At 39.2% G+C, this 72,089-nt stretch overlaps 4 protein-coding genes across 5 annotated transcripts in view; 1 reads left to right on the forward strand and 3 right to left on the reverse strand.

The window, feature by feature from the left end:
- Positions 1–2,812: 2,812 nt before the first annotated feature.
- LOC306754409 (calcium-responsive transactivator-like) lies at positions 2,813–9,358 on the reverse strand (the record flags this gene model as incomplete). The annotated part of the gene is made up of 11 exons (XM_079238426.1): positions 2,813–2,839; positions 3,084–3,211; positions 3,305–3,424; positions 3,522–3,614; positions 4,079–4,180; positions 5,684–5,848; positions 7,561–7,788; positions 8,164–8,296; positions 8,432–8,516; positions 8,601–8,677; positions 9,290–9,358. The coding sequence occupies 11 exons, from the start codon at positions 9,356–9,358 to the stop codon at positions 2,813–2,815; spliced, it is 1,227 nt and encodes a 408-aa protein (XP_079094552.1).
- A 1,860-nt stretch (positions 9,359–11,218) lies between these two features.
- On the reverse strand, positions 11,219–13,449 carry lsm14b (LSM family member 14B). The gene is made up of 6 exons (XM_079239460.1): positions 13,245–13,449; positions 13,008–13,171; positions 12,807–12,927; positions 12,527–12,715; positions 11,631–11,751; positions 11,219–11,538 (listed from the first exon to the last, which is right to left on the reverse strand). The coding sequence occupies exons 1-6, from the start codon at positions 13,360–13,362 to the stop codon at positions 11,373–11,375; spliced, it is 879 nt and encodes a 292-aa protein (XP_079095586.1). The 5' UTR covers positions 13,363–13,449; the 3' UTR covers positions 11,219–11,372.
- Positions 13,450–14,192: 743 nt separating this feature from the next.
- On the forward strand, positions 14,193–27,795 carry LOC306755335 (transcription initiation factor TFIID subunit 4-like; the record flags this gene model as incomplete). The annotated part of the gene is given in 17 exon segments (XM_079239692.1): positions 14,193–14,357; positions 14,359–14,464; positions 14,633–15,415; positions 16,619–16,773; positions 18,405–18,503; positions 20,013–20,159; positions 20,288–20,407; positions 20,508–20,597; positions 24,183–24,410; positions 24,520–24,655; positions 24,884–24,998; positions 25,316–25,485; positions 25,566–25,696; positions 25,797–25,922; positions 26,803–26,859; positions 26,949–27,068; positions 27,160–27,795. Coding segments are annotated over 17 exon segments (2,916 nt in total). The 3' UTR covers positions 27,328–27,795.
- A 24,246-nt stretch (positions 27,796–52,041) lies between these two features.
- The window catches only part of LOC306755127 (cadherin-4-like), a gene marked incomplete at both ends in the record, with an annotated part of 261,980 nt that continues 241,932 nt past the window's right edge, over positions 52,042–72,089 (reverse strand). For both annotated transcript variants that reach the window (XM_079239397.1, XM_079239398.1), the window contains 6 exons: positions 52,042–52,248; positions 53,945–54,109; positions 54,198–54,337; positions 56,573–56,809; positions 57,953–58,192; positions 63,527–63,669. In XM_079239397.1, coding sequence (XP_079095523.1) covers positions 52,042–52,248; positions 53,945–54,109; positions 54,198–54,337; positions 56,573–56,809; positions 57,953–58,192; positions 63,527–63,669 — 1,132 coding nt within the window. The remainder of the gene's footprint in view (positions 52,249–53,944; positions 54,110–54,197; positions 54,338–56,572; positions 56,810–57,952; positions 58,193–63,526; positions 63,670–72,089) is intronic.

Here is a 72,089-nt window from a genome sequence, read left to right on the forward strand (position 1 = left end):
TGTGATTCTTATGGAAAAACTTGATAATTTTGTTCTTTGATGTCTTGCTAAATGACAACAAATTAAGTTTGATGTTGAATTTTGAATCCCAAGCTGAAATAATTTGCCTCTGGAATATATATATATATATATATATATATATATATATATATATATATATATATATATATATATATATATATATATATTTTTTTTTTTTTTTTTTTTTTTTTTTTTTTCTAAATCTTACATTGCTTTAATTTTAACATCTCATTGTACGTCAACCTTAAATTGTCAAACATGCAGACAACTCATACGTTGGTAGAACAACAATAGTGGATAAACAGGGTCAAAGGCAGAGATGATGTCAGGTTGAGTTCTGATGAGGATTGGAGGAAATGCAGAGAATGAATCCAGAAAGGCCAAGGACATGGGCACCTTCCTGATTAAAAAAAGAAATACATTTATAGACCATGTTCTCAGTCATGGCCTTAATATGTGCCAGTGTGCCATGCTCCATCTAAACATGAGGTGGACTTTAGTCTGCCAAATAATTGGTACAAAGTCAAACAAAAGTGAAAATATAAATCTTGTCAGTCTCTTGCATCCATCCATCCATCTTTTGTCTATAATTACTTATTCTTATATTGGGTTGTGTGGCCATGGGGGCTGGAGCCATCTCAGTGGCTATATGAGGTAGAAGGCAGGGTACATCCCAGACACATCTGCACTCCATCACACAGCTGTCAAACCAGTCTGCTCACTGTGAATGACAACTTATGCAGCTTCTGGCAATTTCTCGACAAAAATATAAGTATTCCAAACATGGTAAAGTTTAACAGCAGTTTATTTTTATATCACAAAGAGTAACAAAAGACAGCAGAAAAGATCAGGCAATACAGTCTTACGACAAATAAGAATACAACATTCATATTTAGATTATGCACATCAAACTCTCTCTTTTGCTAACAACTGTGCAAACATACCCCAACACACACACACTCACACACACACACACACGCGTACACACACATACACACACATACACACGCACAAACAAGGTGTGCCATCCACAAATAATAGCACACACAGAACTGGAAAAAACTCATACCATACATGTTCAGTTCACACTAACATGATACACAGCTAACTATCCGATATAGTATAGAGGAGTTTGTGATTGTCAGTGTTGAGTGTTACTTAGTTATTCAGCTGTTTGACAGCCATCTATTTCTTTTTGATTACCCCCTGCAAAATGACTGCAACTACTGTGTTCTGCCTTCTGAGGTAAGTTGAGTTTTAACAGAATACTGGACCATTACAATCATACTAATAACTGTTTTACATATTCTGCTGAAAAACAAAGACCTAGAGGTCTGTTATCTGTCTATAGTGACAACAAAATAAACAACAAAAACATAGCATGTCGATTTTGATATATATACATATTTATATATATATATATATATATATATAAAGTCTTAAACTACAGACTTAGTGTAAATCTTATTAATTATTGTGTAATGTCAAGCACAATGCACAATAAAACATTTTCATGGCAAAGAAACAAAAAATTGTGAGAATAACGTTTTTGATGTTAGACTTTAAACAGGTCATCTGTAAGTCACATAAATAATAGAAAATGCTCTTAAATATTCAGTGGAAACCTGCAGAATGATATTGAACATGCTGACATAAATCAACCACTGTCTTTGCTAATACTGCATGTTTAAACACTGGAGACAATTGTAAAATATGGGTTCACCATAAAAAACCAGCTTCAGTGTGACTGACTGGGTGTATTGCACTTATTGAAGTAGAGGTGTAGGACGAGTTACTGTTCTGTTCCTGGGTTGCTTTGGCTTTTTGAGGATCGCTTTTTTAAAAACAGCCTGAATCGCACTAAGATACAAAATATCCGACAATACGTACACTGTCACCGCAAAATAAAGTGCAGACAAGCAGTAATGCAAGTTTGTGTTTCAAAAAAGATAGAAATAAATGGTATCAGACATTTTTTTTAACTCTGCACACACATGTCTCTGCAAGAGCAACACCACTGCAACATGGTGTCAAAAATACCACAATGATGAAGCATTATCATGGACAACGACCACATCTGTTAATCTTGATCCGTCTGCTACCTATGAGGCCTATTACCTCAGTGAGACATGGATAAAGTGAATACATTTAATGTTAGACCTCACAGCAACACATCACAGTTTGACTTACACAAACAATCCCCCGGATCAGATCCGGTTTTAAGGACCAACTCTTTTATCTTCACTGAATTAATCTCCCCTATCTTCAGATAAAGTACCTCAGCTAGGAATTAAAGCATGAGCTTGGCATAAGCTCATAACAAATAGACAAAAAAATATTGAGGAAGATTTCCTTCAAGGCGAATTTTCTTTTCAGAGCCAAACTGTCTTAAACGCAGAAGCTCCGTACACCAGACAAAACTAAATAAGAGTGTCAAAAAAGGGCTGTAAAATTAAATAAGTGATAAAGGTCAGGGATATAATCGAGAATAGACAAAAGGAAGGGCACCTGCAGGCTGCTGAGGCATATCTAATTCCTCCACTGCTCTTTTGTAGGAGCTTAAATGGAACATTAACTCATTCTGTTTGACTTTTCACAGCTGACCATATCCTTCAACTTCCCTGTCGTGTGATGGGAAGAATAACATTTGTTATTGACTGTAGCATCTGATCATAGCTGGGATGATGATGAGGAAATGATGATTGACGCCAGATCTTCTAATCAATCCTGAAGCATTACTATTGAACTGCTCCATGTCTCATTTACTTCCAGCAGTGAACAGTGAGGGGCCTTATTGTGGATAATTGCCATATTGACCCTGAAAAGTAAAAACAAAAAAAAAAAGATTACTACAAAGTATCAATATTGTACCAGTTTTTTTCCCATTAAAAAAAAAAAAGTACTTTATTAACTAATGAAAACGAACAAAAAACTTTTTTCCTTCTGAATTCATATTCAAATAGTTCAATATCAGTCCTTCATTTCTATCTAAAATTATTTGATTAAAATGTCAGATTATTTGTATCTGTTTAATGCGGGTTTAACTGGATTTAGTGATGTACCTGGTCATAAGTGTAGGGCCTCGGCGTTTGTGCTCCAGGGCCTCCCTGGGAAGAGCGATAGGATCCATACTGCTGGCTCTGACCCTGTTGATACTGAGAATACTGCGATGAGCCTCCCTGGCCAGGGCCTGTAAAAGTAAGTGAAGTTAATTTGCCCATTTTACACATTTGTATGTCGATGTTCATGCACATGGTAACGACGGTGTATAAGTTATTATCACCGTATCCCTGTGGCTGCCCGCTGTAGCCTTGCTGAGAGGAGTACTGCTGCTGGCTGAAGGGCTGCTGCTGGCCAGAGCTCTGCTGATACGGCGACTGCTGCTGACTATACTGAGAATTACCTGAAAGCATAAAAAAAAAATACCAGATACACTAGTCACATATTAACTGCAAGTTTAAACCTTACATATATTTATATATACTTCCTTCCGATATTACCTCCTTCATAGTAATGTTGTGAAGAGTCATCAAACGACCTGTCGTAGCTTTGTTCCCCGTACAATGACTGTTGATATGAGTATTCCCCGTGACCTGTAGAGAATATGATTTATAAAAGCTCCTCTGCTGTGATGAATTCACCAACACATAGAAAATAAATGACTTTTTCAAACCTGAAACTCAAAATGTATGTAAAACAACCAATTAAAAAACAGAAACATCCATTTTCATGGTCTTTCATTTCAAACTCAATCACAAAAGCCAACAGAAGCGTCGCTCGTCAACTCGCTGCAACGACACACTGAAATCTGAAATTTCGGCACACTGCTGGGGTCAGTATGGACACAGACACACTGGCAGAAAACAGAGTTTTAATTAATTTTAAAATTGAGGCTTTTTTTGGCAGAAATGATGACTGCTGTACAGAAAAGCAAAATCTTCATCAGTCAGTCTGGCTTGTCTAGTGCAAACTGTGCTGAAAGGACATAGCCTGAACCATTGTCATGGGTTTGTGTTTTAGAGCTGTGTGTATGACGTTTATGGATGTGCATGATTACCATCAGGGTAATACTGCTGGTTTATGGGCTCGCTGGAGCTCTGACTGTGTCCATACTGCTCTCCGTAGAACTCGTCTTGTCCCGTGTACTGCTGTGCAGATCCTGCAAGACAGGCGACACCAGGATTGGTTAAAATGTTGAACCATTTGGCCACTAGTTGGACACTAGAGGGGGCATCATTTTACTCTGTTTATATCTAAAATCAGTTGACAATTTTTGAAGAAGTTCAATTCTATGTGGACGTAAGTAATAGTTTATATTTTGTTTTGTAAAATTTCTACCTAAATGCTGGTTTTAGGAAGATTTAAACATGTTTACTTCTTTGTCTTTATATGTACATTGCCAGAAATTTGCACCTGGTGTGAATTATTCACTTTGGTCCCATTCAATAATAAGATAAATTATTTTTCTTTTTTAATTATCAAGGGAGCAAGGAGTCTTGGTCATGTAGCCATCCAAATAGGCCCTGATGCCGTGGCTGAAGGATGAGCTTTATTATTATTCCCATATCCTTAAAATAAATGGGAACTTTTGTTGCATGAATTGCAATAGGGACACATTCTGTAGAGGCAAGTGCTAAAGGAAGGAACTGGATTTGGGCTTTTAACAGCAAAATAGTAAAAAAGTAATTATATCATGGAGGATTTTCCTGGCAATCCCAACTTTGAGAAATTATGTTTGAAGTGGATTGTGCTGAATAATTAAATTCAGAAATCCATAAATTGATAATATTTTGGAAATTGGTACTACAGGAAGTAAGATATCAGGGAGAATTCCATCTCTGTTGTCTTGGTGGTGTGCAGAAACTCCAGATTCCTCTTTCTCGCCACTATGACTCGTAGCAAACCAAATTATTAAAAAAAAACAAAAAAAACGACCTCATACATCTCTAGAAATCTCTAATCTTCTTTTTAAATCACAAGATCTCCAAATAGAAAACAGGAAATCCCACGGAAAGCATTTAGAACAGATTATCTTCAATAAGTGTGAAACAACTTTACAGGAACTCGTGTTTCACTTCCAGATATGACAACAGAAGAAGCAGAATAAAAGAACACTACAATAGCTAATCAATTGATACTGGAATAGTTGGGAAAGACCAGGCCTAACTGCAGCAATTCAACAACACAGCTCTATTTGGATGCACTTCATCCAGTTATAGAGGGGTAATGATGCCCCAAGGTGATTAAGAACCAGATGTGCATCTATTTTATATCCAAATTAGAGCATGCCTGGTCCACACCCATCCCATCACATGGCAGGACTAAAACATTATTAGTCACATGCTGACTTAGTGATTTACAGAGACAGATATTGAATTTGACAAAACCCCAGTCTGCAGGGAAGTGGTTGGAATCAACGCATTTGCAGAAGTCTTCCACCCTGTGTTCTCTGAATTAAAACCACAGAAAACGTAACATTTACGACTCTCTTCAAACTGATCTGACTGCCAACAGAGCCACAGCTGCAAACCTGCTGACCATTTCTCTCACCACACACACTGACACACACCCATCAATGCACATCAGCACTCAAACACCACCCATATGAGCTCACTGAGCTGAGTGGCAAGCCACATTAGCACGAGGACATCTTCCCACATACCTTGCTGAGAAGAGCGGTAGGATCCCATGGATCTCTGGGACATCATGCTGTTTCCTTGACTGCCCTGACCCATCATGCCCAGCGCCTGCTGTCCCTGATAATGTTGCCCCCCAGCCTGGGCTGAGGAGTAATGTTGAGTGGTAGACTGTTGGTGCATCATGGAGACTAGGGAGGAGGTGGGATTATTGAGGGAACGATCTCACACAATAAACTTGGCTAAATGTAAGCATTGAATACACAGCCTTCACAAAGCTAAATGTAAAGGGAATTCCATGGCAATCAGGGAAAACTGATCCAAAGCAGTCATGATTCTGATAAAGAAAAAGCTTACAAATATAAAGGCAAAAGAAAACAAAACAAAAAGCCGTGGGGAGTAATTGCATGAGCAGGTATACAATAAAAACACAAAGGCATTCAGAGAGAGAAGGGATGCATCTCAGTGTCAGGTGTTAGAGATTAGGGAGACTTAGAAGCAAGAACAGAGGAGGCAGAAGACCTCGCCCTTGAACTGAATGTGGAGGAAATATAAATTCTGACTTGAGTACATTTGTAAGGAACGGTTTTAAATATAAATATTGGGACATATTATTATGAAACATACAAAAAGATAACCCGTCTTCTACGAGCCAAAAAGAGTTCTTTTCTACAACCCCAGTTTGAAAAAGAACAAAAAACACAAAGAAATGATAAAATTGTAAAAGTAAACAAAATCAGAATGCAGTGATTTGCAAATGTTATAAACCGATATTTTACATCTCATAAGATTTATGGTGAACTGATTGCTTTCAGTTGGTGAAAGTTGTGAGCACTTTGGAGTCTGCATGTTAACCCCATGTGTGTGTGACTCATGGTGCTTCAAGCTCATCCCACACTTCAAAATCATGCATTCTACGTAATTGGTGATTCTGCCATCGGTGTGAGTGTGAGCATGCACAGTTGTTTCACTCCATGATGGCCTTGTGACGGACTAGTGACCTGTTTAAGGTTTACCTTGTCTCCTGCCTGATGGCAGAATCGGGGTAGAAAAGCCCAGCAGTCATCCTTAATAAGATAAAAGTAGGATACAGAAAATGGAGGGATGAATTTGTGTCACCACAAACCAGTTTTCCAGTTTGCCTCGGTTCATTGTAAATGAGTTTTAGCCTTGAGAAGAAGGATGTGTTCCTGGATTGTGTTCCCAAATGGCCTCTCAGAGGTGCAACCTGTGTAAATGGCATGTCCAACTGATTTCACAGACATTTGGGGAAATGTTCCTGAGCTCATGCAGCTTGTTCACCTGTGTTTAAAGCTCGGAGTTCTAGGATCATTTTAATGATTTTCTCATTTTGCCCTCCGGCACCGAGATACCTGAAGATTCTCAGAATCACTTGTTAAGATGATAGATGATGGTCTCCACATTTGTGCATGGAGAAACATTACTCATATAATTTCATAATTTTTTTATGCAGGTTTGTGCCGACTGCAGAACATCTCTACTTCTGAGAGACTCTGCCTCTCCGAGATGCTCTTTTTAATTATCTTCCTGACCTGTCAGTTAGCCTGATTAGTTGCATCATGTTGTTCTATTTCTTTTCAGGAGAATTTACATTTCCCGGATTTTAAGAACTTGCTTCTCTGAACCACATTTCTACTTTTAAATTCAAGCTACATTCATTTCTTTTAAGACCTAATGAAATGTCTCACTATTAACATTTGACAACGAGACCTTATCTATGTTATGTTACGTTGTGAATGAAATGAGATTGACAAATCATTGCATTTGTTTTTGTGTACATTTCACAGTGCCCTGAGATTTTTTTATTTTTTTTATTTTAGACTTGTAGTTGTATTTATACAGCCTAACATCTCATGACCGTGCTTCTCCACGCCTGGCTCACCTTGGCTGGGCTGCATGTTGAGGTTGTTGCGGGAGGAGGAGGAAGAAGATGAGGACATGGCAGAGGAGGAGGAAGAACCATAACCAGGCCCAGGGCCCTGGATCATGCTACCCTGAGATGAGGGCGCACTGTGGTTGTAGCCAGAAACCGAGCTACCATAGCTGCTGGTGGAGGGAATGGCCGACTGCAACTGACCAGTCTGCTGCTGCATGGGGGCATGGCTGGGGCCTGATGACACACATGCACAGTCAGAGCAGCCGGCACATGCTCTTCATCATGTTTATATACTCCCACATTCAGTTCATCTTAACAGGAAGCTTGCATGGTTATAAAATGATAAAATTAGGTTCAAGTGAATCCGAGCACATAGAAAGCAGAAACCAGGATAGCTGCAAACAATTCTGACTCTCCAGCTCAACAGTAAACTGACAGAAACCTGCAAACATTAAGGTGGCATATAAGAAGAACTAATGCAAACACGATGTGGTTACATGCAGCAAAAGTCAGGATCTGACGAGCACACGGGTTTGGAGAGTGGACAGTGGAACAGAACTGTAAATTTCTACAGCAGGTAGAAATCAAGCACATTTGGAAAAAACTCACCATTGCTCATTTGGCTCTGCATCATGGACGTGGGGGTTAGTCCTGGTGCCATACTGTCATTAAGGTTGCTAGGCCCATGTCCTCCACTCTGGCCCATCCCCCCAGGACCCATGGACATATTGGCAGTTGGAGGCTAAAAATAAAGAGATATTAATACTTACTTTCATTAATTCCCATTGTCTCTCTCTCTTCCTGCAAACCTCATTTGACTCATTGATTCTATTAATGAACTGTGTGACACACTTCTGAAATTTCATACTTGACTCACCGCAGGTAGTAAAGACTGCATGTTCTGATTGGAATCGGCTATTGTTGCCAAGTAAACAAGATTCCTGTGCAGGATCTGCTGATACCTGTCAAAGAAGAAATTTGACACAGCTCAACTTTTGCCAGCTGCATGGTCAAGCTGTGCAGACAAAATAATACATATGACTTACTGTGTGCATTCAGCTGTCTTTCCTTTGCTTTGGTAATCCATAATACATTGTATTAAATGATGATTTTCATCCAGCATCTTAAGGAAACATAGAACAACTTCAGTCCACAGCATGGTTAAGTAAACTAAAACATCTCCTGTACTGGATCCCTAAAACTTTTTGTGGGTCTTCTATTTCAAATTCACGATTTAACTAAATTAAAATACAGCTTTTCTGTCTTTATTTAGGACAACCTGAAGACAAGTTGCAATTAAGGGTTCATATAAGGATAACAGTGTATATAATGTGCGTCTGGCGCTGCTCAGCGTCAAACTGCTTCATCCTAAAGACAGAATGTCTGCATGGAAAGTATCAGGACTGCTGGCAAACCCAGCAGACCTGTCGTGCTTTAAAATTCTCAGGTCACACGGTCGAAAACAGGTCTCTAAAGACGACCAAGATCCTCCAGAAAGAATCAGTGAGGATGACAGCATCACCAGGAAGCAGAGATGCTGCCTCGCCTTTGTTTGCGTCGCACCTTTAGCGACTGCAGCGTTAAAATATCAGATGCCATGTCTTCTGATATTCACCACAGGCTACTTTCCTTGCACCGGAGGTGGATCCCTCACACACACTTCCATCCACACCAAAATATAACAAAATGACGCGACGCTTTCAAGGTGTTTGCTCCCCCCCCCCCTTCCTTTTACCTTTTGAATGGTTTGCTGTGTCACCTCCCCTTTACTCCTGAGGCGCGCCGATGAAAACGCCACCGACATTTTGTCATAAGGGAAATAAAAGCGCTCCCTTTATTCTAATATTTATTGTCATGAGCGCAGCCTTCTATTTGGTTACATAGTTTCTCCATCACCACTAAATAGGGGGTCTGTCAGCTCCAGATCTCTGTGGCTAAGGAAAGGAAAACATAAAAGCTATTTCTTTATCTGAACAGAATACGGATATGTATAAATGATAACGCCATTCATAATATGCCTTTAAATTATAACACAGACAGTAAATTGTGATGTGATGGGGGAATGTCCCTCTCCCTGTGGTGTTGGTATGGTCCAGACAGTGAGCAGTCCACAGTTTTCCCTCCTCACTGTATTCGGGGCCATCCTTCACTGCCAAACAGCCAACCTGTCTGCAGGTCAGGCGCACATATTCTAGGGAATATTTATAGGAAAAGCTGGTTTTAAAGCTCAAGAATTTCTTTCAATGATACAGTTTTGCTCGTAGCCTCTCTGTTACTTTAGCTGGGACAGTTTCCTTTTTGTGATTTCATTCTACAGTTCATTCTGCTAGATTAAAACCATAGATTTCTCTTATCAATTTAGCATTTCTTATACTGCAGTTATTTGATATATTTTTAAAACTCTACATTTGCACCGTTAAGTTATTCAAATATCTTAAAGAAAGAAAACACCCCCTATCCCTCACCAAAAGATTAGATAGCCAGTTTAAAGATCCACATGATGCAACCTGGGATCAAAACTTGCATGTGCAAAAGCCCATTCCCATGTCCAATTGTTATTTTATTTAAAAAAAAAAATCTTTACTTGTAAAAGATTTACCTTTAAATTATATACCTGAAAAATAATGGATAAACTAAAAAGTCTTTCAAACTACATCAGAATTTAGTTTTGCACAGATAAACACGTGGAGAGGGAGGTAATTATTACTTTAGCTATTTTGTAAATAGTATTTTTATCGCAACAGCTGTTTTAGATGAATGTTTGAATGAAATAAACTTCCAACATTTAATCCACTAAGAAAATTGATCCACCATTTCAAATTGATAGAGAACCCATTAAAGCTAAACATACATTTAATACATAGTTTGAGACCCTTTGTGTCACTATGGTAAAAACTTTGCTCAAAAACCTGTTGAACACAGATACATGTTGCCTTGTTTTGCTTTGTCCTGCCAGACACTAAGAAAAATCTCACATGTTAAAAGGCCATATATTCCAAATTATAAAAAAAAAAAAAAAAAAAAAAAAAAGACTTTTCTCCATTTCTTTGGTTCAGGCTTTCAATAGTTAAACACCACCCAGCTTTTAATGTCACCACATTAGTAATTTGGTGTCCCCACTTGTTTTCACTGCAACACTATGGAAATAACCTTGTGATGTACATCCATCATACAATGTTATTTTCAAGGCTTCTGGTGTCTTTGATGGCGGCTTATTATAGCGTGCATGTATATCAAAATGGCATCTATGGATTTGCATTGTCTTAAGTCTTGACATTACTGTGTTTTAGGCTGCTTTTGTACCTGCAGCTAATGGGGATTCTTGTAAAAGATTTAAGACTCTAAAGATCACATTGCATGAGAAATGATCTGCAGTATCAAGTTTATGGCCACTTGTGATTCATGGCTGTAAAAATAAAGCAAGCCACACAATTTACATACATTTAGTATATAGTTTATGCTCACATTTACAGTTAGCATCATTTGAAAATTAAGTGAATAAATTAAGATTAAACACTATGAAGAAGCCAATTTATAGTTTTACAAAGCAAATAAATTCTCAAAGCAAATGCATTCTCAAAGACAAGAAAAAAAAAAAGTTTACTTAAAGATTCTATCATAAAAAAAAAACAAAACAAAAAAAATATAACGAAACAAGTCTCTAAACAAAAAATATTTCCAGAATGACAAAACTGCCACAGGAGGGGAAAAAACATACTCCAAACAAAAAGAACAAAATTCAGAGGGTCAGAACGAATGACAGTCAATTTAAGAAATAAAAATTATTGAAGAGGTTAGTTTGCTTGAGTGCCTTCATATCACACTCCATGCTGTCCACTCTGGCCTCTGTGTGAAGGTAGGAGGTGAGCAGCACCTCGTCCCCTTCGTCCAGCATAACCACCTCTGAAACCTCGGCCCCTAAAGAACCGTCCAGGGACCCCAAAGGTCTCCAGATTGCGTTTACGCTCTTCTGCCCATGTTAATCTGAAAATCGATTGGCACAGAACAGCATAAATTTTTCTAGTGAGGAGAGGGAAATACAAATGTCTGAATACGAATGAAGGCCAGAAGATCACCTGAACCCATTATCAGAGGAGATGTTGTCAAAGAAAGACTTTGCCTTGTCATAGTAGCATTTCGGCCCAACTGGTTCATCTTCTGAAGTTGAGTGAATTCCATCTCGCTCAATATTTCCATCTGCATGAAAACAAACAACGCTACAAATGTAACAAACTGGATGGTTTAAGTAACAGAATATCTTATATGGCTGATTTAGACAGGTTACACAGCTCTGGTGTTCAGTCAAATTATTCCAAATATTCAGGCAGTTCAAAAAGAGTGGCAAAGAAAAACGGCTTTAAACACCAACAATTGCTTCTGAATTAAGTTGTAAAACTGCATTTGAAAAACTCAAATCTATAAATTGACTTCATGAGTCCTAAATCCAGAGTTTGCCTTATTCCAGTTAAGCCATTTCAGAACACACCCGTTATGTTTGTTCTTTCCTGCATCTCCCTCTCGAGCTCCTCCTTTATAAACTGTGCATTTGAGGAGACAAAGTCAAAGTCTGTGTCAAACTTAAGGATGGGCGAGGGAACGTTAGGCACCATCAGCTGGCCTCTACGATGGTTCCTGCGCCTTCGAGTTCCTAGTAAATTAAAGAAATAAACATTGTGGAATTTGTACAGGAACTTGCAAGGGTTTTGGGGAAGTATTTACGGAGTTTAACTTTAACTTGCATTTCTAATAGTTACCTTGCTTTCTTCTGGGTGGTGGCCTGTTTTCAATATTCTGCCGCCATGTTTCCTGCTGAGAAGCAGTCACAACTGGGCCTGGCTTAACTTGAATGAATAAAAAATCTACACTCACTTTTTCTGATTCACAACTACACAGGCAGAACTCAAACCCCAAGTTCTCATTCAGTTCAGTGGATAAAAACACATTTGGTCACAGTGGCTGTAAAAACACTTACCAGTGGTTCTAAAGTCTCTTTGAGTTCGGGAGGCCACTCCTCGGGTCCTCTGGACTCTCCGCCTGTCCCACTGCTGCTCCTGTGGCACAGTTAAACCTGTCCTCTGCCGGGGTCTTTCAGCTTGGACAGTCTGAACAGCCTTTTCTACCATGGGGCCCCGTCTAGCATGCATGTTTGGTAATACAGAGCCTGCAGAAAACCAAAAAGAACACTAAATAATCCATTTTTAGGAACAAATAACCGGTGTGAGTTATACTCAAATCAGTACCTGCTTACTTACCAAGAGCTGCAGCATATTGTTGGTTGAGCACAGAGCTTGCTAGCTGATTAAAGGCAGGCATCCTCAGGGAACTGAACGGCCCAAGAGTTGAGTACATCCCTGATGAGCCAGCACTGGAGGACTTTCACATGAAAAGGCAAGACATATTAACATGCCGTCTGTACAACAGAGCACCAAGCATAAAATTACAAAATTTTGTACTTGAACAATAGCAGGATCTGGAGGCAGGCCATAGGGAGATCTTGGGTGCTCACACAGCATGATGTCCTGAATATCGCTTCCCCGGAATGTGATGTATTCATATACATCATCTTTGGGAGGTGTTGGTCTATCAGTGGGTCGTCCCTCTGTTCCTAAACACCTCACTATGTAAAAAGAATATGCTTGATAAAAATGACTTAAATAAAGATACCCCTCCCAAAAAGCTTCACTACTCACCTTTAGCCAGCACCACTGTGGAGTTGATTTTATCAATTGTGTACAAAATCCCTTCATAACGATTCTGGGCTTTGGAAATTAGCCCCATTTTGCAGCCAATGTATGGCCTTGAAGCCATTGCTGAATATTATTCAGAAATGATGCTGTGCATTTTTTTAAACATCTTGCAACACATGGCACATTTCAAGCGTCTAAGACGCCGGAAACTGTTTATAAAGGTTCACAGGTGCTTTAAAACCACGCCCATTGATTGAGGCTCGACAGGCACGTGGCAATGGCAGCCAATCACTGTCAGTTCCTGCAACTTACACGCTTAACTGCATTTTTTTTTTTTTACCCTAACAAAAAAACAAACATAACTTCTGATTATTAGCCAGTTTAATTGGGGACACAATATGTGGATTGTAATGTTTTGGAAGCATATGTTCAAACAATAAATCATGGATAAAGTTGATGTAAATAACTAATGAACTCTCCTTCCAAAGCGGAGCCCCGACAAAAAGTTGCAGCAGTCACTGATAACTGGCCAAAATGATAGTCTACACTCTTATTAATAATATTTTATAACTTGCATTAAAAAAACACGTGTGTACAAATGTATGTGTCTGCTGTGGACTTCCGAGAAAAAAAAAAAAACAACAGCCAAAAAAGCAACATATCCGCAGCCATTTTGAGCAACTAGTTGTATACAATAACGTTAAATGCATAGAAAAGACATCGACAGTGTAAGGAAATATGCAAGGATAGGTTGCATAACAAAGTAGTCTTGTTTGACAAAGTGTCCCCATACCAAACACTGAGCCACGCTGTTCCGCTTTCTCTACGCAACTATCGCGCTGATACTGTACTCTGCGGCTGACGACCATTTGTTCCAGGCTTTATTTTCCTCTAGCAACCAATCACAGCGCCCAGTGGTGCTGCGTAATACAAAGCGCATCCAATCGGCGCATGCGTCTCAAGAACGAGCGTAGCGAGCCAAAGATGGCGGCGGGCTCCGATTTGCTGGATGATGTTTTTTCTTCAGCAGAGAGGTGGACGGAAAAAGTAGTAAGTGATCTAGTCGGATCTCTGGACTCTGAGCTAACCGGAGCAAGTCACGCCAACTCAACGACTAAGGTTACAGAATGCAGCAAATCACGTCGGCGGCTCAACTGTAGGCAGTAGTTTGTGTGTTCAGGGCAGCAAAATGGGACTTTCACAACTAGAGCTTGCTAAAGCAGGTAAGATAGCTGCGCGCTCCGGTTAGCTAACAGCAGCTCCTTTTTTTTGGTCACGTTGCTCAAGTAATTGCGGGTAACTTGATTTTTACTTGTTATTATCCCGAAACTAATGCAAATCGGACAGTTCTTCGACACTCTCCTTGTTTTGCCATGTTTCCGCTGCTGTAGGGGCAGGAGGTGTCAGTAACAGTGCGGGGTCCTTCGGTGCGAACATGGATGGGGCAGCTGGGATCACTTCGGCGGCTGAGTCGAGTACGACAGCCGCTCAGACTCTGTCCAAGCCGGCAACAGCTAGCGGAGCTGTTGCAGTATTATCAGATGCAACACCTGGACTTGAGAAACTCGGACCGACTGGTTCGCAAACTTTGAATGGAAGCGCCGCGGTGATGGACTGTCACATCCCCGGAGGCGGACCGGCTGACTGCTCGCAGACCGCTGTTACGTTCGTCAACGGACCTGTTTCTGCGAGCAAAGGAGCAGTTTTAACCACAACTCCTAGCACTATTATCCGAACTACTTTGAGTGCTCAAAACGCTGCGACCTCATCTGTGATTTCTTCTCAGCCTTCTGTGAAAACTGTACCCACAGTCACGCTCGTGAGGCCACCTATGCAAACTTCTACCAACAATTCTCAAAGCGCAGGCAATCCAGCTGTTTTGTCATCACCTCCCGTTATTGTTACTTGCACGACCGGCTCTCTTGTTAACAAATCGGACTCGAGTAAAACTGTAATGCTAGCTGGAGCCCAGCTGACTTCATCAGTTGCGACGGGGACGACAGCGACCGTGAGGAGTCCGACTGTTCTGCAGAACCTGAGGACTTCAGTACCGTCAGCAATAGCTGCCACTCCTCCTGGTGGGATAAGAACCATTGCTCCACAGGTGTTGGCTCCTAGGCTCACTCAGCCTCAACAAAACCCCACAAATGTTCAGAATATTCAACTCCCTCCAGGTAAACTGTCTGCTTTTTTTTTTTTTTTTTTTTAAAGCATCTTGTTTTACAACAATTTGTTTGTCAAGTTGCAAGGACTTGTCAGAAACTGTTTGCTAACAAACACAGATTCACTTTTTGTTTTATTTTCTAGCTGCTGATGTAGAGAGAAAATAGTTTCCTGCATTTTGTAGTAAGCAGAGATGACATTGGATTGATTGTCTTCTCCACAAACTGATTAGAAGTGGACAAGGTTCCAACTGCAGAACAGATAAAAAAAAAGAGAAAATAAGCCATTTAAGGGCAGTCAGCCAACTTTGCCTTGCTCTAGTAGCTTATATCAAACTCAAATTTTCTTACAATCTATTGATTTGTGTTTCTTTATCTTGTCGACGACAATTGCATTCTATTCTCCTATCAACAGCTTTTACTGTGTATCCAGTGTGTTTTACAAGAGTGCAGACACAAACGGTTCAGTCGCTTGTATCAGTCTTTCCTAGTAGGCCAAGGTTTTTCACCGGTTTACCCTCAAGATAGTTTTAGGAACAATCTTGGTTTTAGGGGATTGACAGTATGACTTGTTCAGATGTATTTACATTGGTGTACATATAAGGGTCTGATAAGTTTCTATATTTGGAGCAGATCAGATCATAAGAGAATAAAACACCTTTAAAAAAAAAAAAAAAAAAAAAATAAGAGAGGAAAGAATGGCACCTTCTTCTGTAACTAAATGTACTAAAGTCCAGCTACTCGTTTCACAAGCTGTCACCTGTTTAATGGACTGACAATAGCAACTTGCTGCAGTGTGTAGTAACATGCAGACCTATGCTCAATCTCCAGAGGACCCTGTCTGAATGAATGAATGAAGTTTAATCTAATCTAATCTAAAATAACTATGATATTATTCTGTTGGGAAAGCAAAAGCTTCCCTGTGGGCAAAGTTGTGTTGATAATGTTGCCAACATACTATAAAATTACATATGTTGTGTGGGTTGATTCATTTAAATATATGTAAATATAATGCATTGCAATGTTTATGGCTGATTTTGGTCTTACTTCTTGTTGACTGGATGGGAATCTATAGACCTTCCTGAGGAATACAGATGAATTAACTTTGTCTTCATGTCAGAAACTTCACATACATATTTGTCATTTTATTGACTGATGAGGACTCAAAGGCAGTGACTTAAGCATATTAACCCCCTGGACATTTGCCGTGTGCAGGCATGGTTCTGGTCCGCAGTGACAGTGGGCAGCTGTTGATGATTCACCAGCAAACGTTGGCTCAGATGCAAGCTCAGTCGCAGTCACAAAGCGCCATGACACCACGACCTGCGGCCCCCACAAGCACGCCACCTGTCCAGATCACTTCTCTACAGGTACAAGTCTGCTGGACAAAGTTGGGCACAGTTTCACACAGAACATGTGACTCTTTATGCTACAAATTGAATTTGTTCTTGTTGGTCAAAATTTATAGTCCGTAACAAAAAATATGTTTGCTAACAGAAAGTACATACTTTTTATTTGTCACCATCTTAAGAAAGTAGTAATGGACAAGCAAAGTAATCACTTGCTTTAAAGAAGGATTTGCTCCTCTTACAGAAAACCTTTGGCAGAAATATGAAATTTAGTTCTAACTTTATTACACTTGATTGAAAGTTTAATCTTAATCAGTTCTGTACAAACCAGTATCCTCATTTAAACTAACTTACATTGGATGGGTTCAAGCTGACGGGCTGAGTTTTGGCATCATATCAGGAAAATGAAAACTAGAATTTGTGCATCTACAATGTAAATGTTGAGCAATACATGATTTGGGCTTTGGATCCCACTGACATTGTATATGGACATATAATAGACGCATTTTATGCAGCCAGCATGCAAAGCTGTCTGTTTCTTAAGCCTTTTCCACATCACATTTAAAACAAAAATACAATCAGCTAAAATGCATCCATGTTCAACATGATTAAACAACAACATTAAGTTTAAAGTGGACAAGCAAACATACTGGAAGATGTGATGGAACTTTTTACTGGATTCAGGGAGTTTATGGTCACTAGGAACTTGTGAAAATAAAACATTTCAAACATGTAGATCAGAAAGTTGTGTAATGGGTAAATAGGTTAAATAATACAAGTAAATTATTTAGAGTAAAACTTGAAGCAACATGTGATCTGAAAATGGGTATCAACTGGGTGTGTGAACTCTATATCATTTATTTTTACTGAAATCCATACATGGACTGGAGTATGCCTCTGAAAGATCATTTAATTTAGGGAAAACAAGCCGCTAAATAAAACAATGAAGTTCATAAGTGTGTCATGTACAGTACAAACAGTGCTCATAAGTAAACACTCGTTTAGGATTGACTGAGATTAAGGAAAAGAAAAGGGGAAAAAAAACAAACAAATTTTTGTGGAAGTCATTGATGCAGTATCACCCAGGATAAAAATGAGGAGGGCCATCCAGTTTTTAGGACTGCCCAGTTCAGAAGTCGTCCACTGTGATGCATCAGTGAACTACATGCACATCTTTGAAGGCATCATTGATGTAGGACAGTAGTAAACGCTGGACATTGAAATTATATATTGTTTTGTGTCTTTAAGGCATTGTCCAAGCAAGGAAGCTTGGACAAACCTGATCTGTAAGTTTGAATCAGATATTTATCATTTCTTGTCTGGGGGAAAAAAAAGCAGATTTTTTAGCAGAATTGAGGTTTATAATGCAACTTGAGTTAATTACTACTGGATTCACATTGCTTCTTCTTCATTATAAACAGGACTATTTTTCACATTACCGTGAATTTTTAATGAAATTACTCTGATGATAAAACAGCCAAAATTATTATTGGTTTTAAGCATGATATTCTTCTTCCATCCGTAGCAGTGATAAGATAATCACATAAATGCTAAGTCGTACAACTTAAGCATGAAACGGTCCATTTTCTGCTTCAAAACCGTCTCCTTAACATGTAATAACAACTCTTTTCCTGTTCACAACTGTGCTGCAGACTCGTCCTGTTACCCCCACCACCATCATCAAACAGAGTCCCCCAGCGGTGAGCACGGTGACAGCTACCACCACGCTGCAGAGGCCTCCTGTGCTGCAGGTAACTCCATCAGGAAGTCTTCAGAGGATATTTAGTCCTCTGAGCAGACCAGGATATAACATGATCTGACTCTTACATGCCATTAAAATGTGCCAGATTGCCGTTAGTTAACAACTTTAGTTAATGGTCAGGTTAAACCAAACCATCCAACCTGTACGTACCAGGCACCAATCAGGGCTCCAAACATGTGGCTTCGATATATTCCACATGATTTATTTAATGAAACACCAGAAGGGAGGAGAAAATTCACATTGTGTCTTGTGTGAGTCAAAGAGATTGGAGAGTTAATGGGAGCCTGTCATCATAAAAGTGATGTGTGATCATTTCTGTAAATTCACTGTGTGTTATTTATGTATCAGAATTGCTTTTCGGACAGAGAATTAATGATAGATGTCCCAGTTAATTAATTTAAGCTGTAATTCCTAAAGTTTGTGCCAGATGATCACTGCTCAGAAAGCTTTTTTTTCCTTCTCATTTTATTGTAGCTGCAAGTTTACAAGATGCTTAACATGCTATGTTACAGCTCCTGTTGGAGGTGTGTAAAATCTTACCTGCTGCTGCTATAATCAGTGCACAGTCATCTCCAGTGACTCAAAGAGCCCAGTGACATCGATGACTTAATCATTGGTATCATTGTTTGTCATAATTTATCCCTATCTTTGCAGCTCTGGCAACACTAACCAGACACTGATTATAATGTATTTCCTTTGCTTACATCCAATTTTTACTGCAGAGCTTCAGTTCACATTTTCAGCAGTATGTTCCATTTTTAAAAATGTGATTATACAGGACTTTGGTTAAAAAAAAACTGCTGCAAAATGTTTGAATGCAGTCTGTGTTTTTTGAAAGAGCTTGTTTACATTGAAAATAAATAACTCATATTTCCTTTCTTTGTACAATTGGCACATTTTATGCTGAGAGTAGCTCTGATGTTCTCTATAAAGTGAAAGTTAGTACAAGATTTTCACTGCTCTTGGAAAAAGTAGAGCGTAACATTTGTGTTCGACTAGTTAGGAATGATTTCCTTCTCTGATGTGCAGGAGAAAAACAGGCCCAGAATGTGTTTTCAAAGCTTCCGTATGAAAGGACGCTTTTACAAGACAGCCTGCTTTATTCATTTGTTTTCCGACTGGCTCACTTTGAAAACCTTACTGCTGATGTTTCGTCTTTCTTTCTTTGGTGAATTATGAATGTTCAGGTTGTCATGGAATTCCCTTTTTGAAGGGTCATAATTTTTTTTTCACACATTTTTTTCTAGGAATATGTAATTTTCTGTGAAAGCTGAAAGAAGACCCACATTTTTCTATATGCATTATAGTGTTTAATGCCGCTGGGTGACTCTTGCAGCAAACAAATTTCCCATGCCTTTTTACTGGAAAATTCCCACTAAAAAATCAGTAGATTTCCATCCCTGTACATGCTGATTGTGCCATCATTTGAAACCAGACACTTCAAAACTTTATTTTCCTGTATCTTATGTCATGGTTGTGTATTCACTGACTCATACAGAACACCATCATGCTGGGAGGAAGTACCAGTGCTTCAGGACAGCCTGTAGGAATGCCTGCCACAGTGCAGCCATCAGCAGCTGTAACCCAGAGGGTGGGGCCCCTGGGGGCCGCGGGAACATCTGTGTCTTCAACAGCAGTAACAGCTGTAAGTGAGAAGTTTTCACCCTGAACGCTTTTGTCCATTTAATCTGTCTAAAATTAAATATTGGATCGCACATGTGCTTAGCTTTTAGAGTGTTTTTTTTCTTTTTTTTTTTTTTTTTTTGCTCGTAGGAAACGTTGGAGAATGTGAAGAAGTGCAGAAATTTTCTGTCTACGCTTATCAAGCTGGCATCTGGAAAACAGTCGTCTGAGACGACAGCAAATGTCAAGGAGCTGGTGAAGAGCCTGCTGGTACTTTACTCTCACAACATCTCTCTGTTCTCGTCTATATACCACCTCTGTCTGTTTATTTGACTTTGCTTTTCTTTTCCATCCCCCTTTATTGTAACAGGAAGCAAAGATAGAGCCTGAAGACTTCACCAGTAGATTGTACCGAGAGCTGAACTCTTCACCTCAACCGTATCTTGTACCTTTCCTTAAGGTGAGATCACTGTCACACCAAGAAACACGGGCGTTTGACATGCTCAGTTGACATTTGAAGAAAAGTAACTTGTATGCAAACTGTTGTGATGTTTAAATGTTCGGTTTTGGGGATCCGCCTCTTTCTGGGAAAAAAAAACCAGATTTCCCCACCAATTCAGAAATTTTTGGTTCCTAAAGAATTTTTGAGCAGTTTTGAACATAACTTAAAGGTTTTGTGACGCTTCTGATGTGTTTGTTGGATCATTGTTGCTAGGGATGCACCGATACCGATACCGATATCGGTATCAGTATCAGCTCAATACCATGTGTGTACTTGGACTTGGTATTAATAAAAGTGTACAGATACTACAACCGATACCACACTAGTCAAGCGAGCGTAGATGTGTCTGATGACATGCTTCGGACATGTTTTAAAAGAAATAAATGCCTTGAATGTTAAAATGTGACATCTTTTTTTGTTACATTAAAAGTGAGATCTTTGTTTCAAAATCATACAGTATAGTTTTATTTGGGTAAAATGTGCCTAATCAATATAAAACTTATTGAAATTGTTTGATATGTTATGTTATTACATTTGTATTGGTGAGACAACTTAAGAAAGGATTTGTAATATATTACAACCTAATGAAATCTCACACAGTTATAACAGCAATAATAATCATAGTCACAATAATGTTCACATAAACAGATTTGGTATCGGCAAGTATTGGTATCTGCGAATATTCAAATTTCAGATATCTGTATCGGATTGGAACTCCCAAAAAGTGGATCGGTGCATCCCTAGTTGTAGCTTTGCCAAACCAGTTTCTTTAGTTAAAATTATTTTTAAAAATTCAGTATAATTCATTCAGCCTCCATCCATACAACATTTCTGTGCTACAGTGTGTTAAATCAGCATTTCTCTGTTGTGTTATTAACAGCTGGCAGCGTGTTTCTGCTAAATGTTGCACAGCAAATGCCAAAACCTTCAGATCCTGGTCATCTGGGCTTTTACTGCTTTCTGCCCAGCAGATGTGCAGTTTAATGTGAAAGGGTTCTTTAATGGGATCTCGTTGATACTTTTACAATCTGAACATTCTTCAGTTTGGCCTTTTGCTTCATAAATGTCTGCAGTTTCAAAAACATGCTTGTTGAGCTTTTACACATGATTTTTTGTTTTTCATTTTTTTATTTTTAAACAAAATAATTTCTGAAGAATTCATTTTAATGACTGTTTGTTGCCAGGTTTGTGTTAATTGCTTACTCACTACAATGCCCAGGGATTCAAATGTTTATTACTGTTTGCAAATTTGCTGGTTTGTGCAACTTGTGAGAAAGACCGAGGTTTACATTTACCAACACAGTATGTCTACTCACCAAGATGTGCAAATGACTGAAGGATTTGTAGCTTTTATTATGAAAGGGTTTTGTTCTGAACAGGGTCTTTTGTGCCATAAGTATCTGGCATCTGTTCTTTAGAGAAGGACTTTGCTCCTCAACAAAGCATCACTCAGGCTGTTGTTTCTAAAATAAGTTGAGTCAAGTTGGTCAGACTGCGTTTAGTTTCTATTTCACTAAGCAAGCACAGCTTCTTCCGATCAGATGGAGATAGCAGTCGACTTCAAGTCCAGTAATTTTATTGGCTCTAATGGAAAATTGGTGTAATGATAGGTCCACTCAATATCCAAACATCATACAATAAAATCCAGTCAGTGGTCACGTTAGTGCTTTTACAACTTTCTCTGCTTTAAGCAAACCACACGACAGTGTGTCACATGGAAGCGGAGATTCTGCCGATTACACATATGTCTGTCTCATCACTGCAAGCAAGCAGCTAAAGAGTAACAAAGGAAAAAAATCCCATAATCATAAATTATATCTTACTTTTGCTGTTTTATTCCATCTGAAAAAAAAAAGCTTTTTTTTTTTTAATTTAATCATGAAGGTCCTGATATTTAAGATGAAACTAAAGAGGATTTTCCGATGAAGTATTCTCTCTTCCTATGATGTACTGTCTTGTTTCTGCATCCTAATGCGATTTACCAAGGTGAATTTGAGGGCTACCCCTTGATCCTCCCGACTTGTCGATTGATAGTGGAGCTGATCAACATTTGCTGAGATGTTTACCTGCATAACACCTCGATTTAAATCTGTAAAATTGTTTACGTTCGCTTTTTTTTTTTCCTTTCATCTAGAATTGATTGTCATGAGACATTATTCACTTTTAAATGAATGAACTTGACCAAATCTATTATTCTAAGTCTTCTGTCACGTTCTCATACGTCTCAGCTTTATTATGAGACCAAGATTATACATATAGTTCTGAAGATATGCCCTGTTCACTTTGGCTATGTCATTTTGGACTGGAGGCAGGAAAAATATGCCTAGTCAAGAAATGGTTAAGTAACCTGTGAAACCGCCAATGTTTTTTAGATGGCTGCCTTAGCAGTCAAGACTGACCTGAAGCCTAGTTAAACTGACCATTGTCCATATTTACACTTGAGGCTAAGTTTTAATAGTTGTTGTCCATCTGCTTGTGTTAGTTGAAAGGATGCTATCAACGGTGGAGGAGGGGAGGAGTTAGATGTTTCAGGCCTCCATGGGAGCCAGTGAGTAACAGAGAAGCAAATGTCTCTAAAGATGCCATGACTTAGAATTTTGGAAAGGATGACCAACACACTCATAAATGAGAAAGGATAGATTCATTCAAAGATTCTGTAATGACTTGTGGGTAAAAAATCAATTTAGCTAGTGTTTCAAGACAGAAGCCCTGCTGTTGGAGACAGCACCCTGCATCCCTCTGCTGTACTCTTTGTACAGGCACTTCCTTCCATATTGACATATTAACATTTTAAAATAAATTTTTTTGTTAAAAAAATCAAATTTTTTTTTTAAATGAATGAAAATAATCCATTATAAAAAATTTTGTCATTATTGTTTTTGTTGATCTTTTTACTTGTCTTGGGTATTATAGCAGCAGAATGAAGGTATTCGCACTGTGTTGTTTTTTCCTAATTGAAATAAATAATAATTTAAAAAAAACACGAGCAAAAAAAAAGTTTTGTACATTTTTATTTGTTTTTAATCTACAAAAATCCGCAATATCAAAGAATTGTAAGAAACGCAATTTAAATCGAATCGGCACCCAAAAAATCCGACAAAAGCATATGGTTACAGCCATAATAGATATCATGTCACGAGAAAATGGTTTCTTCTATTCAACATTTCACCCCACCTGTAAACAAACGTCGACTAAGAACCTAAAAATCTGATCCAAAGGAAGTTTTTCAAATTAATTTGCAAACATTATTATTACTGTGAGCATAGTTAATTAAGCATTTTGAGTATATGGTGTTATAACGGGAACATTTTTTTAAAAAATGACTGAAAATATGATTTTTCTATTAATTTCCCTCTCATCACATAAATAAATTAGTTTAAACATAAATGCAATCTGAAAACATCTTCAGGAGTTCTTTTCTCATGGTAAGAAAGAAATGACACAATTGTTCCCCAACTGCTACTGCTGTGACTTTACAGGAACTAGACTTTACTAGAATGAATCCAGTGACTTCATCACACTGTAATCTTTCCCCACCTGCAGAGAAGTCTCCCAGCACTACGTCAGATGACTCCAGACTCAGAGGCCTTCATCCAGCAAAGCCTGCAACCTCTGCCAAGCACCCAGCCTCCTGCAGCAGCCTCCACAGCCCTCACCGCTGTGGTGCTAAGACCTCCCCTCTCCACCACCGTCAGTGCAACTACAGCCACCGCCACAACCAAAGCCACCGTCATCAGCCTCACTCCGACGCCTCACAGTAAACCTGGACTGGTAACTTTTACTGCTGCTGAGCACGCACATGAATATTCCACTTTAAGCTGTTGTTGTGTTTTCTTTTTGGGAAGGGATTTGTCATTTTTTTGTGTGTGAATGTGTGCAGATTGTGCCCCAGCAACAGGGGTCTGTGGTGAGACCACAGATGACGCTCACTCAGTCTCCAATAGTAACAGTAAGAGGACAAGCACCAAGCCGGATCATTGTGGGTCAGCCCCAGGTGGTCAAACAGCTACCAGCAGGTGTGTGCTCTTCTTCTGAAGGATGTCACTTTTTTTTTTTGTGTGCATGCTGCCATCTTGTGGCTACAGCATGTAATTGCAGGACCAGTTCCACATATGCTGTTCAGTATCTCGTTCCATCTCAGTGAACCTAATAGTGTAGGTACAGAAACCAACTTAACTGCAGCCTTATGATTCTCCTCATAAGGCTGCAGAAGTGTGTACTCCTGTCCCCGTTTGTGATTTCAGTCCCAGTGGTAAAGCAGACGTTTGCTCCGGGGGTCAGAGGAGTTCAGGTGCTGAACCAGGCTTCCCTTACCGACGCTCAGAGGAACAAACTGAAGGAAGGAGGAGGAACATTCAAGTTGGTGGCACATTTAAATGTGAAAACTTTGTTGGTTTTCTTTCACTGATAACAGTGTCAGTACAGCAGTTCTTCCTGAAATGCTCCAATCTAGAAATCTAATACAAATCATTTTTTTTGCTTTGACTTAAAGAAAATTATATGTGTGACTGTAAAACAAAATGTTGTAGGATCTTAAAATCTGAAGCCCTGTGTTTTAAATAAGTAGGTGCAAGGATGGATGGATGAGACAGCTGGTAAACAGTATACTGGGATTATTTAGATCGTAAACCAGAATGCTCATTTTGTCTTGTCTACATTTTCTCCATATCACACAGGGACGATGATGATATCAATGATGTGGCCTCCATGGCAGGCGTCAACTTGTCGGAGGAGAGTGCCCGTATCTTGGCAACCAACTCTGAGCTCGTCGGCATGGTGACTCGTTCCTGCAAGGACGAGGCCTTCCTCTCCACATCCTCCCTCACCCGGTTAACTTTAGAGATTGGTGAGAAGCACACAGTTGTGTTAAAGCAAGCCCTAGTGTTGGCGGACTCATTAAGTCTGTTTCCATGCTTGCTGTTGCAGGTAAGAAGTTTGGCGTCAGTGAGCTGGGCACAGATGTGATCAGCTACATTTCCCACGCTGCGCAGCAAAGACTGCAGAACATCTTGGAAAAGGTGTCGCAGGTGGCCCAGCAGAAGAATGCAACTTTTAAGGTGACAACAGACCGTAAAACGTTGAGTTTGTTGATCCGGTTGCTCTTCGAATCGTTCATAATTCTTTGTTTGAAACTTCTCGTTTCCCGCCACCTTTAAGGAGGACGAGCGGTATGAGCAGGTCAGCGATGTGCGAAGCCAGCTCAAATTCTTTGAGCAGTTGGATCAGATGGAGAAGCAGAGGAAGGAGGAGCAGGAGAGAGAGATCCTCCTGAAGGCTGCCAAGGTAACAAGACTGTTTTGCATCATTTCTGCCAATTTGAATCTTAATTTTCTTTTCACCATGAACGTTTGTTTTTCTTTTCTTGTGTCTCTTTGTTTTGTTCATGATCTGAGCTCTACCAGAACTCTAAAACCAGAGGGTTCCCCAAATAAAAATAACAAATTATATAGCATTTTTTTCTTATTATTTTTATTTAAACAACAAACAATGCTGCCTACAAATGTATAGGTGGATATTTTATCACCAAGCCTCTGATCACTTTATTTGTTTTGGGATATTTATCAGATACAAGCCCTGGAAAACGACTCCAACACACTTTGTAATTTTATGATTGTTTGGGTGTGTGTAAAATTAAAACCACAGCTGGTTGAATGTGTCAGCAGTTAGAAACCTTTGTTATTGATTAGCAAACATGAAATTGTGAGTAGTTTTGATGATTTCTTTCAATTAATCTGGATGAGGGAGAAGAACAATGGAAGGGGAATAACCAGGAATATTATATTTGTTTTTGCATATTTTACATTAATGAGATCCAAACTGTGAACGATGAGCTGCTAAAGCCTTATAGAATCATCTTCTAGTTGTATTAATGATGAACAAAATCAAGACTTTGAGGTTGAAGCAGCTGGTTTAGTTGACATGAAGTGACCCAACATTATTTAAACAATGACATGTTATCACTGACAGGAAAAATCCTGCATACCATCATAATTGCATAGACGAGGCGAACGAAGGGTCTTGGGTCAGCTTATTATTCCACATCTCCTGCGCTGCTGGCTGATTGATATAGATAACTATGACAGTATGAATGAATAAAACAGCGGATGTAATGAATTGAACATATCCATCTTGAAATATTAAAATGTCCTCTACGTTACTGCAGTCTCGGTCCCGGCAGGAAGACCCTGAGCAGCTCCGACTCAAACAGAAGGCCAAAGAGGTAAGTAAAATGGGGTGGGAAATGTAACCACACATTTCTTTTCTCTTGGACGATGAGTCCAATAATTCTGCGTTTGGTTTGGATTTCAGATGCAGCAACTGGAGCTGGCTCAGATCCGGCAGAGAGAGGCCAACCTCACGGCACTGGCAGCCATCGGCCCAAGGAAAAAACGGAGAACCGATTCTCCGGTTAAAGGTGCAAATGCAGAGGTGAGGAATTTAGATAAGTGAGTTTAAATTGATTATATCAGTCAATAAGACCAAACTTTTCTCACTGGATTTGCTCTGTTTGACCTTGCAGGGCTCAGGGTCAGGCACCTCCCAGCCTGGAGGTTCCGGTGGAACCGGCTCCAGACAGTTCATTCGACAGCGGATCACTAGAGTCAACCTCCGGGACCTGCTTTTCTGTTTGGAGAATGAAAAGGAGACCAGTCACTCACAGCTTCTCTATAAAGGCTTCCTTAAATAGCAGTTGTACCGCAGCTCAGCCAAGGTACTTTCTGTTTTTTAATCTACTGAATTATGAGACGTTCATCTGTGAGAAGAATTATTTGAAACTCAGAGGAGACATCAGCTCTCTAAAGCCTCGCGTGCAAAGACGGGACCAGATGTCGGTCCTGCTTTCAGTGTGCCTCAGTTTGCTTTCCAGAGACCAGTTGCACCTGACTACACTCGACTCGTGCGCTGCCTCCTGCTGCACACAAGAATCATGTTGTAGCAGCCAATTTCTTTGGAGTGTTAAGCAAACACTCAGTTCATCAAGTCCTAAACAGAGATTTTAATTTATCACACATTTATACTGTATTTTATCAATGCCTGTGGATTGTTTTACAGACTAATATTGTCACGTGTTGCGTTGCCTTCTTAACTAGTTAAGCCATATGCATTTGAATGTGTTGATTTCATCTACAGTTCTATCTTGAGTTGCAGAAAAAGTGCTTTATTTTTTCTTCTTTTTATTTTTGTTGCCAAACTTTTGATTTGTAAGTTTCTTTTTTTTTTTTTTTTTTTTTCTTTTTTTTTTTATTGGAGAAGAAAACCAGTTATTTATATGTGACGTGCGTGATGTTCAGGTGGGGTTGGAATTCTTACAATCATTGAGATATTCTGTATCTGACTGTAGCAGATTAACGACATAAACCTCCAATACTTACATTCATGGCATTCATTTCTCATCGCAGCCATTTACAAGTAGAGTAAATCTTTTTTAAGCGACATCGGTGTAACATATATCTCCCATTCAGTCACATTTAACATCGTCTTCAGCGTTATTGGCAACCTTAACGTTGCAGTAATGATTTAAAGTCTGTAAGCTGAATTAAATTACAGCAAGTATATTGTCTTAAAAATTAGATCATATTGGGATAATTTCTTATGAAGCGAATTAAATTTCTTTTCGTCATTGTCACGCAAAGACTTTTTAGAATTTCATACAACAGTTGGACATGTTATATGCAAGTCATTTCTTTTTGGCTTAAAGGTGGAGTATGTAAGATTTTCAATATCTAAAAAAAAAAATTAACTAAAAAAATAACTACAATCATAATTAGAACATTTTTTAAAACATATAGGTTCCAGTCTGTCCATATTTGATGTGTTATTAAATTACAAGTTTAATTAATGACAAAGACCCTTCTTAAATGTTTGCCTACCAGTAAAAAAAAAAAAAAAAGGGCTTTTTGTCATTTGTCATTAATTAAACTTGTAATTTAATAACGCATCAAATATGGACAGACTGGAACCTACATTTTCAAAAAACTATCTAATTATGATTGTAGTTATTTTATTAGTTTTTTTTTTTTAATATTGAAAATCTTACATACTTCACCTTTAAAATAGTTTTGGGAAAGATGCTTTTATGGACCTTCCCAAATGAAGGACCTTCCCAAACAAAATTAACTTTTTTTTTTTTTTAATAACATTTATTAAAGGAGAAAAGAAAGACTTAAAAGAAAATTTAAATGGATTGAAAAAGACAAACTTGGAGCTTATAATGTAGAAATGGCTGTTTAAAAGTTTGGGCTGTGTAAGTAATGCACCGCAATGCAGAAATTGGGGGGAAAAAAACTTAAATTAAAATTTAACCCAATTTCCCACTCAAGAAAAAGTAAAACCGCTCTCGGCCAATCAGCTGGATGCAAGTCAATCAGATGAACGTACCCTCTTTGTAAGTTTTTATATTTGTAGTGCACATAAGGATTTTGGTCTTTCTACCTTTTTTTGTCTTTTTTTTTTTTTTTTTTAAGAATGTTTATTGCTGATTTCTATGACTGTAAATACTTTGTTTGCTATTTGTAGATTTCTCAGATGACAACTTTGAATTAAGAAAATGTCTTGTTTTTCATTTATATGAATATTTGACAAATGAGACAAAGGTATGTTGCTTTTTCTGCCAATATCTTGTAAATTTTGCACAGCCGCTTGTTCATATGTAAATATCTAAATTTAAGAAAAGGGTTTTTAATCTATTTTATAAAATGATTGACAAAGAATGATCTCTAATAAAACAAAAACTAATCTGTCTTAGTTGTTTTTATTCCTACAGAGCTGCAACACAAGGCACATTGTGTTCACAATCATTTAGTAGATGCTGTTTTAAAAGAAGGAGTTTTTAAGTGGGAAAAACATTTTAAGCCACAGTGAAGAAAGAAACCCTTGTCTATACGTTGCTTAATTAGTTTAAAAGGATTTAAATCGGTGCAGAGTAAGAAACTTTGGGAGCTTTGGGACATCAGATCTGTTCTGATCGGAGGCCTTCTCAGAAGAGATTAGTCTGACTTTACAGACAGAAGGTTATCCCTTCTTTTACATCAATCATTTGCCTACTTGCTGCTTTGGGCACATGACAGGTCCAGATGATGTTGCTGAGAGGAAAGAAGCAGTCAAGGAGTGTCAGGTTTGACAGCAAACTTCACCGTACTCTGCAGACAAGCATTTAAACTTCATCCTGGGACTACTGGTTGCCAGCAGTAGAGAAATGACCCTTTTGGTTGGTCAAACTCCAGTTTGATTAATAGTGGATTTACAGCGTTGAGAAAAAACTCATGACTGAAATCTGCTTCTCTCCCAGAGCTCAAATTTGGATTTTTAGTAAAGCATGAGTAATAACTTTGTTTTTTAAGCATTAATTCATAAAAAATTCATTTCACCTGAGCATTTGCCATTTATTTCAATTTTGACAGTAATTCCAAATTTATGTGATAAGAGTAGATTGTATTTTCTTTTTTATTTATTAAATTTAGTTCTTGCCGTGAATCTTTAAAAAAAACACCCAGGGAATATTTGGGTTTTTGTGTATAACATGCTGTCCATTGAATTCCAAATACCTGGAGAGATGTTAAAATTATATTTAACAGTTTTTTTTTAGTAAAAAATCAAACTGAAATATTGTGATGTGAAAGACAAATCAGTCACAGAAAGGGCACTGGGATACATGGATACATTTCCTTTTAGATTAACCATCATAATACATTGTTAAAGATCTAGAAAATATGAAGAAGTGATAACGTATTAAAACATCACTGAGTTGAATCCTTTCTCGTCACAGCAAAGTGAAAATGACGAGGCCGAGTGCTCCATGTGAGATGTCTGGAAACAAGACTAAACACAAACTCTTTCTTCCCTACCTTGAAACACAACGAAAGGATACTTTTTCCACAATAAATTTTATTTATTTTATTATTTTCTGGCAATCATCTTGCTTGCTCCGTACTTGACAGCTATTGGCGGCTATGACAATCTGCGATCAGGGTCAGAACAAATCTGACAAAACAGTTAAAATCAGTTTGTTCATTCAGATGTCACATTAATTCAGCCTGAACTTTAATTATAATCTGCCGCTTTGTCTTCTCTTACATGTGTCAAATACTTCCAGTGTGGCGGATCGATCTTTATTCAGCTCAGCAGAAGACTGAAGGGAGGCTCAATTCAGAGGAGACATATTACAATATAACCTTTTAAAAAAATAATTTAATCAGACTGAGCCATTGATGTCCGATTCTGTACCTTGCAGATTTAGAGTAAATAAAAACAGAGGATGATACACATTTAAACAACAAAATATACATTTCTGGCTTACAGGATAACCTTTTATTTGATTACTTTTAGGTTTCACAGCCCAAAATGTCTCTGAATGTGTTCACATATTCATCACTACAAATTCATCTTTTGACTTTATATCATCCTAATAAATCGAGTTTTTAATGATTTGGTTTTTCATATTGTCATATGTTTATTAAAAAAAACAAAAAAGAAAAAACATATCTCTTGCAGAAAAAATGTGTGAGTATGAAGAAGTTTGGCACCAATATTTCAAATGTGACGTTTTATGGATGTGGTATAATTTAAAGTGTGACACACAGCTTTAGTCCCTCAGATGCAGTGTTATATTCCTGCACACTACACTTCACACACTTGCTCAAAATCAAGTTCTCCGTAAAAAGTTGCACCCAGTTTAATCTGGGTTTTTTTCAGTCCCTCGGGCCTTGAAGTAAATGTCACTAGAGACAGCTGACCCATCTTGTACCTGACGTACAGATTCTAGCTGCCCCACAGGAGGGCACTGCTGCACCACAGTAGATCCTCGTACTTTCACGTCATTTCATACTCATGGTTGTTTATTGGAAAAGATTTCCACCATATGATATCAGCTTAAAATAAAGTGTTACTAATTAAAATATATATTTTTTTTAAATGTATGGATCACACAACTAGAGGACTCGTTGCAACATAATTTTATGCACAGTCTGATTTCCTGACTCTTGCTGTTTAGAAGATCTGAGGATCTTTACACACAAGACATACTCACACAGATGGACGTAACAGTAAAGATCTTATCAAAGCACTTCTTTGTATTCCTTCAGATTTGGTGGATTTGAGGCTTATGAAGTTGTTTGCTCTTCTCCCGCTGCAGTCAAGGTATCCTATGCCTGTAGCTGCCCAAACCTTTGTCTCCGTTGTCTTCATATCCAGGCCAAATCAGTCATCTAAGTCTTTTCCAATATGGGTTGTCAGGCTATATTTGCTGATGTTACTCTGGGACACCATGCTCAATTCCACTGCTTTGTTTGAGTTTGCATAATAAGGAGCTGCTGGTTGCTCACAGGATAATGTCTGACTGACAGCTATAAAGATAAGTAAATACATTTCACATATTTTGATATATTCTGGAGGTGCAGAATACATTCTGAAGAACATGGTGTCCAGGACTTCTTTGAGCTCCACTTTTATTGCCTGGCATGTGTTTTGAATGAAACACACACCTTTTAAAGGTACATTGTGGGTTCCTATGAAGTAGACTGCACTGTGATTTCATCTAACTATTATTCAGACCAATATAGAGAAAAAACTACTCAGTTTAGAGGGTACTGTAAAATATTTTGAAAGAGCTAAATAAAATAAACACTATTGCTTTATCACTTGATGAGTTATAACAATACTAAGTTATTTATTATTGTCCCTTACCGTTGTTGGTAATAGTGAACTTAACATTGTTGGTATTAAGTCTTCTTAACTAATGTTGGTATTAAGTCATGTCGTTACTATTGTTTGGTATTACTCATGACCATTGTTGGTATTGTGTCGTGCATCCTTTGTATTGTAAGGTTTTGATTTGTGTTATCTAGGGGTGGGATTTAATAAGTTTTTCTTCTTCCCACTCCTTTTCGAGCTTATATATATATATATTTTTTGGTTATGTATATGTACATCTTGGTATTGGTTTTGTTCATCTGCTCGAAATAAAGTTACTACTACTACTACTACTACTTCAATAATTAATGTGACTTAAAAGGCTAAAGCAATAAGAAAGAGGCACACATACTTAAAAACATAATTACTTCTCATAATCTCTTAGAATGACAAATAAATTGTATAACTGTGTAACTTGTTTCAGCAAATGTCAGCATGACTTGTTAGTATTAAGGCAAGATGCAAAAGATAATGCACAAAGGTTTTGAAGAGGTGAATGACCCTGCACAAGCCCTACTCACAAAACATTAGGGGTATCTAACTTTTTGTTAAATATCACAACAAAGGGTCTTTAAATAGAATCATGCAATAGTTATTTCTTCACCTCAAGACATGTATTAAAACCAAAACTTACAGCAGTGACTGGTATACTATGGCATAAAATATCAATATCTTAATAACTCGTTGTGAGTTTGGTGATATCTTGGTCTGATGAATTCAAAATGTAATGATGGTGGTGCTGTTGGTGACATGGATGTGAATGATAACAATCATAACATTGGCAATGATGATGGTATATTTCCTATGATGATCTTTTGTCTGTTTCTTTTGATCATGTGCAGTGCATCGAGTGGCCTTGTGTCTGAAGTGTGCTATAGAAATAGATTTGCCTCGTCTTACCATCACACATGTAGATGTCACGATTATAAATGATCTTACAGTCAGGAAAAACCAGCCGATATTTCTCAGTTGATATTATTCAGGGATTAAAAGAAGAAAAAAAAACCCAACCTTTTTTGACATAATTGACTGTCAGATCTAAAAGGTTTGGCTCATGGCTCTAATAGAAAAATCTTCAAGTGCACTGTGATCCATTTGTTGCCTAGCAGTAGCTACTTCCTCTGTGTCTGTGCTGGTTGGTGAACAAGCTGTTTTAGGACATTGTGTGCTTGTGAGCTGCAAATGCATCCTTAAATTGCTCTTAAAGTGGTAGAAAAAAGCGAGAGAGAAAGAGGGGTGACAGGAACAACAGTCATCATTACTTTCAGTGTATCTATAATGATTTCCAGCAGAAAATCACCTGCTTGGATTTGATCAAATCATTTACTGTACAGGAGGTGCACTTGTGCACTTTGGAGGTGCACTTGTTCTTTTTATGGATGGTGACTTTAAGGATTGTTTAGGTCATGCTTTCTGTTTGCTTTGATCAAAGTGAGAGCTTACTTGCAATGTTGACTGGGACAGATCATGGTGGTTTCACTGCCTCTAAGTGCACGACTGACAATAGCTCAGTGAATTTGTAGAAATGCAGATGGCAGTTTCCCAGATCAATTTTTTTTTTGTCTAAAAACTCAAGATTCAACCAATTTAGACCCAGAGAAGCTCTCATGCTTCTCAGTAAAATTAGATTTCTGAATGAACACCACCATCATGTCATGCATTTGTTCTTGCTACTACTCACTAAGGCACACATGATAACCCGATGTGACATACCTCATATGATCTTCTTTCAGGGTTGATATGGTTGCATTTGGTCTCTTATTGCAAATATACCACAATGCTTTTAACCTGCTCTTATAAAGGCAAACAGCCCATTAATTGTGAATAATAATTATGCTGTCAGTAATTAGCAGAGAAAATAAAACTCTTTGTGTAATAAAGGAAACACCTTGCGTCATTCCAGTCCACAGGGTTTGTGTTGTATGAAATGGATTTCCATTACTGTGCACACTCTGGAAGCAAATGGAGAGGAGAGAGGAGGTCCCTCAGGGCAGGGAATCAACCTCCACTTACATTCTCTGCACATAATTGAACAAATTAGCTATGAACAGCTGTTACCTGTTAAAATGACCCGCTTTCATTTTATCACCATGGACAAGAGGTCTGATAGCATCTGCATGCTACAGCTGTCAGCTATTCTGATTAGGTTGCCACTTCCTACTTTCAATATATCATGACAAACATAATTACCTCAACATCTCTTTTTATGGATTCTAGAAATCGCCAGGAGCGCAGAGCGTGCCAAGTGTCCATCAATTACAGCCACGGTCGGCCGGGAACCTGTCCACTCTACTGACTTGACTTTCCTTAAAGAGAAAGAAGATATTTAATGTTACAGTAAGTAAAAGCTGAAAGCAGTTTGACTTGTTCAAATTGAAATTGTAAAGCATGATCATTGTAGGAGTGTGTGAACCTTATGATTTGACCTCACAGCCTCCCTGCTGTAAATTATTCCACTTCTCGCAACCCCACGCCGCCAAGAGAGACCACTTCAGTTCATTCTGTTCTTTTGCTAATCAGAAAATGTGAGTCAAGATTACAGACTTGGACAATAATGTCTATTTACAAAGTTTTAGTATTAAGTGGTTATAAAAGAAAAGTTAGTGTTCGAGCTGAAGTAGCTAAAAATGATTCACCTGGTAATAAATGTTAAATGTACATCATAACTAAGAAAATTTCCATTTATTGTTAAAACAGTATTATAGAAAAAGTGTATAAAAGATTCTTGGGCTGGACTATTTTTTTTAAGTTAGTGAGTCATCTTAATGAAAGCTAAATGACTAAACCAAAAGTTATCAAATGATTGAAGGATGGAATGCAAAGCTATTACTGCCTTTCAGAAAAATGTCCATCTTTTCTCTGTGTTTAGGTTTTCTTGTTTGTCTTTTTTAAAAGCATGTTCTAGCTTACTCAAGTATAATAAGGCTATTTTCAGAAAATTATAAAACAGACCTGCTCAGCTCAGCATTTCATATTATTTTGACAATTTTTCCTTTTGCAGGCCACTGAAATGAAGCAGTGGTTACAGAAAGACTGCAGATCTGGTTTAATGTTTTTCAGGCTCATCTGAAGATTGATTCTTTTCATTTCTCCTCTTCAGCAAAAACCCATATTTTCCAAAATGACAAACCAAAAGCATGCTTTGTGTTTTGCTTATTTCTCACTATTCTGAATTTGACCAAATCATGTTGCTAAAACAAAAATGGTGGCGATGCATTGTTAGGAACGGAAAGGGATACCGAAGATTTGGTGGTTTATGAGTCAGTTGAGTGATCGGCAGATCACTGTGTTGTTTCTTTGTGAAAGAAGGAGGCCACTCAACCATGAAGACCTGGAGTCAAGTAAAGTAGTCCTTCTGTGAGTTTTGAACTTAGCTTGGTTATCAAATCTCTTCATCCCCATTAACGCAGATGGAATTATACCTATGAAGGGCTCTTTTGTAAAAATGTCTTTTGGTGCTTCTAAACCTCATCCCTTTGAGAAGGATGGAAGCTACTGTGTTATTATTGATTTTCAGTGCAGCAGAAACCTTTGGAAAACCTTCCCTGAATATTTCTGCTTTCACACAAACATGTTTATAGACCTGTTTTTTGTGCTGATACTGGTTTAACACAGACAGATGCCGTCCACTTCTTTTCCCTAAAACTAATGTTATGAAAGTGCAGGATTTGGCCTAATGTATTGATATTATTATTATCATTGTCAAATGTTTTTAACAAAAAGTGAGACAATTACCGTTTCCTCTTGGCTTGTGTTTATTTAAATGAATGCAAAAAGGGCTAGTTATTTTTGGGGAAGAGATGCACCAAATCCAACTTCATCCTTTGAGATACTGTGGGTTACTCTGTGAGCCAAATGATGCCTCATTTCGGAGGAATCTTCCATCATCCTCCTCCTTGATTATGTGGTCACATAATACACCAATCAGCATCTGACCTTTTACCGGAGCAGCAGTCACTAACGTGGCAGGAAGAATGTGGGTGTCATCTGTTGGCTCAGCAGCTAGAGAGCATAGTGAAGTGGAAAGGATTGTTTTGCTGGTGGAGAAAAGAGATTTGGATTAGATACAGTATCTTTTGGACAAGCACCCCAAACTTGGTAACTTGCAGTTTTAGAGACTGCAGTGAATACACAAACCACCAAGAAATGTGGTTAGAGGAGCTCAGCGGTTACATAAAATAAGCCAAAAGAAACTGGAGACTCAATTAGTTAAGGCCCCCATTAGGTAGACTGAAAGCTCTTGAGGTCCCATTTTGGGTGGAAATGGAGAAAGTAGGAGATTTTCTAGCGGAGCAAGTGAACACTGAGGGGATTTAAATGTAAAACATTTCACAGCAAGCCAAACAACATGAGCTTTTTTTTTCTGTCAGGGTATTGTCAGCCTTCAAAATGTACATTCCCAAGTCCCAACATTGAATTTTCTGATTAATTTTTCATATTTTACTCATGAGCATCATGTTTATTGTTGCATTTATAGCTCATAAATCAAACGTGTCAGCCCATATTTGAGTGAACATTTAATAGGAAAGCAATGATCCGGACGTGGATTATTTGAATTACCCACAGATGTAGACTACGTGAGGATATCTGAAACAGACTATGCAAATATTTGCTGTCCATGCTTGTTGCACTTATGATTTAGAGTTCTCTGTCTGTTTTTCTACAACGATGCCTGCGCTGACAATAAATAATTTTAAAGCAGTGGCTACAACAGTCAGTTGTATCTCGCAGCTCTGTGTAGGTAAGTACTGACAGATGGTCGGATCGTGTTGACAGTGTGTATGTGAGTGATAGATTCCCTCTCTGTGAATAACTGTGGAATATAATATGATTTGAAAGTAAGAATGGGATCTAAATCGGATTTCAGGCAGTACTATGGGCCCAGAGCTTCTCTCTTTTATCTCTGTCCCTCACTAGCTGTAATGTGGTTGATGGCAGCTGTTTTCTCAGGGGGTGTGGTCTTACTGACGCAGGAGGACAAATTACTACTTCTAATTTAGCACTTAAATCTCACTGATTCATTAAAACACCTCTTATTATATCATAATACCCCAACTACTCCGCTCTCCGAAACTGTAGCTCTTGTTGATGGGAAAGTTGATGGGAAATATATTTTGTTGTGCAGCTTTATGTTGTCTTTGCAGTTGGAATGTGAGAAAACTTTGAACTTTATTTACCATTTCAAAAGATAAAAAAAAAAGTCGCCCCGTGGGTACTTCAGATCACACAGGCTGTGTCAGTGAGATCCAAACAAGAGCGTTACATGGCCTGCTAACCGCTTGATCAAGAAAGCTGAAGTTTGAGCAAAATTGCTTCCAAAAATGGAGAAATGAAACTGGCAAATAAAGTCATCTAAGAGATGGAATTTAAACCTAGTAACCAAATATACAAGTCAGATCTTATGCCATCCCAGTGACGCCAGCAGAGCAACAAGTTAACAGGTTGTTCTGCAACGTTTGCTGTTTAGCAGTCTGTTACAAACCGTTGTAAATGGACTTGTACTGTACTTCATGCTTTGTCCTGTCATGCCAAGCACTCAGAGCTTTAGGTGTCTTTAGCTCATTTTTTGGGGGTGGTGAAGCACCCCTAGACTGAAACAAAGTGCCCCTAAAATCTGATTTTGTTTTTCTTTTAGTGTATGTGTTAAAAAAAAAAAAAAAAAAAAAAAAAAAAAAAAAAATATATATATATATATATATATATATATATATATATATATATATATATATATATATATATATATATATATATATAGCATGCATATATATATATATATACATATATATATATATATATATATATATATATATATATATATATATATATATATATATGTATATATATATATATATATATATATATATATATATATATATATATATATATATATATATATATATATATATATATATATATGGTCAAAAGACAACTGCTCTTCACGTTGAGCTACAGCTGCCCATAAATACCACCATCGCTAACAAAAGGCAAAGATTTATATGCAAACATCAGCCTGTCTGAATTTTTTAAAAATTTCCTGCTCTTACATTTGGCTGCTCTTACAAATTTTCTGTGACTATAATGAATCTTATAAAAAACTTGAAGTACACACGGCTCAGTCATCTCTACCATTTGTTGTTCCATTACTCTCTCAAGTTTTAACACTTTAACTATTGTTGTTTTATTATCTCAAAAATGTCTTAAATAGCATTGGTTCTTACTGTGATTGTCCTGGATGGATTTTTTTCTTTTTGTTTTTTTCCATACTGTGAACACTGAAGGACTGTTAGGAGAGAGATTTTACAAATTTATGATGGAAGTGGAATCCAGGATCAAATCCCCAGTTTCATTATACACCTCTACAGCACCACACTGGGAAATATTCAGATGACAATAAGTGATAAGAAGCCTCTTCTAAGTGGAAATTCATGCATATTGTTAGTCACATAGGCTAATGTGACAACCACAGCTCAGTGCACCTAAAGACTCGTGGGAACTTTACTGCTACGTCCTCCGTACTGTGGAGCTGAGAGGAATCAACACCATTATCAGTGTTGTAGAGAACATTTGTAACACACTGCATGTTTTTTCTATTTCCTATGAATTAGAAGACATTGAAGTACATTAGAAGAATTGCATGTTTATTTTAAATTATCATTTGGAAAATGAGGCGACCATATCTGGTCTGGTGACCAGTGGAAAGGCCATGGGAAATGCTTGTGTTTTTTTCACTTCTGGTAGTTTTGCGAGTCTCTTGACCGTTTCAACTTGCTCTCATTTCTCTGGAGATCACACTCCTCTCCTATAGCACAGCTACTTTTTTCAAAGGATTAGATGAGAAGTTCACCACAGGGGCATCAGGCAATCTGCATACAATAGCTCACCATGGCTGCAAATAAATCAGCACTGATGTAGGACAATAAAGCCAATGCTGTATGGTTATTTGTTTATTCTTATTACACAGAGCAGCACTCTGTGCATCATTCTGGGTAAAAGCATTACTTGGATGCTTTTCCAGCATATAGACTTCCCACTTTTTTATTTCTTCACACTCTGTGCCTTGTCTGTGTTCAGAGGTCTGTCTGCTAAAATAGCCATTAGAGCGATATCCAATCAGATCTGGACCATTCCTTTCTTCATGCATCTTCTACTGACCTCCACATCCTCAGGCCATCAGAGAGGAAATGAAAGTCACTGACAGAGAATATGAAGAAATGATATGTACAGACTGATGACTGTCTGACTGTAACTGGAGAGTTCCTCCAGGGAAGTGATATATATGCAGCATATAAACTATAATCATATGCATAACTGATATACTAGTCAGAACTTTGATGCACCGTTCATACAATAACCTGTCACTATTTCATTTATACTGAACATATCTTATAAATGAAACAATGTGATTTGTGTTTGGAATCTGAAATGTCTGAATTTTGCTTTGATGACACCACTGCAGACACCTTTAATCAGAGTGTCTCTCACATCAAACTTCTTCAAGTTTTCACCTTAAAACCTTAAAAGCTGAATAAAGAGCAAAAATGGTGAAATACCATTGGCTGACATACAAAATCAAAACCACTGACTCGTCTCTGAGGATTCTGCAACTCATCAACATTCTTTTTCCAGTTTCTTCTTTATTCATATAATGATCTGTTCCCAAAAGATGGAGGTTTGACCTCAGAAATGCATTATTCAGACGACCACTGGGTGCACTCATATAGCTTGTACTGCATATTATGGACATAGCTACTGATGACTTCTTTGAGTCTATCAAAGACACAATAGTTCATGCCTCCTCTGGCTGATGATGTGATGTGCCTTCTGTTTGAACTCTCAGAAGTATTGATGTGGAGTTTAATCAAAGGTGTTGCTAATTTGATCAATATATTTCTTCAGCAGGGGCAAATCGTTGTCTTCCTTTTATTGAGCACACCTAATGAGAAACTTTCAGCCTTTCTAAAAATACCCAGACTGACTTCTGATGACTTAAAGAGATAACGCGGCTAAACATGTTTTGTGCAAAGCATCAGGAAAACTTTTTAGAAAATATGATTGTTACTTGCTGTGCCTAATTTAGTAAATTTGGCAACCAAATTCCAAACGTGACAAGCACATCGAGGGAAGACAACTTGTAGAAGTCAGTGACAAAAAAAGGAAAAATTAAAGGATATGCAACACAGTACTAACTTCACACTGAAATGAATTTTTTTTTTTTTTTTTTTTTTGTCTTGTCTTGTCCAGCATTTAAGCAAGCAGACTGATGTTCTGGATGCTGTGTTCTGCTGAGCAAATTTATTTTGCCAAGGGGAACTTTTGTAGATGTAATGATCCCCTTGTATTTCTTGATTCTTATTTTATTTTTCAATTTGTTTTGGATAATAGCTTGTATTACAGAGTTTATGCTGCTGGACCCGACCGGAAAGGACAGGAAAGGGGCAGAAAGAGAACAGAAAAGAGAACATAAAAAAACAAAAAAAAAACAAAAGAAAGAGATCAATGCATACATGTATATGCACATACATACCCACCTACATATATATGTATATACACTCGCACATACATTATATATATACATATATACATACATACATACATATACACATACATACACATGCATACACACACATGTACACATACATGCATACATAAAGATAGATATACATACATACATATACACATACATACACACACACATATATATATATATATATATATATATATATATATATATATATATATATATATATATATATATATATATATATACATATATACACATATACATACTCACATACATACACATACATATACACATACACATACACACACATACACATACATACACATACACTCACACATATGCATACATATATACATATCCATACACATACATACATACACATACACATAAGTACACACACATACCCACCCACACACATAAATATATACACCCACACAAGCCAACTCTAGATTCGTGGAGAACAAAACCGTTGACAATCATGAGGACCAGAAACTAGCAAGTTAAGTCAAAAAGACAGAAAGAGAGGTACCTGCTGTTAGTGAATAAACTTGCTGGATGACTCAGTGACTGTGACACATGCAGAACATTCATGCAGAACATTCAGAGTGGAACGTGTTTAGAGAAGAGTGATCATGCCAATGTGACCCCGCCCGCCTACAGCTAGAGGAAGGCCAGGAGAACCCAGAGACCCGGGTAACCGACAGTCACCCCCAGGTACAGATCCCAACCCCCCCACTCCAGAGCCAGCCATGCATCTGCCCAGGAGGTGGCGAAGGAGGTGCCCAACCAGAGTCCCCCGCAGTCAGGGGGAACAGGCCCCAGCAGGCCCAGGCCGACAAGGGCCGATCCCGCCGGGCACCGGCCACCTAGGGCAGACAGAGCGCAAGCCCCAGGGCCCCAAGAGCCCGTGAGCAGCCCCCCGCCCCCGCAGGCAGAGGGCACAGCCCACACCGACGGAGGACCAGGATCCCCAGACCGCCACCCAGGACACCACCCCCCCACCACCAAACCACACACACATATACATGCATACCCCCCCCCCCCCCCCCCGAACACGCACTCCCCTCACACATATACATGCATACCCCCCCCCAAACACGCACTCCCCTCTCAACCCCCATCCACACAACCCTCTGCAATCCATGCACATCATCCATCACATATACAACCCCACCCCACCTCTACTCACTCACCCATACCAAGTCACACGAACCCCAATCGCCCCCGCCCCCACACACGCTCACCCCCCCCCCCACACACACGCTCACACCCCGCCACCCCATCCCTCTACTTCTACCCAACCACACATGCCCCACCAACACACCCCTCCACCACCCATAGCCCCCCTCCAAACTTCACCCTCACTCACACATCCCATTCCGCATATACACCCCCCCCTACACACACACACACACCACACACACACACACACACACCACACACACACACACACACACACACACACACCACACACCCTCACTCCTCCAACACAGGCACACCCCAATACAACCCACGCGCCAACATACCCCTCCACACACACATCTACTCATCCTCACACATCCCTATCCCCTACCCACCTATATCCCAACCCTAATCCCCCCCCAGCCATCCCACCATCCATCTGTAACCCCATACACCCACTCCCACACATCCTCACCTCACCCCTCCATCATGTCCCATGTGAGATACCTCAGAGGGGGCAGAGGACAGGATGGCCCCGATCAGGGCCCCCATAATTACCGCCCACCACTCCCAGCGGTCCCCCCCACCCACCCCCACAGATGCAGCCGACCCAGCACCCCCCCCCAGGGCCGGCGACAACCCTCCTACAGCCAGGCCAGCCCAGACTTAGGCCTAATGGACGGCACTCTTCCCCCACCCGTTACCCCCCCCCAGTAAAGCCCCGAGAGCAGGGGCATGAGAAGACCCTATCGTCCCTGCCTCCCCCCCGCTTATGACTGATTGTGAAGTATGTATTAGTTGCAATTAAAACTGAGGGAAGTGCCACGCGGTGTTGGGAGAGGGACCACCTAAGCAGCCCCGCCCACCATACACCGCATGCTCTTCCCCCTAATCATGTGAGTCGTCAGTGTTTTGGTGTTTGGTGTCTAAGTGTAATTAAAACTGGGAGGTGAGCCGAGGCTGGGTGCAGCGATCAAGACCACCTTGATGGCCTTTCTCACCACCCAGCGCCACGTGCACACCTCCCAATACCCTGCCTGTGTGTGATGGGGAGCGGGGAGGAAGAGGGGTTCTGGAGGAAAGCTCACAGGAAAGCTCACTTTCCTCCAGAAGGTGAGCCGCCCGCAGCACTGGGCATGCCCCCTACTCCCAGGGCCCCCCAAGGACCAGGACAAGCCGGGGACAGCCATCCCCGTAACCAGAGCCTTCGGCGACTCTAACCAGAGAGTCATCACCGACCCAAGAGGGGACCAACTCACCACATGCAGAAGGGGGGCACGAGGACAAAGAGGAGGCGGGGCGGCAGAAGGGGAATCCCAGACCGATTGTCCACCGCCCCCTCACTCACAGAGGACACCCCCACCTGGGGACATGAAGTCCCCCCCTTGTCCACACATCGGCACTTCACACTGTCTCAGCACACACCTACAGCCACACACACACACACACTTCCAGACACATTCAGGTCCACCCAGCCACCCGTTCAGCCTACCCTTAAAACCATCCTCCTGACCCCCACGTCACATCCAAATCTCCCCCACTCCCATCCATCATATCTACACTTATCCACCAACTTACCACACACATGCACCACCCACTCCCCCATACATACCCCCCCCCCCCCCCACACACACACAGACAGCACGCCCCCCCTCCTCCCCCCCACACACACACCCGTATACATGCACCACCGCCACTCCCCACATACACGCATCACCCCACTCCCCTACACACACGGCACTACCCCCCCCACAGACACCACGACACCCCCCCCACACACGCATCATCACACTTCCCCACCCACACACATCCACATACCTATGTACCGCCACCAGTCCTCAACGCACACCCCCTACACACATCCCTGCATACACACTCACATCCCATCCACACTATCAAACACCCCCCACTCAACAAGTCCCAGGGTCGCAACCAGGCACCAGAGCACGTACCTGCCCGTCGCCGCAGCGGCAGGTCCAGGTCAGCCCAGCCCCCCCCCGGCACAAGCCGACCCCCCACCCCCAAGAGACAGGGGACAACCCCGGGCACCGGAGCCCGGGACCCCGCCCAGCCCACCCCACGGCGGCACAGGCGCCCGCCAACCCATCCCCCGCCAGCGACCTCGCCCCGCCGCTGCGCGGCAACTCCAGCCGCTGGCCCATCCAGGTCCACAGTAGGGCTAGAAACGGAGCAATGGAGCAGTCAAAATCCCCCCCCAGGAGCCCACCACAGACCCACAGCCTCCAGAGACCCCCAACCGGCCACCAACCCCGAGCGCAATAAGGTCACATTCTCCCCCCATACTAAGTGATGGAGCTGATCACAGGGGACCAGAGGGAATAAAGTTCAGCTGACTGATCTCTTGAGGAGGCAGACATCATCTCGACACTGATGTGATCTAATAAGAGATTTCTGAACTGCTGGATACACAGACTTTGTTTGCTTTTCCAGTTTAGAAGGATAGTTTTCTTTGCGATACATAAACTGGTGAGGATTAAGTTTGCAGAATTAAATTCTATGTTAATTTCAATGGGAAGCAGACTTATCCAGTAACTTTGACCAAAATGAATGGTCACAAATCTGTTCAAATACATTTACAATGACTAAGAATTCAAACATGCAACTAATACAATTTAAAATTCTGCATAGAACTCATTATACAGGACACAGGATGTTCAGGATGGGTCTGTCACAATCAAACATCTGTCCACACTGCACTGGCAACACGACTGACAGCTACTACCATGCTTTGTGGTCTTGCCCACCTGTCCAGGAATTCTGGTTTCAGGTATGTAAAGATCTGTCAAATTGCTTCAAATGTAACATCCCTACAAACCCCAAACTGGGCCTACTGGGTTACTTGGGTGAAATTAACACACTGAAATGAATTTAAGAGAAGGTGTGGGCTACTTTATGTAGAATGTTGCTCTAAAAAGTGTACAAACAACTGAAGTGAGGAAAAGAAAAGGAAAAAATGACCAAAAAAAAGAGAGGACAAAAGTCAAATTTGGATGGGTTTTTTAACTTGCTTGAGAAAGAGAGCTCAGAAATAAGACATGATGCAAGATGGATGCTGAATAAGTCCCTGTTAAGGGGCTCAAAAAACTGCGAAATTCCAAGTTCACAAGCAGGCGTCATTCAGTAAGTCTGCTAATGTTGTAAAACACAAAGTTTAATAAAAGTATCACTAATGTGTGTTCTCAACTATGCTGCCGAAATGATAATTAGCTTAATTTATGGTGTCATTAATATGTACAAAGTCATTAGAACTCTGAAAGGGTCTGTTAGTGTGATTACAGCAGTATATTCCATTGCGTAGACTAAACTTGTTTTTAAACTGTTACAGAGCTCATAGTCAAAGCACTTATTTTTTCAGGTTGAGTTGGACCTTTGCATTCAGGGTTAATCGGTTAGCTTAGCATAAAAAACAGGAAGTGCTGTTCGTACAATGCTTTTCAAATAGCCTACCAATTCAGTGCAGAGTAAACTAATCAGTCACACCATCACACTGATTTGTACATGTGTAATATAGCTTATTATAGCCTATTAAAAGCTATGTTTGTGTTAAATATGGCTAACCAGATTATTGCTTAAGGTCCACCTATGAAGGTGCAGGTGATAAATATTAGGAAAATTTAGGAAAATCTTCACATTTAACTATGAACAGGAGTAATAGGAAGAGCATTTTGAGGCATCGTTACTAAATTCTTTCTCCTCACATATAAAGCTCTCCATGACCAAGCTTCATTGTACATAAAGATCTTATAGTTCCATATATTCCAAATAAAGCACTTCGCTCTCAGACTGAAGGTTTATTTGTGGTTCCCAGACTCTCAAAGAGTACTATGGGAGGAAGGGCCTTTAGCTATCCGGCTCCTATCTTATGGAACCAGCTCCCACTGTGGGTTCGGGAGGCAGACTCCCTCCACACCTTTAAGATCGAGCTGAAAACCTTCCTTTTCTGGATTCTTATAGTTAGGATATGAGCATCTCCTGAGTTGGAGTCTGCATGTACGGGACCCAACTGTCCAGGTTATGCTCTTTGCTCTTATAGTTATGGGTAGTCTAGCCAACCACTACTTATGTAGCAATGGGGATGTCACCTGATGCACTGAGAAGTACCTCGCTCTATTTCTGTAATATATTAATGTATAAATATATGCCAATATTGCCGTCTGTAACTTATTTCTCCTTTTTTCCGCAGGTCTTCCTGAATAAGTGCAGTTGTACATGTTGTTCTGTCTTTCCTGTCCTCTCCACCCCAACCAGTCGAGGCAGATGGCTGCCCTCCCTGAACCGGGTTCTGCTGGAGGTTTTCTTCCTGTTAAAGGGGAGTTTTTTTTCCTTCCCACTGTCGCCGCATGCATGCTCAGGATGGGGGACTGGTTTAAAGTCATGACTCGATGCAATCAGTTGGTTTCTATTATAGGATATGTATGAATTGGCTCTAATTGATGTGTATGTTGGTTCATGTGTGAGCCCTGTAGCAACATTTTTGTGAAGTGGCGCTATACAAATAAAGTTGAATTGAATTGAAATTGTCTGACAATCTTTTATTTCCACAAAGGAATAATAGTAATGAAAAGTGTAAATGATAAGGATATTAAAACAATACTTTATTAATCAAAGATCAATATCGTACAACACAAACCACCCATGTACAGTACATTAATCCACATAAGGTCAAACATTCAGCAGGGGGCTTTACAGATAATTACGTGACTGTTGCCTGATTTAATCCATTCTGACTTCCCCTCAGAAAGTCAGATAAGTGAGCCTGTCAACCTTGCAACCTGACTGGTGGGATGGGGGGGGGGGGGGGGGGGGGCAGATTTCACTTTGCCCTCAGTTTTCTTGTTGTTTGAGGAGAGAGATTTTTGGGTTCATGAGTTGTGTGAGCGGTATGTAACAGCAGAGCTTCTTCTGTCTGTGTTTGCATTGACGTGCTCTGACAGGTCAATCAATGAAGAGAAGATGCAGTGTGTTGTGGGTTCATTGACCTGCGGTGCTAAAAGAAAACTAGTAAGGGTCATTTCATTCTGGTCCTCATGCTGCCTCGGCTGCCTGCACTGCCTGCTAACAGATTTCGTTTCATGTTTACCTCTGTTCTCATAGCGAACATTGCCGAGTTAAGATTTCGAGAGGAAATGTCAATGAAAAGATTTTGTTGAGACGGAGAACTGATGAACTGGGAAATGTGTAAGTAATGTTGGAGAAACATATTACTGGTTTTAAACCATAAACTACGTGTTGCTACATTAAAAATTAACTGTCTTCTTCCATCATGTTTTTATTTATTGGAAAACTATAATCATTATGTACTGAGAAAGGCCTTAGGAACTACATGCTGGTGGATTTCGGGATGCCGCTGAGAACTCCTACATCAGAGTAAATCCATTGTCCATACTCGTCTATCCCAGTGTGAGGTCATGGTGGGAGGCTCGAGTCTATCACAGCAGCTTCCATCAGAGTATCATTTTTACATAAATGGTGAATAATTAAAAAAGAATAGCCAAGATTTATACAAACAAAGTAAAATGTAGTTTACTATTTCTAATTAGACATCTGTTTTTGCCTTTCTTTTGTGTCGTCTTGACAAAATTTTCTGTAGACAGAAGGAAAAGAAAAATGAAGCGCTTCTCTGTGTTTTCACACTGAGATTTTCTGCCTCTGATTATCATCTGCTTCGACTGGAAAAGGCCTCCTTACTTCACCTGGGAAGACAGCTGACAAATCAACAGCCTTAATTGTGATGATTATTTTAGCTCATGTTTGCTCATGGCTGGCACTAAAACTAATTTCAAATATGAAACACAGCAAATCATCATCATATTAAACTCCTGAAAAGAGAAATGCAGCTTTGAATTTCTCTCCCTTCACCGCAATTTTCACTGCAGCATCAGGAGAGTCCTTCCGTGGAACATATTATCGTGTATTTCCTGGAAAACGGCTAAAGCAACATCATTTAAATGCAAGAAGCAACTTATTCAATTAAAGATATGGCAACGCAGGAAAGAGCCTGTCAGTAAGGGCATTTGTGTTAAAGCCAGGACTTTAATACACACCAGCAACCTCCTGTTAAGTACATTCATACATCTGCTTTACTCAACAGGTAAAATTAATAGTTTTATGTGTAAATTTACAAACTTTATAGAAGCATTTATGAGAATCTCCACTGAAAATAACACATTAAAGCAATACTATGTTATGCAATGATGCATATATTACATTAAAAAGCAATTTTCAGTTCATTTGAAGTGAAAAAAGAGCTTCTTTCATTTAAAAAGAACAAAACATGAGGAAATGCACAGGAACCAATAGGTGACAAAGAAAAGACAAGAGACTGTGTTCTTACAAGGAGGGGATTTTCTTTTTTTTTATTTATAACACATGATGCTGACAGGGAGTCTCCAGCTCAGCGTCTATATTACAATGTTGATCTGCAAGGCTGCGCATGTACTGTACGGTATTTGGAAACCAAGATTGCAGTGGCACTATAAACACACGCTTTTTTTCTTTTTTTTTTAACGTTTTTTTCCTTCATTTTTTTTTACAAAATGGTACAAACAACAATACAAAATATTTGTGCTGTTGACAATTTACAAAAAAAAAAAAAAAAAAGTCTTTTTGACTGGATAACTGTGCAATTATGTTTTTTTTTCTTCTTTTTTTCCCTCTTTCATTTGAAACTATGTGAGTATGGTACACCATAATCCCTCTTGAACTGCTGCCTCCGACATGCGGGCTGCACACTTCCTCCATTGTTGTATGGTTAATAGAACTCATCTGCCCAATATAAAAAGACACATGCAAAAAGCTCCAATTGTACAGATACAGTTTGCCTAACTTGGTCTGTTTAGCTTCAAGCAAATATTACATTATGTACACTTGGATTTGAATAATAATGGAGCTTGTATGAAAGTCTGCTGCCTGTCTTAATGATTCTTATCATAGCAGAACAAATGTTTAGTTGCTTTCACAACCTCCTATGATGTGTGTGTCTAGTGTTCAGAATGGTCAGGAATCAGCAAATGTCCTTTTAAAAACACCAGAACCAGCCGTAAGTCGGGGCTGGACTACAGCAGAGCAAGGTTTTTATATGGTCCTCGTTTGCCAAGTCTCCCCTCACATCAACATGACAAATGGATCAAGTATGTAACAAGCACTGACCAAACTGCCTTCATATACCTCTCACAATCTGTGTTTCAGTGAGGGTAAACTGTACTGGGGATTTGCTGCTATGTGCAAGTGGTAACATTCAGTATCATATTTCCAGGGTGTGTGTTGTAAAGGCCAGATACTTATGGTAAAGTGTGTTTCGGGCCTCCTTTTATGTTTTGGCCCCAAATTTAAATTGAAAGTAGGATCAGAGAACATGAGCAGTCCACACAGTGTGTTTTCATTATGTGGACAGTGGATGACCATCACGGATGTTGCAGCTCTGCAGCTGAATTTAAACACTGTTAAACAGGCTTATATAATATATAACACTCACATATATACAGTAAGGCTTAGAGGAGTGAGTGTGTGCTAGTCTGTACAGGTTGGTTTGGAACCCTCTCGCCAAGATGAAGCGATACTTGAACAGCGACACGAGTATGGCTGTAAGCCCACACAGAATCATACAGATTCTAGTAAATGCACATGGCTTCTGTGAAATATGGTTTGCAAGGTATTCATCGGAAATCTCATGATGACAAGAAAAAAAAGAAAAGAAAAAGAAAACTTCATGGAAACAGATGTCAACACATGCTTAAAATGTTCTGTTACACAACATTTATGTGTCAGAGCTGATCTAGATAGCAGGAATTTAAAGATGTTTTTATTTTGTGGAGATGTTCTCAGGTTAGATATGAGCGAATCATATTGTTGCCACTTTCATGTTTACACCCATGTTCTGGTAAATCGAAACAAAAAGACCCTGTTGACCTAATTATTTACACTGGTTTGTTCCTCTTTCTATAACCAAATCACTGCTTCCCCACTGCTATCCATCACTTTGCATTTTACAGGTAAATGTTTCCATTCATCTCACCACAAATCAGTTCTTTTTCTTTCTGAAAGTCAGCTAACGATCATTGTTAAATTGAAATATTTGTATAAGATTTATAAGTTACTTAAAGAAACAGTTGATAGATGTGGGACAGTTGAATATTTTATGGATCCTTTATGTGACTTAGTTTGGAGAATCATCATATTCATGACCAGTAGATGATCTCTTCAATCTACATGAGTTTTAAACTGACGATTGATGAGCTTTTCAGAACATTTTGAAAATTTTGCACATTTAAATAACTAAATAAACACACTGTCTTGATTATAACCAGAAGATATGAAAAGAAATGTGTGTAAAAAAATACAAAGAAAAAAACCCAAAAACATGTAAAAGAAAAGCTGTCTTTCAAAATGTCTGTCTTTCAGAGAGCGTTATTACTGAAGCCTTTCTGCTTTTGATACACAACTTCACACAGACTTTCCCTCCCTCAAACGTCTTTTCTAAACCTCTTGAATTTGACGACAGGATTTTTTTTTTGGAGAAATTTTCAGATGAGTGAAATGCAGCCTGAAGAAAGATAGATTGTGACGGCGTTAAGTCCCTGGCTGAGGCTCAATGCCTCATAGTTTCCGCGACAGAGACAAGTCACGTTTCGTTTTCTTTTTTTTTTATGGTAGTTTGTGGGAAAACAACAGTAAACCAACAACAACAACCAAAAAACTAAGAAAAAAAAACAAAAGTGAGTCAGAATGGTGTTTAAACAAGTTCACAAGTGTATATGTCACACTTTACTGTTTGGAACTAACTTGTATTTTCTTTTCTTTCATATTTATAACCTTAAATCATCGATAATTTCAAAGGCAAAGTCTCCTTAAATGATCCCCATATGTACCTCATATACAGCAATACAGAGGTAGCACATGCGACTTGTCAACCTTCACAATTTAGTCACAAGCGTCATTAAGATTTAGGTGCGAACACAGCGAGATAAAAACAAACACAGCTGCTACTGAAGCCACATTAAACAAAGACACACAATGCATTTCTTCTCTAAGAGAGTCTCATTATGTATTTCTGTGATTTCAGTGATCACACTCAAGCTGACTGTGATCTCGGAGCACAGATATGCCTGACTTAAAATGATTTGTCCGTAACTTACAGACACACTGTAGGCCTGTGTCCAGTATGTCTATGTAAAGCATCCTCTTAAGCCAGTCACTGACATCTCCCGCAGCTACCACAGCCCCGCAGGATGGGAGAGATAATGAGGAAGGTCTGAATTAAAGGGTTAGGGGTTGTACGGGGCCATGCTAGCCCAGAGTGGCAACCAATCCTGAGTTAGCGGGAGCCTGCTAAAATATGCACCACTGAAGGCACTTTTTTTTTCTTTTTTTTAGACAACAGTGCTTCTGTTCTAAGTAATTCAAGTTCAAGAAAGAATAAACCAGGGCTAAGGTGGCTTTTGTTTCGATGCCCTGTTTTGTTCCTTTTGGTTTGCTCCAGACAAAGCCAGCAGCTCAACCTAAAGAGCTCCGTTTAGAGAGGCAGGCGGGGGATAACAGTGAGAGAAAAGTGAAAACCCTCAGGAATCGGAAATCATTTTAATCAAACAATAGTAAAAGACAAAAAAACCCCAAAAAAAACAAGTGATACAAACTTCAGAGAAAACTAAACCTGATTAAAGTCTTCATCCAGCTTTAAAACGAATGTGAAATACAGAATAAGGAGTCTGAAAACACAAGACAGTGTGAAGCCTGCAAATCAGAGCTTCCATTATCGTCCTCGACAGGCTTAGAGCAGGAGACGGTTGAGAAGAGCACCTGAAACTGACTCACGGCACTGGTCCTCTGTGGTGGCTAAAATCGATTGGTTGGTTGGTTGGTTTGTCAGTGTGAGAATGTCATTGTTTAAGTGTTTTCAAGAAGGGTGTAACAGCCCCATGTGTTGTGGGGACAGAGCATGGCAGGCCAGCTGACGGGACAAGTTGGTGTGTGCGCATGTGTGACGGGGCAGATTTAATCATCATCCCCTCCTCCATACAGATCGGCCAGTTTCTTGAAGCGCGGGCCCCAGTCGTTGAGGTAGTCATAGTCCTGGTCCCCCGTGCTGGAGGAGTTGAGGGAACTGACAGAGCCAGCAGTGGAGCCACTGCCCTCATAGTCAAAAACCAGCAGGGAGTCATATGGAGGGGCTGTGGGGTCGTTGTCTGCTGCTCGCAGCCCCTGAGGAGGAGAGGGAGGTGGGAAATAGATAAAAGTCAGTAATTGTGTGTCTAAAATTGAGAAAATGGTGATTGTTTATCAGGAAAGTGGACAAGCAGTAATAATTATAAAAAAACAAAACAAAACTGCAAGTTACAATTAAAATCCATCCATTCACTTTCAATTTCTGCCTTATCCTGTTCATCACACGGCTTACACAGAAACAGATAATAATACATGCTTATTTTTATAAGGGAGGAGAGCCAGAAGCAGATCCAGGACACACAGGAGAGATTAGACCACGGAGCTGCTGCTGCGATTGGCCTTTTGCAGAAGTATTTATGGGAGTTTTCCCTTTCAGACTGCAAAATGTGGGGGAGGAAAGCAATAAATGAATCATGCAAGACTTGACGTAGCCAATGCATTGCCAATTGTGCCATTATTTATTGCTGTGGGCTTGTCTTAATTCAATTTGGACTTGATATGGCAGCAGAAGTTGCTGTAGGGAAGAAGCACCGCCGAGACTTGGTAAAAGCAGCAGAATTTCTTTACTCTTGTTTATTCATTTGGAATGCTGGAGGCAGAGGTTATTCAGCAGATAATGACTGCCAAGGCACGTTACAGAGATGACCTGGGACCTCTAACTACAAGGATTCATGCAAAGCTTGCTGCATCAAACCTTTCTAGAAACCAATCATTTTATGCTCTCCAGCTCAAAAGCAAAGAGGCAGTATTTATGCTTTCCTTTCTTTAATAGCCTTCATTAAAATTTAGAATGAAAAATCCTACATTTGGAGGGCTTGCATTAGAAATGACAAACTGTTTTACGGCAAATTCAATAATCATTACAAGTGGATAATTGGATTATCTTTTTTAGGTAAAAAGAATGACATTACCTTATGTATACAGCAGGATGTTTACATTTTCCACAATCAAGGCTTCTTATAAATAGGCTAAATATTGTTATGGCTACATATCAGACTCTACGATACATCAAGGAAGTCAAAGCTTAATCGTCAATATTTTCTTTTAGTAGCATAAAGGTGTTTTTTATCTTTCTTCTGAAGCTAGATCATGAAGTGAACTGGTTTGGAAAGAATGACAAATTTGGGCAAATTGACCAAAGAGCCCGACAGGTATGAGGAAAACACCTTGTTGACAACAGAGAAATAATGAGAGATGTTATGGATAGAAACCAAAAAAAGCTTTAACCCCTGTGGATATAGTGTGTGGCAAAAACACCATGTGTTTGCCTGTGTTTGTGTTTAACCAGGCTGCTGGAGCGAGATCGGGTGAATTTGTGTGTGCGCGCGTGTGTGTGTCTGTGTGTGTGTGAGAGAGAGAGAGAGAAAGAGTCAAGGCTGGATGGATCAAAGCTGAACAGCTGCCAACACCTCTCGAGTGTGAACGCGTTGTCACAAGTCTGTCAATCAGCATTTTCTCGCATCAGTGTGCCAACCGTGGAGCTGGTTGTGTGTGACAGTTGATGTTTGTGTGTGCCTGTGTGTATGTGTGTGGGAAAGTGGGAGTAGCTGAAAAGCAAACCCAGATTGGTTGTTGTCATCACTGCGCTGGACTTTACATACTGAACAGCATCCAGAAAACAGTAACTGTATTAAATGTCAGACGGACCGAGAGTGAAAGTGAAAAGCCAGTGCACTGCCAGACAATGAATCGAATGTGCATGCTAGGTGTGTGTGTGTGTTTATAAATTCACCTCATGGATGAAGTCCCCAATGTCTCCAGGGTGGGGCACAACAGGTCTGATGGGGTACTGGGACTCAGGGATGATGGGACGTTCATCCACTCTGCGGATGCCGGGTGGTTTGCTGATGATGTGGTCTAAGGAGTCGGGCTGCTGTAGCTGGCTCAAATCGTAGTCCTGCACAGCCACAGGGGCATACAGATGTAAGAAAGGCAAAAGTCAACACAGAAATCATGTATGCGTGCTGCGTTTCTCAAGATCTCACTTGGTCTTCCTCTCCTCCTCCCTCCTCATCGTACTTGAGGATGTTGTCTCTGACATCGTCTTCAGGGTCAATAAGCAGTTGCTTTGTCTGCCTTTCCTTCTCTCTGCGCTTGATCCACACCACAAACAACAGCACCATGCCTGCAGTAACACACACACACCAATGTTAGAAAGCTTTGGAGTGCACCGCAACAACCAACAACAACAGCATAGCTTCAACTGACAGCCAAAATAAGGTCCTCACTTTTGCTGGAGAAATGTGCGTTTTAAACTAAACCCCGGAGTTAAAACCTCGAAAGCTCACTTTTAAAAGTAAAAACAGCTTTAGCGGTTTAGCATTTTAACATTGCAACATGATGATTTGCACAGAACCTACAGTTCCATCGGTGCTGCAGATATTTGATCAAACCTGAATTTGACCCAATCTTTATGTAATTGATTCTGATTGGATGCAAAGTGTCCGTTAATCCCCGATAACACACACCTGTGACACTGCTATTCCACCTCTAAATACAGACGTGGCCCAGCCTGCATAGGTGGCATCAGGAGGGTGAGGACACCTTCCTGATGAAATGCCACTTCGTCCCTTTGATCTCTGAATCCCATCAGTGTGAATCTGATGTTGCGTGTCCTGTTCGGCTCTTTACTTCTGGTTGTAAATTACATTAAATGTAGCCTGTTTGCTTGTAAAGCTTCAGTCTTCATTTAGGATAAAAAACATGGCCAGATATCTAGGATTTTTTTAAAACTATCAGATAATATTAATTTTAAATGTACTTATAATATTTACAATTGCTTTGCGGCAGATCAATTGAAAATAGATGCCAAAGGTGTCTGACTTTTTTATTTGGAGAGTGACCACAGTTTATTATCCCTTTAAGTACTATTAGGATAAATGACAATAAATATGTTTGTGTTGCATGTGACAACATAAACAAGTTTATAATCCATAGAGTGTATATAAAGAGATGGATGGAGCCTCTGTGACGTCACCCATAGGTTTCTGAAGAGCTGAATTGAAGCTCTGTGGGCGGTGGGCGGTTCCTACAGTCCCCATGTTGGCAGCGTCATGCGCATCGTCTCGCCCGGAAAATACAAATATGGACAAAGAGGTGGAGCTGAGAGGGCAGCCGTGAGCATCATGGTGGATGACTGACATCGAGCGACCTCCGAGGTTTCTGCAGCTAAAAGCTAACCGAGCTAGCCCCGAGATAACGGGAGCTACCCAGCTAACGAAGGTAAGCGGGCTTAAGCTAAGTCACATTGTTAACCGGCTAAAAACCGTGGTTGTTCTACGTTCTTCTTACTTGAAGCCTGAGAATGGTACCTGTCAATCAAAAGGACACGCCCCTAAATATGCTGAACTTCGAGATTAAATTACTTTAACACGGGCAAGTTAGAAAAAAATTCACTCTGCCCACAGTAATCATGAAGGTAAACCTGACCTATAAACCAATCATGGATTTTAGAACAGGGCCGTAAACATTTTTATCTGAAGTTGGCCTTTTTAACATGGGAGTCTATGGGGATTTGCTCTGTTTTGCATCCAGCCCCTAGTGGATGAAGGGGAACTGCAGTTTTATGCACTTCTGCATACTCTTCACTTATAACCACCGGAAGTTGCCGTTTGGTATAATCCAAAAAGACAGTGCATGCTAGACACCATGTGAGTCAGTAAACGGGAACATGAAATTTGAATTTTATGAATACCTTAACATTTTTATTTAAATTTTGGACTCATTGTAATTGTTTGTGAAACTTCATTTTATTATTTAAAGCTTTCTTGATTCTTTATGTTCTTTTTTCTGTTGTATTTGTGTCATTATGAAGCAAACACTGAAATAAAAAAAAAAACATATTTGAGAAAGCCTGAAGATATAGAACTGGGTCACTTGAAACTTGATTTGGTAGTTACAACAGTTATGAAACCACGGATCATTAATACACAATATTACATGTTGAAGTGTGCTGGGAAGAAAAAAAAAACTTTTCTAAAGCAGATGAATGTATCTGGAGGGGTTGTCTCCATGCAGCAGTATAAACTGCAGCAGTAAGGTTAGGTAGCGACATGAATCAGTGGCAAGGCTGATAAACACAGATATATTACCCTCCAGGAAGAGGAGACAAAACTTATTTCATCCAGAGATGCTGGAGAGGATTTGAGCAGCTGATGCATTCATCTATTATATAACACTGTCTGGTTTGTTGCATCGCAATGTGAATGTGCAGGGCAGCACTCAGAGTTGTACTTTTGCCTGAAGAAAGGAAAGCCTAAGCCAGTCAAAGGCGAGTTAACTTTTCACACTTGAAGTATGAGAATGTGTTTCAGAGCATTGAAGGGTCAATGGAGGAACTCTGTACGAGCAGTGAACTCACTGAGCAGTATGATGATGCAGATGAGGATGGAGATGATGGCTCCAGTTCCCAGACCAGTGGCTGCCACAGCTCCAAGAGTGGTGCAGTCTCCATTTTCATCACATGGACACACTTTTACTTTGATGAGTGATCTGTTGGACAACGGAGGGTTGCCCGAGTCTGACACAATTATGGGGACCTCATACATTCCCGGCTCCAAATATATCTGATATCGCAGGGCCAGACGGGCGAAGTCACCTATGGAGAGTGAAGGAAAAAGTGAAAAATTAGGAAATATTCTGAATTCCCATGTTTGAATTACAAAAGAATCTTGAATAACCTGTGTTATTAAATTATTTTTTCAGCTGAAATGTTTATAGTTTCAATATGTAATATGAAACATGCATTGCACAATATTCTATAATGAAAACAAGATTTTCCACAGCCTTCCATGGTTTTGAAGCATTTGTCAAAGTTTGGTGCCAGTTGTAGACTTTCTGGATATATCTGTCAAACTGACTTGGGAAGGTCCCAACATTTACTCTGACTCTGAAGAACGAGACAAGCAAGAACTAGCTTGGTCCAGGTTTCTAATATCCTCAGGGCAGGAAAGGAACTGGGAGAACTTTGGTTATTTCAGGACCTGGACTTCCAGGCTTAGTTGGGAGAAACCCAACGGCCTGTTTAGGAGTGTCACAGTGAGATAACCGATTTAATTATTCACTTTACTCTCTTAAGTATTTGCAGTCTCTTTGTTTTTACAACATGTGCACATAGGTATGCTCAAGTGCATCAAATCAGGTCATTAATTTGCTTCTACAACTCAACAGCAGTTCAACTATGGCTAACTACATTTATAGGATGTAATTTGGAAAGTTAGACACGTGCCTAACTAAGAACTTGCACTCGATGGTGGGAAGAAGCCATGAGACGTTTCAAAGCACAAATAAGGAAGAAGATACAGAACATCAGAACCATTTGGATGTGTTCAAAGCAAAGAAACTGCGTTATTTTCCAGCAAAATAAGTCAAAATCCACAGAGAGAAAAAATATTACATCCCTCAAGCACAATCCAAAAAAGACCCAACAAATAGAGACATGAAACTAGCAAAGCATGTGGAAAGACCAGAAAATAGCTGTATGTGAACACATCCACAACCAAATCCACTCAGCACTGAGCCGCCTAACTTCCACATTTACTCGTTATTTTGCAACATTAATAGGTAAATAAAACACTTAAAACATTTAGTTTATCTCCATTTAACTTTCCCAGTGACACATCCCCACCGCCCCTGCGACGGACTGGCCAAAGACTGCTGGGATAGGCTCCAGCTTTTCCGAGACCCTTCAATGGATTAAGCAGTTAGAATAATGAATGATTGAATGAATGAATGTCCTCACCGCTGATGCGTGAAATAGTCCAGTTGCGTCGTATGCTACTTGGAAAGTTAGGGAGCTCGAAGACAAAAGGTCCGGCGTTGGGGTCAATATCGGCATCAGCGGCAGTGATGTTGACACCGTTGACATTCTTGTTCATCCTCTCACAGATCTGAGACTCCCTTGGTACGAGGGCTGGAGGGTTGTCATTAATATCTATCAGATAGATCTGCAGTGTGCCTGTGCCACTTGCTGCAGGAAAACCTAAGAGTAGGCAGAGAGAAAGAAAAAAAATGAGATGACAGGAGAAAGAGATGACAAGAGAAGATGTAGGCAGTGAAAGGGATGGCTGAGAGGGAAGAAAGAGGAGTTGAAGGCCGACAAGGAAAATAATGAAAGAGGATAAAAAAGAGAGGTACAAACAGTGACACAGAAGAGGTGAAAGGAGCATTGTTCATTCACAATGACAATGTTAGAGATAGGAATATTTTAGAGCTGGAGGAGAAATTCTACTTCTGACAGAAACACTCCTGACAGTTGTGCTTTCCAGTTCATCTTTTGGCCTCACAGCAAAATCGAACACATCACACTCGATCCAGATGCAGAACCAACACGTCCAGATGCCTAGAGAGGGCTTAGGTACAATAATACAATAAAACAGGTCCTTGTCTGTGTACATTTGCACAATGCAACAATGATTTGGGACATCAAGGCCTTTCTTCTTGCTGTATAACAAATATACAACTATAAGCTGGGAATTTGCACTGAACACAGTCGTCCACAGCCACATATACGAAGATAAAAATAAAACTGATATAAATAAACCTACAAGCACACTCTCATGTCTCTATAAAACCTCTAATGAATTCATATGCATTGTTGCTGGAGTTTAAAAAAATCATCTTATATGTTTTTATGACCATTAAACAGATCATTCTAAGCAAATGAAACCATGAATAGAATAGAATAGAATAGAATAGAATAGAATAGAATAGAATAGCATAGCATAGCATAGCATAGCATAGCATAGAATAGAATAGAATAGACTGTTATTGCATATAGCAACAACTTGAATAATTGTTTTTTGTGTGTGAGTTTTAGCCATAAAATAAATAACTGTACTATATAAACAGCAGGGATCAAACGGCCTTACAAGTGTAACTGACTTGATTCGCTCTCAGAAGCTGCTGCCCACCGAATTCAAGCCTAGAATGCTTTTCACATCTGCACATGATTTAAGTACCGGCCAAGTTTACTAACAGATGTGCTGATTAGCAGCTATTAAAACCAAGGAATTAATGACTTGATTTAACAGATATGTTGCACATTTAAAGCCTGAGGAAACTGTTGAAGCAACTGGAAACTTCAGCTCTAAAGCCACTTTGTGCAAGCCATTGCAGGTGCCTTTTTAACTGCAATGTTGTCAGCTCTTGGACTGTAATAACATGCACTGTTGCACATATACACACTCAAATCTCATCTGCAGACACAATTTTGACGCCATTGCATTGATTGAACACGGCAACATACTATCAGCAACACCACTTTATGGAAATTTTGGAATAAAGAAGATACACTTTGAGAATCAGGATGAGAAGCCGTTGCAGAGAGATAAATGCATGAATGCTCATGTACAAAATTCTGGCACAAAAACGGAAAAAAAGGAAAAATGGAGCTTAGCATTATAATGCTCTGAGATGTTTATTGAGTGCGTGCCAGAGGGTGACGACCCTCAGCCATCTCCAATTACGAGTCATTTTCCTGTCACGCCCCAATAACTAAGCCATCGCATGGACTCCAGCAGCCCCAAGGCCCATCTGAGGGATCAGATAAGAGTGCTGTAATTGATAAAAGATTAATGCAAAGTTTACAGATATGCCAATTAAGTGTGGCATCAGAGCAAGACATTTGCCACAAAATATGTAAAGTACAGTTGAAGATGGCCCAAAAGCAAGTCTCTTGTTTTGTCTGACGTTTAATTTGTACTGCAGATTGCACCTGGTTGGATTTAAAATTTGTCATTCAAAGCTGAAAAGTTGCTCGATAATACATTTCTAATTTTATAGAAAGGCATGTCTTAAATATTGGAGTTCCATCAAATACGCAAGATTTTTATGTAAAGTTTTATAGATTGTGCAGTTTAATCAACAAAAGATTTTTGCAGTAATGGATCAGATAAACTGTATAATGGTAAAGTTAGTTGTCAGGCAAAGTTTGTTGGTTTTGCGAATGAAAATGAAAGATTCAGAAAAAAATCAAACAAGATCTATTTCAGAGCATTACCTAGAGTATTTAAGCTAACCAACCACTAGAAAGTAGCTATATTAGATATATAATTATCTTTATTATCTATTTATTTACATATTTTTTGTCAGAGGTGACTTGTTTGCATGCCGGGGGTAACTGGTGCTACATTATGTAAAACTGTAACACTTAAAATTAAATGTGCCAGCTTGCTGCTTCCTTGGGGTCAGTTGTAACATTAGTATGCAATTGGAATTTGTACAAAACGAGACAAATTTAATGATGCATTCAGTTATGACACTATAATGTCAACATAATTTCACAGGATCTCTACAACTGCAAAGCTCTAGCTTTCAATATGCAAATCCCATTTCTAGAAAATTTGATATGTCCTCTTAAAAGCCTAAATCTGCAATTTGCAAACATGTTTAAACATTTAAATGTATTTATTTGCTGGCTTCAACTTGGAAAGTAAAATTTCAAACTATTTTTATGAAAAGTATAAAGAGGCAAAGGCAGTAAAGTTGTTAGAGGAAAAATACATGCAAATTCCACAAGTAGTAGATTAATTTGTGATGGCTCAAGGTGTCACAATTATTCATAAAGGAAGCAATTCCCAATGGCAGAGTCTTTCCAAGCAAGGATGACTCATGACTCAACACTTAGTGCCAAAGTGATGGAATGATCTATGTAGGGCTGAATCACTGCCCTTTACATGCAGAACTTGCATATGCATGAATGTATCACTGATTCTGAGGCTTATATTAGAATTTTAGACACATATGCAACCAACATAGTTTTCCAAAGAGGTTCATGGTTATTTAAACAGTGCAATGCCAGATGACATTCTGCACAACTGATAAACAACATGGCTTCATAGACCCAACGTGTTTGCTTGACTGTGTCCATGTCCAGCTCTGTCTATTTAGGCAAACCAAGCCAAGCCAACTTTAATGAAAAAACACTTCAAAATACAGTGAGAGCTGACCAAAGAGTTGAACAACTCAGAATACATAAAACATTAAAAGGCATAAAATAGATCTAGCACTATTTTACACCAAAACCAATGTCAAATCCAATATAAGACTAAAAAGGGTCTTCATAAAAACAAAATAAAAATGAATAAAATCCCTTAACTATAATTTCACATGATGAAATGATACTAAGATCAACAGAAAAGAAAAAGAATGAATGAAAGATGTGAAAGAGAATAAAAATGATTTAGAAAATGAATGGTGAAAATTTTAAAAGAGAATAAAATGAAGCAGAACTCTGGTATTGGGCAAGAAAAAGGCAATTTCCTCTTTTACAAAGATTCATATCTATGGTTCTCATATTTGGTCCTTAATGCAAAATATGATATCATACAACAGAAACAATGTCTCTCTTTTTTACTAAATGTATATTGCTGATAGCCAATTTCGCATCTCATTATATCTCTATATACAATAAAGTTGTTCATTACACACCAAGCATTTCCTTTTACTTGTGTTACTTAAATGATGGGTATAAACATATAGACATTTTAGGCTTTTTACCAATAAAAACTTTAATGGATCAAAAAAATTAAAACATTCAAGTTTTAAGTGAAAGAAGTTACCATAAACCTCACATCGCAATTTTTTGCAACCAGTTGACTAGATAATACTATACTTAATAATACATGAACAAGTGCAAGATATACTTGTTGAAAAAAAGTCATATAATTTCCAAATAGTATATTCAAGAGTTTCTACATCCTCAGACATGTCCTCTGTATTTCACTGTCTGTAAAAAAAACAAAAACAAACATTGTTCAAGAGTTGTATTATTAGAGACGTTTGGCTCATATTGATGCAAATAAACAATAGCTTATGTCAAATGAAAACGTCCACACTTAGATCGAAACACATGCGATTCACAAATATAGACTAAAACCCATGAGCTTGAACAAAGTCACACAATTACAGCAGCACACACACAGAAGCTTTCCCTTTCTTTGGCTTTGTTAATCCCGGCCATGTATGGGGGACATGTGGAAGCAGCTTGCCACAGCTGATAGGAGAATTATGTGGGTTTTAACCAGCTAAATAAATAATTATGTATGTGTAAATTCCTCAAAAGGATTTGTATTAGCTGTTTTTTTTCTTTTTTTTTGATGGTGGATGAGAGATGCAAGGCATGGTGAAAAAGAGCTGTGTCGGCCTACGGTATGTTCTTTGAAGAGCACATGCACATAAACAATGGCATAGGTGTTTCCATTAGAAAATGTACCAAAATGGTCTGATTTTGTCAAGTTGGAGGGGAGGTGACAACATGGCGCGCTTCTCACCATTCTGTCAGCACCTCTCCACGTCCCGCCCTACCATCCCCACTGCCTCACATTACTTCTTACTATAATCCTTCCATGTTGTGATGGCTGGCACTTGAGAAACACCCACATTGTCGGACTGACATCCACACAAATATGCAAACACACACACACACACATGCAATCTGAATTGGTGGCTTCTCCTTGACGTTGCTAGTACGAGCCAGACCTGGTAGTAAAAAGGCTGTTTAAACCTAACTGAGGTTAAGTAAAGAACAAATACAAATGTTGGATTGATAAAGACAATATGTAACATATTGGGGTTAAAGAAGGAGTAACAGGGAAACAAAACTACAGGAGTCCAAACAACAGGAGCATGTTAGCCTCTAACCTAGTACCTTACCTTCCCATCCACACAACAAACAGTCATTGGAAATGACTGCACAGAAACTTATATACACACATGCACACACCAAAGTGCTGCACATAAGAGCAGCCACAGATGCTAAAACTTATAAACATGACGGTGTTTCAAGGCCAGCGCAACCTAAAGTAAACACAGCAGTGCGCTGCATGTCACTGATAAGGCAATTTGGCAGGGAAAAACCATTTCCTCTTTTCTTGAGTAAGGAAAAAAAAAAAAAAAAGCACTCAATTCCACTTGAGAGAAAGGGAACTTATTTGTTTGCTGTGATTGAGTTTGTGCTTGGTTAAGCTTGAGTTTGAGGCAGAACAAATAACATATGCAACAGAAATTGCAAGAAAGGGAAAGAGAAGTCAGGCTCGGACAGAAGATAAAAGACACAGAGAGGAGAGGATCAGCAGTGTGACCAGTTGTAGGAATCCAGGAGTTACAGAGTCAAACTGAGCTGTGTGCATCTTGAATGCTGCACAAACTTATGGTTTTCTGAATCCACACAAATAGTTACATTTTTATATACCTTATATACAAGATTCACTGTAGTCAGAGTCACAGATAATACTGAAACAGATTTTTGTTTTGATACTTATCGCTGTCAAATGAACTGTTATGAATAGAACTCAGTGATAGAAAACGTTCTTACCATTGTCTGTAGCCAGAAATGTGGCTTCATATACATTGTTCTTTACGTAGATGGACTCCCGATCGAGCATTGCTGTCGTTACTATCTGACCATTGGTCCTGTTGATGGACAACCAATCCGCAGGGTCGTTCAGCTTTGAATACCTATAGACACACATAGACAGATTGATCCAGAAGTTAGTCTTGGCGTTTCTGGGTCTACAAGCAATTACAAAATTTCCCTTGTGTCTGCGCATACATAGATTTTTTCCACATAAACACACTCACAAAAGCACAACAGCCTGACCTTCACACAGTTTAATTCTTCATTGACATCTTCTGCAGAGCCTGAAGCCTACAGTCAATTTCACCTCATTTTTCACTCCTGTGTACCAAGCAATGCAGTCAATTACCTCCCTAGTTAAGCACTGCTGCAACTGCCTGTGTGTGTGTTGCACTTAGCACTTTTTCTAGGAAGTGTTTGCTTAAAGCTGGGGAAAGCTTAAACTGCCTGAATGGGTTACATACATGCATGTTTCAGTGCTTGCATGTTTGCCTCTGTGATTACGGAGGAGCTGTGCGTTGCACAGATACGGGATGATAGGATCTTGGCACTGCACATAGAACAGGAAAGTAGATGTGGGAGCAGGTGGCAACAGTGCTCTGGGATAAAGGGCCGAGAAGGAACAAGGGATCATCTCTGGGATTGAATCTCAATCTCACTCTGATCTAACTGTTCTCGTTTCTCAGGGTTTTGTAGCTCTCAGCTTGTTCCATGCTTTCAGTTATATCTGATCTCTCTCAACCGTGCTGCCTCACTTCATCTTGTCATGCTTGGTATTCCTACATTTTCTTATCCCTGTGTGTATCCTCTCACCCTTGTCTCATTCTTTCTGTGATACGGAGTTCATCAGCTGCTACTTCCCTGGGCTGCAGTCTCCCTTTTACATGTGACACATCATCTGTGGACATGTAACACCTTGGCCTCACACGGCGAGACTTCTATATCACTTAGGTGATGAAACTGTATCTTAGAAATGTTTCAGTTTATCCAAAAAGAAAGACGTGACTTTTTTTCCCCACTGCATTTAAGTTTAGTGAACAATCTGCCTGTTAATTTGTTTTTTATCTGAATTACCCATACATACAGTGCTGCTAGCATGGAAGAGACTAGGGAAGGGGGATGGCCAGAGTATAATCTCTCTCCTGCAATGATGTAAGGGGGACATTCCCAGGAGGCAGTGGGCAAGATCCCAGACATCGAGCAATGTGGGGTGATGGGATCACAGCAATGACATTCCAACACTCTAGACAGTTCCGCACAAGCTAACCAGGTCCTTAGCCACTGGCTGGCAGACTGTGAAATCACCATCGGGACTACAGTGAGTCATCGAGCCAATCACAGTAGGAGGGCAGGATGAAAGAGAGAGGGAAATGATCAGGAATGGGTGGGAGAGGAAAGAGGTCAAGGAGGAGAGATTCAAAAGTACAAGCATCAGTGTATGATCAGATGTTAATCGTCCAATTAGGATTGACTTCATACCTACAGCGACTCCGTGTCCGATTGCATTTTATTCATTTATTTTTTTACATGCCAGGCCGACAAATCTTCTTTCTGTCTCTTCAGTGGGGGGGGGGGGGTAAAGTGGTCTAATTTTCATCACAGCAGAGAGAGAATTATGGGTCAGCTTTACTAAGGGTTTGTATTTATTGTTCATAAAAAAAAAAGCTAAACAAACAAACAACCAACAAAACAAAAAACCTAATTGAGACATACCGTAACGTTAAACACCTTAAAGCCGTTATTGTCAGCTTTGTTTTCCTGGAAAGGTCACCGGATGTTCTCCGCTGTGAGTCTGTACCGGCATAGCAGATAGTTGCCTGGTATTTGGATTGAAGGGTCATTACATTCTATCTTCTGTATCTTCATCTCCTTTTTTTCCCTCTGCATTTTCCTTTTCAGTTCTGTCCATTCAGTATCCTTTTGTTGCCCCCTCCCTTTAAGTTACACCCAGCAACATTATATTAATTCAGAAATAAACAATTATTCAAGTTAAGTAAATAAAAAGTATTCAGAACTTTGTAAAATGTTTTTGCAGTTGCACATGTAGGGTTGCATCAAGGATTGTAAAAGTTGTTTTTTTCCCTGCAATTTAAAGTGTTTCTGGATTTTATTGTTGTTCTGAACATTTAAAAATGGTTTCTACAAGGTAAATGTTCATTGCAACAATAAAAAACTGTTTCACTCCGTGTGATATTGTTTTGCACCGTACCAATGTAATCTAAATTGTTCTTAAAGCTTGGAAAACTACTGGAAGGAATACACACTCTCAAAAATAGAGGTTCAAGATGAGGACATTTCTGTACCTATAGGTACATTTTAAAGAAATGTTCTCTCAAAAGTACAATACTGGTCTTTAAGAGACCAGAAGCACACCTTCAAAGTACGAAAAAGGGTTCAAAGTGACATAAAGTACAAATTTGTACCATTTCGACCATAAGGGTACCTGCAGCATTGAAAAATGTAATGTTAATGGCTGTAATGTTACAAACTAGAGCAGAGTTGAGTGATGACAGTAGTACTACTTAACAGTCATTTACTGCACCAGACAATGAAGGTCAGATGCTGCAAACTAAGTGTATGGCTGGTCAGTATTTTGAGTTTTTGAAGATTATTTCTAGATTAAAGATAAGATAATATTGCTAAGTGGAATGGACCAGGCCTGATGCTGTGAAAACATAAAAAAACATAACTTGATAAGGTGAGGTTGAACTTGGTAACGTACAAAAATAGACCAGAACCGAAGGGTACAGAAATGTCTCTCAAAAGAGTACACCCCCAGCGACAAGCATTTGTACCTTTTTAGGTACAAGCTGGTACCTCTATTTTTGAGTGTGCAGAGGTAGGTAGCATTGCCGATGGACAAACAACACTCCAAGAAGTTAACAAATTGCTTCCATTTAAGGTTTATTTCTTATACATAATCACTTCCTACAAAAAGCCTCATTTCCAGAGGTTCAGTGGCAGGAAGAGCACTAAAGCGATGGATGCTATCATGTGAGTTCAAACAAAAGTTCATTGCATGAATAAATAGTTACTTTGCTTTCCTGTGCTAGCAACAGTGCGGTCCTGAACTTTGTAAACATTGAGAAGTCTGAATCTATTTTACAAGAAAGCTGGTTCCTTATTACAATTTTGTGAAACAAGTGAAGTAGGTAGATGAATATTCTCTTTTGAATAAAGCCAAAGAATCCCATTAAAAGTAAAATCCAGTATAATTACTGTTATGCTCATGGCCTAAAATATGCGTGCTAGAGACAAGGCCGTGTTTGTTTACCCGCATCTCACAATGTTTGCTTGTTTTTTGGTCCTTGTTGAATTGTATCCATCTTGTTGGGTGACTTTGGTCATCATTCTTATTAACTTGCTTCACCTGAGTTCAATGAGGGTTAGGGTTCCTCTGTCTGGGTGGCAGCTTCATACTAATTAATCAAGCTTTGTAAATGTGATCCAGGAGGCAAAGTTCATGGCAAACACTCAGAAGTCAAAGCTTTCAGTAAAGAAGCAGCACATACCTTCTTTAATCCCACAATTTTAGAACTTAAGAACTTATTTTTCTATGACGTGAAGAAATTCAATCATTTAGCCTTAAAAACAAATCCTAAAGACAGCGAAGCACCATGACAGTGGAATATAGCTTTCTATTTAACTATAAGTACAAATAATGATGAACTAACTTACCAAATTCAGTTAAACATAATCACCATTATCATCTCATCATTTTGCATTGGGGTGGAAGTAAAAATCTATGGGCTACAAGTGGTGTCATTTAGATTAAATAACCATTATATAATTCAGGGCAAAGAAGAATAAGAAAGGCCGGTGAGAAACTTGGGTGTTTGAGATATTTTCTTCCTTAAATGGTCTCCAGAATACTAAAGAAGTCTATTCTTTCCTGGGCACATGAGGCATAATAACACAAGTGGGTGTATAGCTTCAGATAATATAAGCCATAACACTGAAGCTGGTTCACAAAACAGAGTGCTCAGCTCCAGAACACACTTTAATTAAGACCCTTAAATAGCTCTCACTGCAGTTATAATAAACTATAAGAAGCAAATGAAGTCTTGTACGAACACTTCTATAGCTGGGCTCATTTCCAACATAATGCATAGACAATGCACGCTAACAAAGCCCATGAAGGATGATTTGCATCTTTAGAAAGACAACTGTAACAGATGTATGATCAACACATGATCACATGGGCCTGTGACACGCCTTGCATTTCCCCAGAAGTATAAGGTCACTTAGATTAAAGTGGGAATGGTGAGAAAACTGTCTCGGGAGGTATGTAAGGAGGTATTACATGAGGTGCTACAGGTCACTATCCTATTTTTACTGGAGTGGATGTTTGGTCCAACTTTCATAAAAAGGATGCAGACTCCTTGCAACAGACTGAATATACACTGCTAATCACATGTTTTGGTGTTTGCTTCTAAAACTTAGTGTTGTGTTAAATGACTTATCTCTCATTATGTTCAGGTGGGATAATTACAAATATGTGGTTATAATAACTCCTAAGGTTCTAATCAAGAATGAGCTAATCATAGCAAAGGAGCCAAATTATTTATATATATATATGTATGTATATAAAACAACTCTTTGCATTTCAGAACTTCCATGTAGGCGTCTGAAGTCTCTACCAATTTAATCTATAAGAACCCATCATGGCATATATGATTATTGTCTCCTGCTCCTATTTGACACCAGAAAGCAGAAGATTCCACTATAAAAATTTCGATAAGGTAATTAATGGTATATATCCCTAAAAATAAATTTGGTGATCTTTTTCTTAATTTTACTTTTTGTTAAAGGGACAAATAAAAGACCTCATGTTTAAAAAAAGAAAAAAAAACTTTTCAGATCATTTCTTGATCAGTTGGGTCTTTATGTGTTAAAAACTTTTTTTTTTTTTTTTTTTTTTTTTTTTTTAAATTCAACATTAGCAATTTGTTTAGGGTCTCCAAGGTTTAACAAATGTGTACAGATTTGTAATGGATTTCAGATTTGGATATTGTTTCTAAGAAGTGAGGCACTGCCTTCCTCAAAGCTTCCCAAAATCCCTCATTGGTTGCAGATATATGTTATAATTGCTTTCAAAGTTTGGGATCTATAGTGGTCATGAAAAAAACTGAACATAAAAAGAAACAACTGTATCTACAGCACTGACAGTTACAATTTAACTATTATTTTAACCTTCATTAGTACTAAAACATTTTCATGCTGCATTCATTCATTCATTATTGAACCACTTAATCTGCGTGAATTAAGGGTCGTGGGGGAGCTGGAGCCTATCCCTGCAGCCTTTGGGTGAGATGTCATGTGGACATGTTGCCAGTCCACATGACATTTTCATGCTGCAGCCAATGGTCAACCAAGAAATTCATGGTTGACATAGCTCACTGTGGTATTTTATCCAAATAATAGACATTTTATTAAATCCCCTGGAAATCAGTCTTTTGAAAAATCAAACTAGCGTAACATAATATGTCTTATTCAAGAGTTTAAATTTGTGGGATTTGTCTTTTAGAACTAATGAAACTTCTTGAATGAGAAGTAAAATCTAAATTTCCACTAAAGGTCTTTGCTTTGTGGCCTTCATAAACAACAGGTGTCTGATTAATAAAGTGTGGACTAGAAAGATCCATATGGTGTGATTGTTTACAAGCCAAAGCAGTAAACAACACTCTGATAAGCAACTTGCAGTTTCAATAGTTGATTTGTTTTTCTTTTTTCACGGCAAATGATTTTCTTGGAAAGGATAACCATTCCTGTTTTTTCTGCTGTAACGCTGATGTTAAACTGGTTGTGAAAGTTTTGCTGTTCCTGCTTCTGCCTCATTTCCAGTGCTTTCCCATTGTCTCCTCCACGGAAAGCTCTTCTCATTTGGGAGATGGTAGGTGTGCGAGTACAGCTGGATGTATGATTAGGCCTGACAGGTTAGTGATCTTAGCAAGCAGCAGGGAGAGAGATGACATTTATTTTTCAAACCCTCGACCCTGAGGATGAAAAATGCATGTCTCAAGCTTAGCCAAGGCGGTTTGGGTAATCATTTATGCCAGTGTCTCCAGTTCCGTGTCTTGACCTTACTGGTTGGGTGCCTGACAGGTGATGCATGATGCCTCACTCTCACTCCTTTTCCCTCCCTCATGTACACAATGCCCCAACCACAACAGGACATCGCCAGTCATTCCTGTTTTTGATAAGCACATGCCAAGTTCAAGTCTTGACTGAGAGTCTCCTCACCATCCTTGCTCCTTTCTGACTTTCCTTGCCTGACAGTCCCTTAAGTCTTTTTATGAGAAATCATCCTTGTAAATCTTCGCTGGCTTCTCTCTGTACATCGCCACCATCTAATTACAAAGTCATACAGATTTTTGTCATTTGCAGAAACATCTGCTGTTAATTATAAGTTATCCCCACTGTGTCATCTAAATGTCTTCAACATGCCAAGATTCAGAGGAAATTAACATGCAGTACATGTCAAGTCTGAACACATCTACTCATTTGAAATTCATACAAATACTTTAACAAGCTGTTATAAAAATACAGACTTTGATATTGCTATACCTTTTGAATTTAGCGTTTAGTCGGTGTATTGGTCGTTTATTTTAGAGTCACTAGACTTGTTTTCTTTGGTACTTTTCACATATGCCATGTATTAAGCTACTGATCCATTTGATCAAGGTAAATGTTATTTGCTGCATAAAAGGAAAAAAAAATCTTGATAATTAAAGTAATCTATTAGATTCTACATTTCCTTAGAAAGAAATCAAGAGAAATCAAGAGCACCATAGAGAAGCCTTTCTTTTGGGAAATGGTGTGGGATAAAAGTGACCCTATCAACATGGACAAAAATAAATAAAGAGACAGTTTTGCCATCTATAACTTATGTGTTGAAAGGGATCAAAGAAATCAAAGGAATGTGTTTATGTACAGGAGACTACTCTATGTCCAGTGGTTCTGTTGTCCTGGATAGACCACAAAAAATGAAAAAAAAAAAAAAAAATCAGTGGAAGCCAACGAGTAAATCATGCAGAACAGTGGAAAAAAAAAAGAGTTTTGAAAAAGAGACAGGAAAAAAAAAGTCACTAGAGACTGGGATAAAGCCCAGCTGGTTACTTTGGCGTCTTCCTAAATTATAATGTACACCCAATTTACTCTCATTTGCTGGTAAATTAGCTGGGAAATTTGTTTAGGTCCCTCCCCCTACAAGATGGGAAGCAAGAGACTGTTGGAGTTTGAGGTTGAAAAGAGGTTGCATTAATGTCACACCAGAAATGTGTTATCATCTCAATTGTGTACTCCATTTGTGCCTGTTGTACACACACCAATACACTCTTTAAAATCTAGACTCACACACACACACATGCAAGTGGAAACACATGGGCTCTGCAGTTCTGTTATCATCATCAAGCAAGTAGTCTGGACATATTTTGCCTTTAAACAAAACGCCTATTTGATGTATGTGCAGCAGGAAGGTTGTGGTCCGTTGTGCTAATACCACTAATCTGAAATATTATCTTCACATGCACCATCTGACCCAGTTTGTTTGGTGCAGGTGTACTGTGGTGTCTGGCTAAAGAGATGTGGTTGCAGCCACTGAAGGCATATTTTAGAGAAATGCTGCAAAAGTTAAATAAAAAGTATGAATTACCAGGAAAATATACTTTGGAAAAAAAATGGTACCCATAAATGGTGCAAAGCCTAAAAGGAGAACATGTGTAATCCCTTTTTTCTTTGCCAATAGAAAACTGTTATCCTTCTCAAGGTGATGGTGTATTAGAACACTGTGATTAGGCTTAAGCTATTACAGTCACATAAAGACTAACATATACAACTAAATCGTTAATCACAATCATTAGCCTGGCAAATAATCCCTGATCAAAATTTAATAATCATGACAGCCCCGGTCATTACCACTCCTGACAAGGTGGCAGCTGGACTGAAAAGAGACCTGCTGGTCATTTAAAGGTTGATTTCCATTTAAAACCCAGAGAGGCTCAGTGCAGAGAAACAGCACTGCAGGTGGACATACTGCAGTGTCAGGTGCTTGGACTTGAGCCAGCCACTCTCCTTGCCTCTCCCTCTTTACTTCATCTCCTTTGTTCTGTCTTTCTTGCTTTGTATGTGTGTGTGTCTGCATGTCGGCGCTCATGTGACTTACAGAATGCACACATTTCTGCATAGCCCAGAAGCTATTGCTCCCTATTAACCTCGACCCTCCTTGCTCATAATTCTCTTCTGGCTCATAAACTTCACACAATAAGATTTTAAGAGATGGTTAAAACCAAAATATAGTCCCCTTGTTGACCTCTGACCTCTAACTACCAACATGGAACGTATCCAGAAGGGTTTTTGGCCCACTGCTGGTCACAAGGGGAACATGTCCAACATTGTTTCAATTAAAGACCAGCTAACGGGACTTCAAGCCTTTTTCAAGCATTTCAGAGTTTGTGTCGAGAAACAAATCCCAGAGTGAGAGAAGTAATTATTTAGCAAAATTATGCATTTCAAGTGATGA

This window comes from Telmatherina bonti (assembly GCF_933228915.1).
Source record: "Telmatherina bonti genome assembly, chromosome: 4".
NCBI lineage: Eukaryota > Metazoa > Chordata > Actinopteri > Atheriniformes > Telmatherinidae > Telmatherina > Telmatherina bonti.

Excerpts from the sequence above, each read along its gene's own strand:
- lsm14b (XM_079239460.1), bottom strand. The coding sequence starts at position 13,362 with ATGGCTTCAAGGCCATACATTGGCTGCAAAATGGGGCTAATTTCCAAA. Across the intron at positions 11,752-12,526 it reads AAGAGACTTTAGAACCACTG|ATGGAAATATTGAGCGAGAT; the intron begins GTAAGTGTTTTT and ends GTTTTCATGCAG. Across the intron at positions 11,539-11,630 it reads TCCTCTGATAATGGGTTCAG|ATTAACATGGGCAGAAGAGC; the intron begins GTGATCTTCTGG and ends ATCGATTTTCAG.